The sequence below is a fragment of the Cariama cristata genome, unplaced genomic scaffold, assembly GCF_000690535.1.
Source record: "Cariama cristata isolate BGI_N322 unplaced genomic scaffold, ASM69053v1 scaffold31792, whole genome shotgun sequence".
Lineage (NCBI taxonomy): Eukaryota > Metazoa > Chordata > Aves > Cariamiformes > Cariamidae > Cariama > Cariama cristata.
In genome coordinates, this window is record NW_009602822.1 from 4,010 (window position 1) to 76,098 (window position 72,089).

Consider the following 72,089-nt stretch of genomic DNA (forward strand, 5'->3'; position numbering starts at 1 on the left):
CTGAAATACTCCACTAACATTTGTTTTAAAAAAAAATCTGGACTTGTGAGTTGTACTGTGTTGTCATACCTCAGAAGTAGAGGCCTTTACTTTCTCAGCTGATCTCTATTAGTTGTGCTTTTCCAAAGGCAGTTCAAGCTCAAGTACGCCTCTGTCCAGTGTGGTCACTGCTGAGCTTGCTTTCTCCCCTCTGTCCTTGCGTGTAATCTATTTACCACTAAACCTTTATCTGTTTTGATGATGGAAAATCATCTTCCCTACTATATGTCTGAAGCTGAAAGTACAGAAGAAAGATGTTTTTCAAAGGCATAGTTTGTGGTTTATATGTCAGTGTACTAAGCAATAGAAAAACATGCAGTTAAGTGCATTTCTGAATAGACTGATCCTGTGCTGTAGTCATGAAGGACCTCAGGCAAAGAGCTCTGCTGCTTAGGGTGCTGCACTGATCTTTCTTCTTCTTGTTGTTGCTGCAGTTTCTCTAAAATGGGGAGATTTCAGCATTATGTTCAGCCCTCTGTGGTCGGAGGCGAGGGACATACAAAGTACTTATATGCTATCTTGAAGTAAAAATGTATATCCATCGATGTAACAGTATAACAGTCTTCAGCGTCCTATGAAAGATAGCTGAATTCTTACATAATCCTCTTCCTAAGACAGTGCTCTTAATTTCTTGGCTGAATGTCCTCAGGTCTGTGAATTCATAGTTAGCCTGTGAATTCTGTGCACACTAAGGCTTGGCTCTCCTATGTTTAACGAGCTTCAGTTTTTGGTGTGACTTGTCTCTAAACAAAAAGATGTGTATGTAAGGGTTTTAGGATAGTCGTGCAATAACTCTTTCTGTTCTTGGATGCTTTTTCCTTAGTTTTAAATGTGAGAATCTGAATGTTAGCTTGCACAAGTTGGAAACTATCAAAGCTGAAGGGTTTGACAGCTACTCTTGTTAAACTCAAAACAGGTAAATGCTACATGTATGCATAAGGCAACCTTTTCCTAGGTAAGTTTAGTATTTGAATATCAACATCTATCCTACGTATTTGGTCATAAAACCAAGAAAATGCCTGAAGCCTTGCTTCAATGAAATAAAGCCTTCATGTTTTTTGCAAATCATTTAAAAACAGTCTGAAATCATGCTTTTCCTCTTTCCTCAGGGGAAAGTATATTATCAAGTGTGCTTCCTTTACCAATTATGTCTCTGCCATGTCTTTCGCAGGTTCATTTTTCACACTACCCCTTTCATGAGAAAGATGTTTAAATTCTTGATAGAGGCAGGGTGGACTTTTGTGTGTTTCTTCTTTAGATACGTTTTTCTAGAAAACAGCATACAGATCTGTTATAGACTGAATTTTTTGTGCATTTCCTAAAGGATGGCTCTGATATTATTCTTTTTTTTTTTTGGTCTTCTGTTGCTTAGGTCTTAAATATGCTGGCTGTTTCCCAATGTTCAGAACCCCTCACTTAGTTCAGACTTTTTAGGGCTACTTCCGAAAAGGGTTTCTGTGGCTAAGCAAAGCTGAGAATTGGATACAGTGGGAGGAGGAGAAGAAAAAAAATAATTCAGTCCTTGGTGTGCGTGGGGGGATGATTTGTTTTGCTGTTAGCATGCTTTGTTGCACCATTTTTAGTGCTCTTATATTTCATGCTTTTGAGAAGATGCCTTCAAGAGCTTTCACATGACAGCGGAGAAGTGAAATCTTTAACTGTTTTTGCTTGGCTTTCTTGTAGCAGGAATATCTGCTTATTCCAAATCAGTGTTTGTGTCTGATATTTAACAGTAGTTTTTATTACTGTCTAACTGGTGTCTTGTTTCTTTTCAGAGATCGTTCACATTAGTAATAGAAGCATGGGATTGGGATAATCATACAAAAGCTGGTGAGTATTTATGTAAAACTTGTGGTTTTCACTTACTCTGTGCTGCAGATACACAGACTGGGGAGAGGGGAAATGGTATGCTGCTGCAATTAGCCATCCCTCCAAAGCAGTCTGAATGCAAGCGTGCTGTCTAAGTAAAGGGCACATACAAATTCAAGCAGTGAATGTTGGGTTAGGAACTGTGAAAAATTATTACTGATAGGAAAAAGAAGGGGCAAGTGGTAAGTGAAGATTATAATACATGACTCTAAATATTAAGCTTTAAAAAGCTTGTCTTAATCAATGCTTTTGTCTAAAAGTGTGAAGTGAACTTCAGACTTTCACTGTGGTTAATGATAGACTATTCAATCTTGGCTGGGATGAGTATAGAGGAAGGTAGTTGGTTGGACATTAAGATAGCAAAGGTTTATGTCCCAAATCATCATGTCCCAAATCATCATCAGTTTCTAATTATAGGTTCCATTCTCTGCTGCTTCACTGATCATCCTTACAGCATAAAATATTTGCAAACCTCAATTGATATTAAGGCTGTGTTAGAGTTTCAAGGTCCTTTTCCTTGAATACTGGGACCAGTCCCACTTGCATTTTCCTGACAGACTTCCCTAACTTAGGTATTATCCTAACATACTCTGTCTCCAGTGATATACAAAGTAATGATGAGTTTGTAGTTTGTTCCTGAGCCCTCCCTCTGTTAGAATTAAGCTTCTTTTGTCTTGTTGTTTAACAGCTCCTTCAGCCTTTTCTGGTAGGTATGTTTTCTTTAGATCTCTGGTAATTCACGTTGCTGCAACCCTTGAGTTAGTCCACTGCCTTCCTGAATGGCACTTCCCAAAGCTGGACATGGTATTCAAAAGGAGATCTTGTGTGCTGAGCAGAGTAAGCCTGAGTCGTGAATAAGTTTAGATATCCTATGTAGCAGCAAATTGGAGGTGTCCTCTTGAATGCTTTGTTCAAAAAGTACTACATAAAGTTAATACCTTTAAAGAGTAAGTTATTCCCAAGCTGGAAACTTTAGGGGTAGCTAGTGCAGCGAATATTGGAATATTCGTGCCCTAGTTCTAGATGGCAGATCAACTCATGAGATGGTGTAGAAAGGGGTGAACATGAAGACCCTATCCTGCAAAACAGATCTGTATACATTTAAGTGCTGAATTTTGTTTTTAAATAAGTTACTAAATAATGATCTTGTAACTTGCTATGTTGATGTCTTAGAACCTGCAGAATCCCCTTGCAAACCTGCAGCTTGAAACTGAGGCTTCTTTTTAAATCTGCTTGATAAGGGGGACAGTCTCTTTAGGCTTGTGTTAATGCTTTCTTATGCTCTTTTAGTTTTTTAACATGCTCTGACAAATCTGTTTACTTGTGTTAATGTCACTTTTTTCCTGAACTTCAGACCATCAGGATATATAGTGTCTTCTGGAGGCCCAGTGGGCCATCTCCTTAATTTAACAGTTTCCATGAACTATGGCAGTCTAAGTGTCAGACTACAGTTTGGCTCTCATAAGAAATGGCTCATGGAAGGTGAACTTCCCTTCAATATGGGCTGCCAGAGAGGTGCTGTTGACTCATATTGCATCTGAAACCTAGAAAGCTTGTCATGAATTTAGGAAGGCTCTCTTGGCCTATAATTTGGCAGAAGACTAGCTAAACGCTCGTCTCGGTTAAATGTTTCTGTAGTCTGTTTACCAGTTCCATGATAGAGACCTGTTGATTTGCCATGCTGCAATTTAGACTTGCATATTACATTCCTAGAAAGAATTCATTAATGCTGAAGGTATTTTGTTGTGGGTTTTTTGGAGGGAAGTGGTCTTGGCAGGGAGTGTTCCAGTAGGTTTTGCCTTTGAATCTGTCAAGATGCAAACACACTTCCCTTGTATTTCTGCAAGGACTACTGAGCTGCCAAGCAAGGATAGATCAATAAAAATTCATTTGTAAGGGAACAGGAAGGGGAATATGGCAACTGCTCCAGAGAAAAGATGAACAATATCTGCATCCTAGAGGGGTGAAGAGAGTATCTGTGGAAAACTGAACTCCCTTTCATATCCTGGACACTCAGCTAGTCTCTGGGTCAGGTTACATGTGTCTTCTATTGCTACTGTAAGATTAATCAAAGTCATTGCCAGAGTCTGTTTATAAGCTGATTAATTAGTTCCAAAGTCAGGTTTTGCTTTCCTTTAGTAGGGATGAGTAAGGCTGAAAGTTAAATGCAGGTCCTGTGTTCCAGCTTGGACTTTCAAGTGGATATTTAAAAAAAAAACAACACAACACAACACAACCCCAAAGTCCAAACCAAAACAACAAACAAGCAAGCCCAAAAGCTGGAAAGAGGGGTTTCTGGTAAACAACTTGAAGGTTTTAAAACAGTTGCCATTCTTCCCTCCTATGTCCTAGCATCCTGTATTCTTCCTTCCACTCATCTAAAGTGAGGCAAGAGTGCTCAGAGCAGATCTGTGAAGTACCATCTCAAGAACAAGTCTGCCAGGGCAAGTGTTTCCCCAGTACTTACCTCGGACTACAAACTCTTAAGAGGGGCTTTCAAACTCTGATTCCTGAACTACTGCACTTTTTTCCTGCACTGTGCAGCCAGCTTGGCTTGGGGGATAGCTTGTGGCAGTGTAGTGTTACCACTTGTTTGCTTTGGGAGTGTGGAGGAGGGAGAGAGGAAACTGCCTTAGATACAAAGTCACTGTAAAGGGCCTGTTCTCTGTCATGTGTCACAGCAGTTCATGCTGCTTTCCAGGTAAGTCATTTGACTTGGCAAACTTCTAGTTGTATAACAGAAGTCTTGGCAACGCCTGACCCAGTGCTGCCATTATGAAGCAAGCCGGCATTTTCATGTGTAAAGTAACTTTCCATTTGACTACATGTCTACTGCAGGAATACAGTGGTTGCCTTCCTCTGTCATGTTAGTCTGTAGGAGACTAATCTGTCCTTACAGCTTTTTGAAAGGGTGGCTTGAAAAAGACTGAAGAGAATGTGCTTCCTGAGATGGGCACCTCCTGTTCGTTTGGGCATGAATTTCATGTGCTACCATGTGTGTGTTTCCTTGCAAACAGTTACCAGCATCACCTTTTGTACTGCCCTGTGAGTGGCTTGTTGGGAATGTCTGACCTCTGCTAAAAGTTAGGGTGTTGATGAGCAGTGTTCTTATTTAAGAGTAGTCATGGTTTCTGATTGCACAGTTACAATTAAATACTCTTCAGATAGGGCTTCCTCTTCCAAAACCAGATGCTTTGGGAACATTAATTAAAGAACCATCTTTTAGCCATCATCTCCTTTTATGCAGATGTCTGTGCTACTATCTGCTTTTCTAGAGAGGCTTGTAGAAAACTTCTTAATAGTCAAGGAAAAGAAGGCTTCCTGCTTCTGAGGTGTGGGTGGGAGGAGGTTTGAGTAGTTTATGCTGCTTTTTTTTTGACCAATAACCAAATTCAGTTATGCAGTTCATTGCTTTTACTGAGGGCTGAAAGTAATGTGTATGAGTTCCAAAGGTGAAGTTTAATGGTAAACCAGATGCAGAGAGCAAAGTTGTCTCATCAAAGCCAATAAATGTGAGAGACTGGATGTCTTCAGAAACACTTTGGTGTTGTGCGGGATGAAGGAGTAACCTTGATGAACATATTCCTCCCTGTGATTACACATCTCTTTAGAAAATGCGCTTTCTATTTGGGATCAGCTTTAAATTTTAAGTGAAGCAGAATTCTCATGCTTACTCTGGTACTTAAGAATTTAGTATTAGAAACTGAATGGCTTAGAGATGATTTCCTGATGCCTTTTGTGGTTCAGGGTAAATTATTTGGCTTGCATATTTAGGCTGTTAAGCCCTACTCTTACTGATACAAGCTAGAGGAAAAGCTCTTAAGACTCAGAGTACATTCTTTTTCAGAGGAGTTTGTGAAGATAAAATTTGAGTGTTCCAAAAAAAAAAAAAAGCACTATTGGGTTATTTCCCCTGTTCTTGACCCCAGGTATCAAGAGGACTGTTCTGCATAGGTATATTTGTAGTAGCTGTAATGTTTGTTCCAGTTGTTTAACTGGATCTGAATCTGCATTAGCCTGAAGATCCTTGATGAGATTTTTATTATGTAAGCCACTCCTTTAATCTCAGGACCTCTTCTTCAGTCCATCAGATGCACTTTAAGGAAACACTTTTTTAGCAGTGGCTCTTGCAGCCATTTTTAATGAGCCTGTGTTGCTTTTGGCTGGAAAATAGCTCTATAATGCATATTTGCCATTTGTTCAAATTTCTTGACCATCCAATGATTCAGCATTTACCGTTTATAGTGTTTCAGATCAATAGTCATTAGAGAAGAATAAGATTATAAAAGGATGTTGAATCTAATCATGAAGCTTTTAATGGTGACTGGTAGTATGATAGATATCCTGTTCAGTCAAAAATAAAATGCAGGCAGCTTTTCTAGCTTGCAGGTTTCTTGTCCACTCTGCTGCTGACCGTGTTTCTGGGTGACGGAGGAGTTCATGTATAGGAATTAAGAGAGTTAAAGAACAGGGATAGACTTCAATGTGTCTTGTCTAGCCATAAAATGTTTTATGCAGACTAGTCCAGGCAAGCATGAATTGTAGCCTATACATGGCAATACCACCTTTTAATATTAAAGCAGAGAGATGCTTTGAGTTCTTAATAACTGGAGAACCTTTCAATGCTTAATTAGAAAAAAAAAGCTGTTTTAAAGTTCAGTATTCTTTAAGAGGACAGATTTTTATGGTAGAAGCAAGCTTGAAAAAAGATCTTAAGATAACAAAATACATTCCAGAGCCCACTACTTCTGTAGCTTTCCTTTTCCTTTAATGTTGGAGTGACTGAAAATTGTCACTTGAGTCCTTTTACATGCTGAGCAGGAAGTGCAGCTTTGTCGTGGTTTTCAGCACAAATCTAAAACACAGTCTCATACTAGCTACTATGAAGAAAATGAACTCTATCCCAGCCAAAACCAGCACACTTTGGTAAGAGATACATAGGGTACTACCTCTATGCTGTCAGTAGCTTCCTAGGTGAGAAACAGTTGTTCCTTTGGTTTTATTTTGTAAACAGGTTAGGTTAATGAGTTCTAGAAAGTAAGTAGGTGAAATGCATTTGCTGAAAATGATAGTGTTTTTTTACTGCTTGCTACCAGCTTGGCGTGTTTTGTATTTTTAATAATCTGAAGTTTAGACTTTGTCTCACTACCATTACAGCCTCTTCCTGTGTGCAAGTGTTTGGTTCTTCATTTCTTTTAACGTGCATTTTAAAGAATCTTTATTATTTAAAGAAAATGGATGCTGAAGCTCTCGGCTGGCAATATTATAGCTGTTTCATAAATGGGTATGAAATTCATGTATGCAAGTGGAGCTTCTGTACTTCTTCTTGTCCTTAAATAGTACTTGGAGTTTCAGCTGCAGCTTGCAAAATCACCTAGAAAAACTCTTGTGGTAGGATATTACCAGATTTGAACAGTGAAAACACTTGAAAACTCCTGTCACTGGGGTTACTCACTGTCTACCCTTTACCCTTACTGTGCTTTGCTTATTCTTAACATTTACTGAAGCAATTGTATAATGTCATGTACTGACTGTAATTGTGTGTCATCTCCTAGTAGTGAAGCTTCTTTATCCATTTTATTCTTGGTATAAATGTAAAATGGTCATTCATAAAAATGAAAATACTTTGTTGGCAGTTCCATAATCTTATGTACTAGAATCCTCTTGTCCCATGTGATAGATAATACTTTGTGCACATTTGGTCTCAGTTAATGAAACATAGCAGTAGCAGTGCTGCTGCTTTCTGTGAGAGCAAGGCAGGATGCTTATAGAGTATGTTGCAACAGTGATCACAATTATCAGTAGTTCCACTGGGGATAAGGATAAGCAGGATACAGGGTTGAGAATGGCCTCTTGACAATCCTGGGTTCACTTGTGTATTTCTTCTCAAAATATCAAGTATGAGCTACAGAAAATGTTCTATAAAATGCTTGTTAAAGATGTTTTGCCTTCACTGTAGAGAGAATGATAAAATGGAAACAAGCTAGTTTATGTACATAATGCAAGCCTACCAGAGCATTTACTATTGCTTAGTAATTTTGCAGCAAATTCAGTATACTATGTGTTTTGCTTTATTTTTAAAATTAAACTTGCACCAGAGAACTTTAATATCTCAACTACTAGGCTATGCAGATTTTTGCGATTTTGTAAGAACAAAAAGAAGGCAAAAAGCCTCAGATCAAGATAAATCTGCTAGTTGTCAGCATGTGGGTGTGGTATGTTTGGCTGTCTTGAAAAATAAGCTATTTCCTATGGATTATGTTCCAGAGTTTTTTAATATTTCCTTTGGGACACTTTTTAAAATTGGCCTTCCTGTAATGAACTTTGCAAGGCAAAGGAAAATTCAGTTATACAGTAGATCTTTATCATCTTAACATTTTCTTTACTAGGTTTTCTCTTAACCAGTTGAATACTTTTGATTTGAATTTATATGCTCTTGTGTGCTATCAAACTTATCACCTGTTGAATTTACCTTTTTTTAAAAGGTGAAGACTCATTAATAGAACGAGTGGCACATGCTGGCATGATCAACCCAGAAGATCGATGGAAGACACTACAGTTTAATGGTCCTGTTGCCCATTTTGAAGTACAAATAAGAGTGAAGTGTGATGAAAATTACTACAGTGCCCTGTGCAATAAATTTTGTGGCCCTCGAGATGACTTTGTTGGTCACTACACATGTGATCAAAATGGAAACAAAGCCTGCATGGAAGGATGGATGGGAGAAGAATGTAAACAAGGTAGTATTGTTTGCTTCATTTTAGATTAGCTCTAGTTTATATATAATAGGTATAAACTGCAGTAGGTATTTCTGTACTGTCAGTGCTGTAGCATATTAATTTTAACACATAGTCCTTTAAATACAAGTCTCTGAAAAAACACCTTCTGTGAAGAGTGGAGCCCAGCACACGATACAGTGTGGCTTGTAATGTGTGCTGTGGGGGCTACACAACAAATTCAGGATTCAAAATAGTGAAACGTCTTTTTACTAATTGACTTCATTCAATAGTGGTGTTACTTAAAAACAAAATGATATTTTACATCTATTAACGTAAGATTTTATTGAACAGTGCTGATGTCAGTAATACCGTAGACTTTAATCCTGTAAAAATGCCCTCATAACACTATTCTTGAAAATGCAAAAGTTTTGAGTGTAATTTATGCAAAGCTGAAAGCTTTTTGATAGCTCTTAATGTGAACAGAAATTCAAGTATAGTCATCCTTTTTAATATACCACTCAATCAAATCTTTTCATTTTGCCTTCAACCTCAGTGAGTAATTAGTACTAAAATTACTTGATATACTCTTCTTTCTGTTGAGGGCTTCATGTTTTTGTTTTCTGTTCCTTTTCAGTAAAAAGCCTGTTTATAACAAAAGAGACAATTTTTAGGGCTTACTCAAGGTCACGTGTGTCTTTTGAAGCTTGGGATTGCCAACACAATATCAGTCTAATAGCAGGTTTAAAAAATAACTGTATCTGATAAATGTTTCAGTGCTGACAGTCTTGCTGCAAACCTGTTCAATAGCAACTTTTTGAGGAGTTACCTTAAGTTGGAGGGTGTTGAGTGTGTGGGTTTTTTTATTATAAAGAGTTATAATGGGATTGTGTCTTGTGAAATAGCTAGCTGAAACAACAGCTGTTGGAACATGGCAAAAGACAGCCTGCTTTGCACAAACAACAAGTAGGCTAAAGTGACAGAAGCCCTAGCTGAACAGTTCCAGGTTGCTGCAGTACTAATGGATATGTTGCTGCCCAGACTGATGCCTACATCTTTTTTCTGTTTACAGCTGTATGTAAACAAGGATGTAATTTGCTCCATGGGGGTTGCAGTATACCTGGGGAATGCAAGTAAGTCTGCATACTTGAGTATCCTTTTTTATAAGTACTAATCTTTCTAGCGTTTTCCACATATGTTGCTACTTTTAAAAAGTCTCCTTTAAAATGGCAAAAATTCTGTACAAGAGCACGGATGGAAATAGATCTGAAGTAGATTTCACACGTGTAAGAACTGCATATACTTTGTACTGTTTTGCAATCTTATTCTATTTTTTTTGCACATATAGAACTGAACAGATTTAATGTGATCCAAAACTATGCCTTTATCAAATGAAAATAATTTTTTTTCTTTTTTCTTTTCAAAATCCTTCAGAGCTTCAATCTCTATGTACTATTTGTTCCCCTCAAAAAGGGGAACTTTCTCTTCGGACTGTTATGACTAGGAAATGCTCATAGTCCTAGAACACTCTACTATATTTTTGGTGATCAAATATATATATTAACTTAGCTTTTCCAAGAAAAATGGTTGGGTTTTTTTGGTAGTAATAGAGATACAGTAGCAACCCCAACCTAAACTTTCTACCCCAGGTGAATGTTTTTTGGTCCCTAAATATGAGATAAGAGTCTGAAATGTTTGCTTAACTTTGTGATGAAGCCTAAGTAAACTCTGTGATAGCAAGAGAAGTTGATTGTTTCCTTGTAGAAGTTCAGGCATCCAATGTAGCAGGTCAAGGGGAGATGGGTGTTACTTTTACACTGGCTGTTGAAGAAATTAGACAGGTCTACTTGCAAGTTTGGGACCCTGTGTGAATTCTTGAGTTTATTTGTGGTCAGAGTTGTATGCATCATTGTAAGAGTAAATTTGTAGAGTGGTTTCTTTGTAAATTGTATTGAATCTGCTTGCTTGGAATGATGTGAAACTGAACTGGCGACCAGAACCTCGGAGAGCTGACAAATACCATTTGTGGCAAGCTGTGGTAGTTTAAGGCAAATCTGCTTCATTCTCTTACTAGTAACTACTACAACCATCACAGAAGTGGCAGAAATAAGATGCAGGTCACTTAGCTTTGCTGGGCGTAGAGCTAAGCTGGGATTGAAGTGCCAGTTTGTGAGCTGTGATAGCTGACATGTAAATAAGTCCCATCCTGCTGGAAAGCCTGAAGTTTCTGACAGAGGGGTTTGGCGGGTAACAAAGTCGGTTTTGAATCATTGCACCACAGAGTGGTTTCTTACTGCCCTGAAACTTCCATCAGATGCTGCAGAGTTGTAGAAGATTTGGTGTGTTGTAGTTCTCAAATCTGACTGAAAACTGTAAATTCCAGTATATGAAGTGCAGCGCTTCAGCGCAGGTACAGCTTCACTTCTGAAGAGCTATAAAACCTTCTTTAAAAGTTTTTTCAAGGCAGATGTTTAAACCAAAGCTTCCTTTTTGTAAGAAAGAATATTTCTATTGAATCTTATTTGTGATCTTTTCATATTATTAAATATTTTGCTTGTGATTTCAAGTATTGTGTGCCCCTGCTGCAGTTGGTGACTTATTTTTTTTTTAGATTACAAGTAGAGATTGTGGTTGAGAGAGCTTGACCAGTATCACTTCTGCCTGAGTAAGAAGTACTCCTTCCCTTGAGTCTTCCAAGAACACATTTTTCCGCTTGAGAACCTACTCTAATGAATTTTGATTTATGTGAGGGTTTCTGGAGTCCTGTAGGTATCAAAGGAGTGTCCTTAGGAGGCTGTGCATGTTTGCTTTTCAAATGCAAGGAGCCTTTGAATATAGGTGAAAAAGCAACAAGTTTAAGCAAATGCAAAACAGTACCCTTTTTTGGGGAGAGTGGGTGGTGCAGTTTCCTTCTTAGCTTTCATTTCTCTGTGTTACCAGCTGTATCTGGGAAGACAGAAGTTGGAGAGGAGGAGGAAGGTTTAAAGAAGAGAATACAAAACCTTTGAAGATGGGGGGATGGGTGGCTATGGTACCTTTTTTTCAAGGTGTCTGTCAATAGGTATATGGTCATAGGTCATATGAGCAAAGACTTTCCTTAAAGCATGTCAATGATCTGAAGAAACATCTAGTGTTGTAAGTCTAGGTGCCCCCTTCTAAGTTTCCCAGCTAAACAAAGCTCACACAAATAACATGAATCCACTGAAGGACTCTGATCAGAAATCTCACTATTTTATTGGATGGATTCTCTCATCTGAAAGAAGGTACTAGGGAAAGGAAGAAGGGACTTAATGTTTCAGATTAATTATATGCCATCTGCCTTGTTTCTTAATGCCTGTCTTCTGAAGTGATAGATCTGTGATCAGCAGGTTGAAGGAAAACAATGGCCTTTCTGTGTATGGCCACTCTATTTGCAGTATTGCAGAAGGTTCTTGGCTACCTCTTTAAATGGGATTTGGTAGCCTGGGCTTGTTCACACAGATATCTTTAACTTGTATTCTGTAACAGCTATTAGGTTATATTAAAAATGTTGCTTTTAATCCAAATGGATAATACTTTCTGTAGAAAAATGATGCTGAACTAAAAATAAGCAAGGCTTACAGACATGACCTTTATCTTCAGCAGTACAAAGGAAGCTGTTATTTAAAAGAAACTGCTATGTTTGGTGCTATTGAATTATAATCTAGATTCCTTCATCCTGGTTTTTGGACAGTTGCCACTGTCCTTTAACAGGTGAAAACAATGTCCTTTTTTTTTAATTCAGAAGGAAAATGAAAATGTGAGAAAAACATGGGTGTGAGATGCATGGAAATCTACTGGTGCCAATAGCTACTTGGTTGCGAAAATCTGCAGTGGCATTTATAACTAGAGAAGTTGGAAAATGGTTTCCATCTTCAACTTGCATGAACATGCGGGTAATTTAAGCAATGGCTCTGAGGCTTCAGCCTGACTCTCATAGAAAGGATCTACCCTCCAAGCTTTGATGTTCCAATGTAATTTAGAACTGTTCTTGGACTAATGTTATACTAAAAACAGACCTTAAAAGTAGCTAAATGACTGCACGTTGTTAATAAAGGATATGCCATTAGCTGTAACTGTACATAATCTGTTAGGCAAGTTCATGTACCCATTGTTTTGAGGAAATTACGGTGTTGTCAAGTTTGCCATTTCTTTTGGTTGAGCTTTCATCAAAGAAAGAGAAAATAAGCAGGGGGTGACCTGATGTAGGAAATGATTTTGTGGTATGGCTGGGTCTAGGTGGTAGGTTTTTTGTCATTGTGGAGGCAGTTCAGCAAAAATAAAAATGTACTGAATAATGAGTAAAACTACATCCTTGAGGAAAGCAAAAGCAACTTAGCTGAATCTTGTGAAGATGGGGGGCGGAACCTACAAACCTACACAGAAACAAAACAAACCCCAACTCTAAAACCAGACTTTATCCATATTTAGACTCAAAGTGTTTGGCCACTGTAATCTTTTTTTTTTAAGCCTGCAGTGGCACACCAAATGGTGGTGTTGGTTGACTTCACCAGCCCAAAGTAGTAGGGAGGATTGTCGAAGAAGCAACATTACTGAGCCATGATGATTGGCGCTTTTTGTATGTTTTTGCATCATTTGAAGTACTTTGTTAAATTCCATTAAACTGTCTAGAGAAGAATGAAGTTTGATCTAATGGCTTAGGCTCAATCACTTCATGAAATTATCGAAGTTGAATATAGAGAAACCACAAGTGACAGTCGCCTTCCTTTTGATTAAAACTGCTGGCTTGAGTATGTTTGGTACCACTCAAACTGTCAGTAGGCTTCACAGCTTAATCTTTCATTTCTTGTGATCCAGAGTGGTGTGGGTTTGGCAGAAGTCCAGGTATGCCTCATATCTGGTGTGCATTGTCATATTCCTGCCAGGATGGTGTTATTTTCAGAAGTCTTTCTACTTTTCCTGTTGCCTTTGAATGTTTAAATTTTTCTTCCAAAGCAAAACAAAAGGGGTCAAATCCCTAACAGTGCTCAGCTTGTGTTCAGCTTCTGGAGCTATGGTAGGACCTAGGTTATGTCCTGGGAAATACAAGTCTGTCTTTGCACAAATGTGATACAAAAATTCCTTTAGCATATACAGACTAATTGAAATGAGATAGAAATGGGATCGTTAATAGTACTGTAATGTGAATTCGTGCAAGGTGAACAAAGCAAGCATACAGTTTTTAAAACTTTTAAAGTAAATTAATTTTTTAATCTGTATGTTTTGACCTGTCTTACTCTAGAATCACTTTTGAACTATATGGGACAAAATTTTGGTTTTTACAATGTTGGTGATTTTGTTTGATTATTTTTGTTTAATCACATATCTTACATTTGTGTTGAAACAGATTTCTCAAACTTCCTGTCCGGTGCCATGCATTTTGTAGTCCTTGTATTCCACTTCAGCCCTGCTTATGAAGCTGATTTCTTGTGTCTAGCAGTGTCTGCAGATGCTGTAGGCCTCTCCCAAGTGGTTTTGCTCCCTTTATCACTATAAGGACCAGAACCTGCTCTTTACAGAGATGCAGGAGCAAAAGCTTGAGTTGCAAAATGAGCTATAACTCCTTGGAGTGTTTGGGGGTGTAATAGTGTTCTAGAGATCCTTTGTTAAAGGCTTGCATAGTCTTCCTATCCTTTTCAGTAAGAGGCCCACCAATATCACTAATGTCTTGCTTGAGTTTTCGTGATAGATGGATGGATAACATGGTTAACATCAGCATTGGGGAACTCTGCCTAAACTTAATTAAAAAAAAAAAAAAAAAACAAAACAAAAAAAAAAAACAAAACACAAAACCCACCCACACAACACTGGCAGTTGAATTCTTGTAAACTTGTTCTTGGGTACAGGTAGATCTGGTGAGTCATCTCAAAACAGGTTGTTATTGAAAGAATGTAGAGGACTAACAAAAGATCATAGAGAGCTGAAAAAAGAAGGAAATACAATGACTGCTTCTAAAAGTGGGGAGACAGTAGGAGATTGGGAACTTCCATACTAGCTAGATCAGATAAATTGGCCAGATCTAAACAATATGGCTTCCTTCCACAACTGTTCCAGAATGGAATTATGAGAAATCTCATAAGCTACTCTGAACAATAAACTAGAAAGTCTTGTATGAGCAGTGTGCTAGCTGCTGACACATCTCACCATTTCAGTTCCTGCAGTCTTGGTCCCTAAAGAGCATAGGGCTATTGTTTGGCCCTGCAGGAATGAACTTGGTACCAGTACCTGGACATCTTCTCCTGTCTCCTCTTTGATGCAAGACATGATATCACAGCTTCAAGTTTCAAAGAACTTGTAAAATTATTAAGAATTGGTGAGTGTCTAACCATTGCCTGTTATTGTAACCAGTATGCTTTTATTATTGTTTTTTATGTCCTAGTGGTAAGCCTTCTGGGATAGTTTGCAAGTATTTCACAAGTAGACATATGTTAGACAAAAAAGAATCCTATGTTTTGTTTCTTTACTGGTCAAGGTACTGAGGCGCACTCTGCACTCACCTCCGTGGATGGCTAGTGGGTAGGAAGGCATAGAAATGGATGCTGCTTCCAGGAGAATGTGAATGGATGTACAGGAAGAAAAAAACATGTAGTGCTTTAACTTGTGTCTACAATAGTGTAGGTAGCGCAAACAAATTAGAACAGTAGATCAAAGCAGCGTTGAGAACCCAATATCCATACTAAAAATGCTTCAGTTTTTTTTAATTTTAGACTAGCTCTAGTCTGTTCTTGTAGACTGAGTGTCTGTTTGCAGCTGGAACACATTAGGTGTGCTCCTGGCATACATTGTCTTACATTACCTTAGTTTAACCTAAAAGGAATCTAATTCCTTTGTTCTAAAACAGCTCTGTGATGTGAACAAACGCACCATCAACAGGAATGATCGGGCAGTTCACAAAAAGCATGCTGCTGGTGTGAACTAATGCAAATATAGACACACCCTTAGGACCACTTACTGCAAGTTAACTGAGCAACGTTTCTTCGTTATGTTCTGGCTAAACAATTTTGAACCATCCCCTCTGTCAGCTCCTTCACGAACTCTAAAGATACTGGAGTGAGAATGTTAGCTTTCAATAATGTCCTTTATTAGAGGAGAAAGAAAGCTTTGTAGGAAGAGGTTTGTGTCTTTTGGTCTAAGAATAATGCTGGGGGTGAGAGGAAAAGAGTTCATTAACAAGCATCTCTTCCTTCCTTATTCATAAAACTATCATGCCTATTTTAAAGGTAGGAAAGTGTTTCTGTGACAAATCTTAGTGAATGAGTACTGTGCTAGCTATACCATTGAATCCAGATGCTCACAATTGTAGGAGCTAACAGCTAGACAGTATTGCTGCCTGCTATGCAACAATTAATCTCTTGAAAGATTAAACAGACTTTCTTATAGTTATTTTAAGTAAATAACTAATATAAAGCTATTGTTCTAGTCTATGCAACGCCATCCTGTTCACGTCATTAGAAAATTTAGTGGTTTTCCATTTAAAAGTGTTATTTCACCCCCCACCCCAAATGATGCATTTTGCTTCTGCTCTTAATGTCACTGTTTTGCTTTGTTTTCCTGTGTTGAGTGTTTTGGCCACAGCTTCCACTTGAAATATGAGTGGGAGAAGCTCCTTTAAAAATCCTGCTTAAAAAATGGTGTGTAAGTATGTCACAGTGATCTTCACTTCACCCTTTGTAGGATGTGCAATATATCAGTAAGGTGTAACTTGTGGTAGTTAAAGGCTTATACCACATTGCCTACATCCTACCTAGGATTTTTAAATTTATTTTTAGGCCTAATATTCTGACTTAGACTTCAGAAGTAGTTCAGTTTTGATTTCCTTCACATTGGTGGTTTAGGTGTATTTATGCATTAAGTGCTGACAAAGCTCTGTACCTAGGTGTAGAACAGAATTTATTTATGTATCCTCTCGTTCTTGTCTATTATGAGACTTTTCATAAGGTTAACCAGAGTAGATTAGTGATTGGATAAGACCTGCAATATGAAGTTTCTCAGCTGAACTTTCTGCACAGAAAGTTGAGGACTCTCAAATAGCCAGAAATGATTGAACTAGGTGAATAAACCATGCGTGAAGATAGTATGAAACAGCTGAGTTAGCAAAAAGATAGCGTGCTTTCAGCTTTACTATGTAACAGGCATCCTCCTTTTGGATAGGGAGGAGTTAATCATGCAAGGTGCTGAGGGACCATGGTTTATAGACCATCAGGATCTGGGTACATCTCTTCACCTTTCCACATCATTTCCATAACTGCCATTGTAGGATTTATTGTAAAATCACGGAGTTTGGAAGGAACCTCCAGAGTCATCTAGTCACACCTCCTGCCCAAAGGAGGTCTAATTAGACTGGATTGCTCAAGGCATTATCCTTGCAAATGATGTATCTGGTTATATACAGTAACATGGGAGCTTTTGAACACCTGATTTGGAAAGGCTTAGTTTTCAACCTAGCTGTCACTAAATTATAACACAAACATCCTCAGAGGAAAGCAAAGACCAGTATCAGCTTCTTCCTTAGTTACAACCATTTCAGAAGAACGTAGGGAAAACATAGTTCTGTAGAAAATTTTATTGACCAGTTCAGCTTTTTAATAGCCCCAGGAAAGGCAAAAAAACCCCCAAATCTTCTATTTATTTGTCCTTTCCTCTTTCCCCGCTTCCCCTGATCTTGCCTCTGAGTACATATGTATCTTTGAACTGTGCATAGTGACAGGTGCTTCTGTAGGATTCCTTGACACTAGATTTACTACTTTAAACACATTGAGATTTACTGTAAAAAGACTTTCTTCCTTATTCTGATACTTAGCTGTTTGAAACCCCACTGGCTTATTGTAACCAAATATACACTATGAGTTGAGTTATTGTGGCTTTATCTACTTGTCAATGACAACAGTATTTTTCCTGCACAGTTGCAGTTTCTCTAATCTCAAGACTGAAATGTTATCTGGAACCCTTGCTAATGTTAGCTCCTGCCACCTCCCCTTTGTCCAACCTTGTGTTTAAATTCTCATTTTCTATTGCCACCAGACTCTCATCTAAGGAAAATGGAAGCTGTGAAGCATGTCTTGTAGAATTACCAAGATCTTTTCTGCAAGTTCTTGGTTTCAAGATAACTAGAGATTGTTCTTCTATTCCCATTGCACCCTCTCTGTGTTAATCGTGACCTGAAGGGATGCTTTGGGCTTGGAGCATATGCCTGTACTTCAGCCTTCCATCAGGAAGTTACTAAATTGTAACAATCTATTTATGGTAGCTGCTTTTGTACTGCTAATAACCCAGCAAGGGCTAAGATTAAGCCATCTCTGATTTTGTTTTGCGTGCGTTTGGTTGTAAAGATGAGTTAGAGCCGATGAAGTCAGCAGAGGGGAAGGACAAAGGAAGTAGAATCTTGATTCCAGTAAGAATTTTCTTTGTCCTTTGAACAATGGGAATCCTTACGAATTCTCTAAATTTGGCTTTCTTTAGTCAGATGTGAAAAAATTTAGGATTGCAGGAACTTCCAACAAATTATTCTCAACTGAGAGGAGGGCAGGGAAGAAGTAGCTTTAGCCCGCTATTAACTGCACTAGCAGTTTCGTTTTGGCTTTTACACAAGTGGTTGTTACTTTAAAAGGAATTCTGATGTGAGCTTTTTTGGTTTGTTTTTTTTCTTTTTTTTTTAAAGAATATGTTGCTTTTGTATGGGTACATTGTGGGCTTCTCATAGTGGATCATTAACCTTTTTTCATCCATGTGTTTTGAATTGATATTTTTCTCATAAATGAGAATATGCTCACTTCTAAATTGATTTCACTGTATTGATCACATCTTACTCTAGGAGTGAGCTGAGAGCCATGTAAACATTATCTTTTTTAGAAGGAAGTGGAATTAAAGCTGTTCTAGCACCTGCTAATGTAGGATGCAACCAGACTTCCTGTTCAAGAGGAAATCCTAATTTACTCTTCCTTGTAAACTGAAGGCTGATCAACTTACCACACAGTAACCTTTTGACTTCTAAACACTGTGTTCCTTTGGACTGCTTTTAGCCTCTAGAAATTATTTCCCTCGGGCTTGGTAGTAACTTTAAGAGTAAACTTTGATTCTGTTGAATATCATGAAAAAGCAGTAAGCCTTTTCGGCTGCACTGATTATAATGCCATCAAGCGTACCTACAAACTCAAGTAGGTGCTTAAGATGCCTTAAGGTTCTAAGGAGGTGGCTGTATTTTTCTTTGCACTTTTAATCACCAGTGCAGTGTTAAACAAAGAAACTTGTTATCCATTGGGTATGGGAAACAAATTGAGTTATTGTGATTATTTGCTTTGTGATGCAGACTTTCAGCCCTTGAAAATGCTTGTTATAAGTGGGAGGGGAGTTGGCTCTGGCTAGGATAGTCATGGTGAATCACTGGCAGTAGTGCCAGGTTTGGCATGGATGGAGATTTGGGTTGGGGCCAGTAAAATGAGTTACAGTGCTGCTTTTTTTTTGAATTGTTTATTACCAGCCCCTGAAAAGATTTTTCTGTCCTTGAGGAGGAAGGAAGAGATCAAATTTAGCAGGAGCAGTATTTGTTTCCTCTTACTGCTAATACAGCAAAAGAAAACTGCTTCTGAAATATGTATGTTTTCCAGGCTTCTGACGGCCTTGCTTAGGTGAGCAATTGGAGGCCTCTGGACTAGGTTCACAGCTGAGGCTCTCCTTAGGGATCGGGCAACTATGAGGTTTTGAATGAGGAGCAGAGACTAAGAACTCAAAGTAGTTCTAGAACTTTATATAAAAAAAATTTGTCTTGCAAAGATCTCCATCTAGATTCCTTCTGCCTATGTAAGTAGTAGAAATTTAAATAATACGCTGCCAGCATAAACATGTTCTGTTCCTCTGGGGATTCATACAGTTTACTGAAATGGTGAAAATGGATTGATTCACAAGGAAGCAAGATTCCTTGTTTATACTTCTTTTCCTTGTCTTCTCTCGCCACATCCCAAAGACAAGAATTTATTTTCTGTTCTTTTATGGCATTCAAAGGATGTTGATAATGGAATGATGGTGTTAAATCTAAAAAAGCACGGTTTCCTTTCTAATGCTTTTTTTACCTAGGCATTAGAACTCCACTGGCATGCGTATGCCCAACTCCCATTCTCCCATTCAGTGTGTTTTTATGCATCTCTTTGTAAATTGTTTATAAGAAATACTCTTAAAATAACAGGCAGAATGTGTGTGGGGGGGTTTTGACCCAAAAGAGCAAGCTTAGTATTTCTTTTTGATTAAAATGTGTGTGAAATACATGTTTAAAAAATAAAAAGGCATTAGCCCATGTCCTTTTTCTTTTTGTTGTTTTAAAGTTCAGACTTCAACACTTTTCCTGTAGCATGAACAGTTGCATTTGTTAGCAGAATTCTGTTACAGATAACACAAAGATATACTGGTCTCTGAAGAAATCTTGTGACAAAATTTCACCTCTGTTTAAAACAAATGAATTATTAATGGCTTTTGTTTGTTTTCTCTCCTCCCTTCTCCAAAGAGCACTTTTTTCCATAATGTCACTAAAGAACACTGTGGGTAAAATAGAATAAATCTGTAAAAAGGGTTCTCTTGAGAAACTAAGTCCTGAGAAAATTGACAAGACAGCTACCTCTCTGGGTGCCCTGGTCTTTCAGGACTGTAGCACTCTGGAGGAAACTAGCTAATGTCTTGAAATCTATCTTCACAGAGAGAAAAAAAACTATGGTGCTTGATGCAGTAAGCCAGCAGTCTCCTTTTGAAAAGTAATTTCAACTTTTTTATACCAATCACAGTTTTTATCCTACTGTGAGATGATTATGTGAAGATGGGACTTCTTGTGAAAGAAAACTAATTTATGTACAGTTCTCATAATGCGTAGTGCTTGGTGTTGTTTGTTGCCATGCTATATAATGGTAATGAGCAAGATGAGTTCCAGTAAGGGTGTTCAACAGGACTAGTATGTTCCTCCTAAACAGGAGAAACAAAGTTTTGTTATCTGTTCCACATTGAACAGTTGACCTTGTTCTTGAGAATGGTAAGTGTAGTGTTCTAAATACCTGTAATGCTGATAATTAAGCATCATGTTGCTAACTTTTAACCTGTGAACTTACATCTTAGGTGTCATTATGGTTGGCAAGGACAGTTCTGTGATGAGTGTGTCCGCTACCCAGGCTGTGCTCATGGGAGCTGTAATGAACCATGGCAGTGTAATTGTGAAACCAACTGGGGTGGCCTGCTCTGTAACAAAGGTACTTAACATTAATGTACAGGAAAAATAAGTAAAGTTGCATGATTAACTGATAACTGATTAACCATTTTTTTTTTCTGCTAGTGTGCAGCTACCTGAGTATTTCTGTGCCTAATTCTTTTATGGCAGACAGTGCCTAAACATTGTAAATATAGGAAGCTTAAGATAAAAGGCTTGGAATGGTCCTGACTCTTCTAACTCATGCAGTTGTCTCTTGGTCATCCTGTTCTGTGGACAGTTACCAGATGACAGGCTAGCTAATGGAATATGGGGATGACGCGGGTGAATGATGTTCAAGTCAGAAAGGCATCTGTATGTCTGACTAGGGATTAAAATAGTGAGATTTGTATTATCTGATTTATACTTCTCTCTGTCCAGATCTGAATTACTGTGGAAATCACCATCCCTGCCTGAACGGTGGAACCTGTATGAACACTGAACCAGATGAATATCGCTGTGCTTGCCCAGATGGCTACTCTGGAAAGAACTGTGAAATTGGTACTTCTGGATATTGCATGCATCTTCAGAATTCTGAAACTGTTCTAGGCATGGCTATGTTCTAGTTAGCCAGGTGGCATTTTTATATGCTCATTGTTGCCTTTTTTCTTTTTTTTCTTTTTGTAGAGGAGCTGTTTTCTCCTTTCCAAAAGCTAACTTGGTTTCTGAGAGGGGGAAAGTGTGAAAAGTGATGGCATGGAACTTGTTCTTTCAACACGATTGTTACTTTGTGTGACAGTGGGGATGTGCCAGCTCTGTGTCTCCTGTCTAGTGCCTTAAGCTGGCTACTCAAAAAACCACTGAAGATCACAGAAATGCTGCAACTGTTTCCCTTGGGTTTAGATAAGGCTGAGAACATTTCTTCCCTTTGATTTCTTCACTTCCTTAATCCAAATATGCAGTTGAGCTATAGTCCCATGGAAATGGGTTACAGGTGTGCCTTTCCCTGTTACCTTTCTCCCTGATACCCGTTTTCTTGTCTTCTGGCTTACTTGCAAGCACACATCTTATACAAACTGGGGACTAAGGAAGATAGGAGTGGTAGACACTTCAGTTTTAACTGTGGTGTGGGGTTTTGGACCAATTTTTATCTGCCTGAATGTGTTAACTATCCTTTTTGATCATCTGAAACTTGGTTTTTAAAATCATCTTTTAATAAGGGACTTCTAATACATTTTGATTAATAATGCAGATCGTAATTACTATGGAAATGTGCTGAAGCCCTCTTATAGAGTCAGCTTGAGCAGTCTAAAGAAAGTTAAGTGTCTTCCCTGTTCCCATTGGCAAAATGAAGGAAAGCATTTAAACCATACTTGTGATGAAGTATGCCTTCTTGACTACAGTCTAACAGATCTGCGTCTATCTGACATGAAAAACTGCTTCCTATCTCAACCACAGTACAAAATAGCATATTGCTTTTTTCATTTATACCTGTGTATCTGTTACACAAAACCCAAAATTTTCATGTACTGGAGACTGTTTTGGTATTTGGAGACTTTTCCTGATTGTTCTGTCTCTGGAGATAAAGGGTCAAGTGCGCAATTTCTTTTTCTTTCCTATTTTACTTTAAAAATTTGATGTTTGGAGAAAAATGAAAGCTTTCAGTTCAACTTTTTCACATGTAGTATTCAGCTGGGTGTTCTGTAGTGACTCTTGGCCATGATGGATTGCTGAATCCTTTTTTAAAATGTGATATTCTTAGTCTTCTCACTTTGAATTTTGCGATTTCTTCATAGTTACAAGTGTAGATGGAAAGAACCCTTTTTTTTTCTTTTCTACTTAACTGTTTGGCCCTAAGTTCACTAAACTATTATCAGCAGAAGGTTTTCACGCTTATCAGGATGTAAATCTTCTTTGAACTTCTATAAAGTGCTATGTGGTATTAATAATACTACCAAAACTTGAATTTTGCTTCAGCTGGTAGAATGTCATGCAAAGTTTTGGCTAAAATAAACAAAATCTTGGCTTGGCTTGCCCTGCAATTTGTGGCGAAGCACCTTGGCTCTTCAAACGTGGAGGCAGGGATAAAGGGAGCCATACGTTGTTTGAGTTCTGTACTGATTATTAGCAGTAGATTGGTATATGAGCTGCTTTAGGTACTAGCACCTAACATCACAGACGCTGTAAATTCAGTTTGCAAACTAGATAACATCCCTGAAAGAAAGATTCCAAAATATAAATGCTAGCAGCAATTAGGAGTTCTTACCTAGTAAGGGGATTGTTTTCTTATTTCCAAAAACTTCCTTAGCTTCTGAGAGGGAAAATAGGAAAAGTGATGGCATACAACTTGTCCCTTCTCAACTTGATTGTTGCTTATTGCAGCTTGTGCAAGTGTTACAGCCCTACATGGAGTGACAACAAGCAGTATGGTCTATAATTGCAAGTAGCTCTTTTCTTTGCTGTTTATGAGGAACAGTATTAGAATGAAGCTAAACAGACCTTTGATACTTAAACTGCTACTACTGTTCAGACCTCTGCATAGAGCATATCTGTTTTGTCTTACTGAAGGGAGAGGGGAAAAAAGTGTTGGAGTACTCTGGAGGTGGAAGTGCATGGCTGGAAGCAGTAGGTTACTGGAGAGTTTCTGTAGCTCCTGGGATATTGAGATAGTGACCTGTCTACCTTCAGGCTTTCTAGTCAGTAGATGTGAGGGATGATGCACCTTCAGTAAAATCCTGCTTCAGTCTCCTGCTGGGAATCTTACTCTCTGCAGCTAGGAGAGGAAGGCTCCAAACTTCTGTACAGGCAGCTCTCCACTCCTCATGCTCGTGGTCACTTTTAATCAGAATGCAATTTCTAACTGTAAGTTCTCCTTAACTGATACTGGAAGAGTATTTAGCAAGAATTTCTTTCTCTCTTTCTTCCCAGCGGAGCATGCTTGTGTATCTAATCCCTGTGCTAATGGTGGAATTTGTCATGAGATTTCATCAGGCTTCAAGTGTCACTGCCCATCAGGGTGGAGTGGACCAACATGTGCTATTGGTGCGTATGCATTTACTGATGACTGACCCATTAGGTTGGAAGGGTTGATACAGCTTACTTGATAATATCATGCCCTGTGAGTATGGAATTTGGTGGTAGTCTTTTACCTTATCTGTCTTTTAACAGCTGTGCATTGGGAGACTCTGAAAAGATTAATAGTACTATGTAGCCAGTATCTATTTGATGCAGTTGAGATCTACAGGTTATTGAAAGCATAGCTGGACCATATCCAAAGAAATGCCCTGTTACCAAAACTCTTAGGACAATTTCTGACTCTTTAGCCTGTCTAAAGCAAAATACGAAATGGATTCGTTTTAAGAAATATAAATGTGAACATGGAAGATCCTCCCCTTCTTAAAGTAGTAGAAGAATAGGTTACCCACTTAAATGCTTATGTGTCTGGTTTGGAAGACAGGAAGGTAGTTGAAATGTATTGTGGGCCTATGTAATTGGTTCGCATGTTGCCTGTGATTTGGAACATAGGTGTTTTTAATCCATTTTTCAACAGCAACTATCCTCAAAAAAAAAAAGGCTAAACTTGTGTCGTGATTTAGGAACATGAATTTCAATGAATGTGTTCATCATTGGCAGATTAACTGAATCTTCTTGCTGTTTGCAGGTAGAAAGTTTCAGAGTTCCTCTACCCTATCTCAAAGACATGAGAAACGCCTAAGTAAAAATTAGGTTAGAAATGTTAGTCTGTTCCTTAGCTTATTTGTTTGTATATTCTCTCCCTTCATCTCAAAATAACTTTAAAAAAAAAAAAAAGGAGGATTTAGCCAGGTTTTAAACCATGTAATGGAAGGTACGCTTTGACTTTCCAGATATTGACGAATGCGCATCTAACCCTTGCGCTCAAGGAGGGACCTGTATTGATGGTGTTAATGCATTTGAGTGTATATGTCCACAACAGTGGATTGGAGCAACATGTCAGCTTGGTAAGTAATTACCTTCTCAAGTTTTGAAGGACACTGGAGATGATTCCTAAATAATGAATAACTCTGTCTAAGTGTGTTTCTGACATGATTTTTGTTCAAGAAAGCATTGAAGATGTGTGTTGTTATTGGTATTTTAGCTCTTCTTTAGTAGATTGTAAAGCCAGAAGTTTCAAGTGAACCTGTAACTATAAACCCCAACTTAACCTTACTTATAATAGTTCTTTTAGAGTGCCCAATAACTTTTCTGTTTCAAAGTACAGCATTGGTGATGGTAGCTCCTTCTTCATGGTGGCAGAACAGTGACTATAAGCTTATGGAGACAAGGAAGCAATTTGCCCTGACTAACATATTACTTTGAGTTTTGGCAAAAGGAGAAGTAAGATAACATGCATGTGCTATTATAGACAAGTGTGCATTAAAAACCTGTGGTATGTAAGTGGTTTTAGTGCCCTACCAATGTATAATACCAGCTTCTGATGCTTGAATTGCATGGAAACTTTGCTTGGTGCTGCGGTAATCTGTTTCTGGGTTTGTTCTTTATTCTCTTCTTTCTTTTATCTTCTTTCACAGATGCTAATGAGTGTGAGGGGAAACCCTGTGTTAATGCTTACTCTTGCAAAAATCTCATTGGTGGATATTACTGTGACTGCATTCCAGGATGGACAGGAGTAAATTGTCATATCAGTTAGTATTTCTTTAGTATGTATGTTGACCATAGGATGCTTTAAACTTTAAAAAAGGTTTTATGCTGAATGATAGTACACATACTTATACACAAAAAAATACCTGTTGCAGGATTTTTGTAACTTCCAGCACTGTAAATTGAAAATACTGTTTGAAAATTTAGACATGTAATTGATATTAAAATGGGCTTAGATAAACACTTACATAAATCTAAGAAATCTCTCTCGTCACTCATCCCTGATTCTGAATGATATCATGTACTGATTAAATTTAAAATACTTCTTAGCTAATATGTTAGGTATGAAATTAGCTGAGAGTATTTGATTTAATTTCTATTACACTGTAATAGAGGTATGGAATATGGAATATGTAACTTTCTATTACATACTTTTAAAAATAAGAATCTCAAGACATTAAGCATACTTGCTTTCTGTTGAAACATCTAGAAAAACCTTTTCTGAAAATCATTTGTTCTCCGTTTTTATGCTAGCTGTGTACTTTACAGCTTAGCCTTCCAGTATAAATTCTAATGCCTTGCATATTTTATCCATAGATTTTAATGACTGTCATGGACAATGTCAACATGGAGGGACTTGTAAGGTAACTCTTGTTTATTACATGCCATGTTGAAAACTAATCTTGTTCTGGCTAGTTATGAATTCTGTAGTTTGGAATTATAGATTGGATAAATGTTAAAAGTGTAATGTTGCACTTGCAGACTGTTGCACCATTCCACAAAATAACTTTATGTGGTCCTGCTGCTGTTCACAAATCCAGAATATAGAAATGACTTGAATTCTTGTGTGCAAGTTTTATCAATAAACAAATCTTTCTACTTTGGCTTTTTCCCCCCTCTGTGAAGGATGAAGTAAATGGCTACCATTGCTTATGCCCTCGTGGTTTCACAGGAAAAAACTGTGAGACAGAAATAAATGAGTGTGAAAGCAATCCATGCCAAAATGGAGGCCGTTGCAAAGACCTGTTGAATGGATTCAGTTGCCTGTGTTCACAGGGCTTCTCGGGAGTCTTCTGTGAGGTGAGGGCAGTGATGATGTTACTGCAATACTTTTCATGGATTGAATTCTTGAAAGAAACAAGTCTCCGGGTTTAAATGGGAGCAACCCAAGGCTAAAGCATTACTGGCTAACGTAGCTGTTACTTGATATTCTGAATAAGCAAATTAGTTGTGCAGTGCTGTCATAGTAGCTGTAACACTTGCAGTTTATCAAGGTGCAAATTCAAGTTATTGCACATAGATGTTGTTTCTCCTAAATGTTTTAAAGCTGCAAGTATTCCTTAGGCTTGATATATTTTTTTTGTTTGTTTGCAATTTTCAGGACCTGTGTCCTTTTGTTACACTAGAATGTTGTAGGTCTTCATCCTGATAACTCTGAAGTACATAACTGAATTTCCTTTCAAGTAATCCTACTGCCTTTCCTTTCAAGTAATCCTACTGCTGTTGCTCGGAGTATCTACATAATTAAAGGCAGGCAGATATGCAAGTATTGATTCTCAGAACTTTGAGATCATTTTAGGAACATGTAGTTCTAGTACTTAAATAAGGATTCAGATCTGAAATACTGAAGTGCTAGTCATAATTCATAAAGTACTTCATGATAATGAAGATCTTCCTCTGTATAGGGAGGACAATTTGACTTTTCAATGTAAAATTATATTGCTTTAAGTATGTACTTTCTGGTTTTTGCTGATAGGCAAGTTCATGTAAGTGTTATGGTTAGCAAGACAGCATCAAGTGGAGGCATTGGGTTAGAATTTTGTTGGATTTTCTCCAGAATTTTTTATGAAGGACATTAGAATGAGCTCGCTTAAATGCTCAAGTAATTTTATTCTGTATTATTTGCACTGTTAAAGAAACAATGCCCTCCTTTCGTTCGAAATTAAAAAGGATTGCAGATAGCGACCAGTTTAATAAAACTGGTGCAGTACCTAATAGCTCATGTACCATTTCTACCTAAGGATCGTAGCTTGAGTGCTCTACTCTTGGCTGATTCATACCATACTGTGTAATTAAAGTTTTAGCAAAACTGTTTGAATAATAGGGGGGAGTTGGCTGCTTGCCTTGTGTGTTGCAGGAAATATCTACCGTTGATTCCAGATGCTAAAGTACCAGCTACTGAACTTGCATGGGGAAGGGGAAATTTACACTAATGGAAGGAAACAAATGGAGATGTCTGATAGAGGAGGTCTGAGAATCTTTCTCAAACCTTAGCTATTTTTTGTAGTTTGCTTTGAATGTTCCATATGAGAGCACGAAATAGCTTACTGAAAATCTTTCTAATGCAGCTGGAATTGTACGTGCTTCTCTGAATTAAATACTTAACGCTATTTGTGTTCCTTCTGTTTTGGTTAGCTTTGAATTTTTCCCTAATTTAGCTAGAAAACTATTAAAAATAGTGACCAAATCCACTGTTGGACTTAATTTTACATCTGTAAGGTTGAGAAAGCTTTCTCTCTCACAAGAGAGGTGTGAAGAGGGAAAAATTCACTTGAGGAGGAAAGCAATCCTTAAGAATAACAGCATGGAGGAAAGACACTGTGATGTAACAATATCCCTTTTGAGACCACGTTGTGAATTTTGAGGCCAATTTAGGGCACCACCAATGACTGATCTTGTATGTCAGTGTAAGATGTAAAAGAAGCAAAATTGCTTTGCTACAGCAATTTGTCTTTATATTATAAAGGGTTATATTGTAAAAGCTAGGTTTAAATTTTGCTTTTGAAATTGGATAGTAGGAAGTGTTCAAAATGTACGTAGTATTTCTGTGTGTAAATTGGCATGGTGGTAGCATTTATAAGAATAAGACCCTGAGCAGCTTGGTCTAACTAGAGCTACTTTGAGCAGGAGGTGGGGAGTAGCTGACCTCTAGAGGTCTGTCCCAAGTTATGTGGTTCTATAATAAATTTTATGTGTTAATTGAGATGGGAAAAGAAGTTGCTCTAGAGAATAGGATTTTTTTTTTAAGATTCTGTGTATTTTAAGTGTCTTGCAGACAAAAGTTAAGTGCGCTGGTATTTAACTTGCATTACAGCACTTAGTATGTGGGTGTGAAGGACAGAGAAGTGGCTTATAACGATACACAATAGTCACAGTAAGATGTCTCTTAACTTAGCAAAGAACAAACCATTATTGCAAATGTGCTTATTCAGCTTCCTGCAAAGGAGTATCTTTTTAGCAGTATCAGAAATGTTTTGTATTAGGATTGACTACAGTAACCTGAAGTTTCTCTCTGTGTTGCAGGATGGAAAGCAGTATGTATTAATTCATAAACCTTAAAACTTGAAGTTCTTTGTACATTAGCTTCATCTGTGTCTTTGGCAACACAGATAATGCTGCTTACTCCTGGGAAATGAAGCAGCTGCTGCTAACTGTGGTCTCTCTTACAGATGGATATTGATTTTTGTGAACCTAACCCGTGCCAGAATGGGGCTAAATGCTATGATCTGGGAGGAGATTATTACTGTGCCTGCCCTGATGACTACGATGGAAAGAATTGTTCTCATCTCAAGGACCACTGCAAGAACAATTCTTGCAAAGGTACGTGCTGTTGTCCAGAAACTTGTCTTAATATATTGTTGGTGTGTTGAAGAAAAGTAATATTTCCAGGAATAGCATAATGCAGAAACATTTTTATTGTACTCACTTGGACTTTGTGAAATAGTGCAGTGAGAAGAGATGCTTGTAACTCCTTATTTATGAAGAGGTAGAGGGTAACTTATAGTTAACATAAATTTTGAATTGTGATTTTAATAATTTTTGGATAACTTTTTTAAAGTTAAAAACTGATTGGTGATGCAGATTATTAGCCTGATGATACACTTTTCATTCTTAGTAATAGACAGCTGTACAATAGAAGTCTTCACTAATGCTACCCAAGAAGGAATCCGTTTCATTTCGTCTAATGTTTGTGGGCCTCATGGACGGTGTATTAGTCAGCCAGGAGGGAATTTTACTTGTGCCTGTGAGAGAGGTTTTACTGGAATATACTGTCATGAAAGTAAGTAGGAATTTCTTCTAAATGACTTCATTTTGAAACGTTCTTAAAGTTTTTGTTATGAAGCTTTACAACATAAAACATTAAGATTTTAATAGTTGCATAAACCATTGTTTCAGGTGTACTGCTTGACATAGTTTCTTATGGTAACAGTTGTCTTTAATGGTTCACACTTACTCTGTGAAAGAAAAATGGTTTTAGTCCAACTTCAATGTGAATGTGTCTGTACCTACTACATTTATGTAACTAAAAAACCATGGATTTCACCAACATGGGAGTGATGAAGAAGGGACAGACACATTGACAGCACAGCTGTGTATCACTGTTCCAGGTATTTTTTGAGCACTGAGATATTTTTGCCACATGAACTTAATGCTCTGGTTCACCTTGATAAGTGAGAGAGAATACATCTAGAAACCTTACCAGGCTTGAAAACAGGTGTTTGAGTTGTTCTTATGTATGTACAAATGGAGTATAACTTTATGGTGCTTTTCGTAGTCTTAAGTGTAGATCACTCCTCTAAGTAGGTGAACACAGCCTTAAGCAATAATTTTGTGGGCTTTTTGTCATAGATATCAATGATTGCCTTGGGAAACCTTGCAAGAATGGTGGGACATGCATCGATGAAGTTGATTCATTTAGATGTTTCTGCTCAAGTGGCTGGGAAGGAGAATTGTGTGACACAAGTGAGTACTGCTAAGTGTCGCAGCATCAAATATTACAGCTTTGCTTGTAACAGTTAGTGACGGTTGGTATGTGGTTAATAACAATGGAGTAGTTTATCTGTTCTGTAATTGCAGTCTACCCAGTGTTGTTTGCAAAAGTATTTTCAAGAAGAGTTTTGGGTAGCAGCTCTAAAAGTCTCAGTTCCTTTAATAGGACCATAATCTGATTCTTTGGTATTAATACAGGATATATCTCAGGAGGAGAGAACTTTTGTTTCTCCTGAGGACTGGCAAAAGTGAATATACCCTGTTAGGGGGTCTGCTCATTATATTGCTTTTATTGCTATAAGCATATGTACTTCTTAGTACTTAATGTACATAAAAATTTGTCCCTTAGCCAATCTACTCATACACAGTAGTTTCTAAACTTGAAAAGCTTTTTAGCTTTAAGCCAGTGCAAGCTATAATGTGCTTCTACCTTACTAAAGGAACTTATAAATTTAATGTCTATTCCTTTAGTAAGAAAAGAACTGCTGAAGCCTGCATTTTTACTAGATGAGTATGAATCAGTGTTTTGTATTCTGGGTTCAGTGGGAGTAAGCCTTTACTATTGCTACCCTGGCTTGAGACATTTTGGACCTTACTTGACAAAGAAGTGTACTAGGCCAGTTCATGGTTAAGTTACCTCAGAGGAAACTGCAGCTGGTGGTGGTTCTACTCTAAATGAAGCCCATTCTAAAATGTGATGGCAAAGACTTGCTGAGACTTATTGCAGGACATGCACCAATTGAGATGCGAAATAAAGACTGAGAAGCTTTTGGCAGCTATCACTGTCAAAAGAGCTTTTCGTGTGGTCTGTGAAGTTTGGTCTGGAATAATGACGTTCTACCTATAAAAACACTCATCTCAAGTGGAAAAACTTAAACTGGAAGCAGGTAGATTTAGGAAGAATTCTTCACTGTGAAGGTAGTGAGGCAGTGGAACAAGTTGCCCTGAAGCTGTGGATGCCCCATCCCTGGAAGTGTTGAAGGTGAGGTTGGATGGGGCTTTGAGCAAGTTGGTCTGGTGGAAGGTGTCCTAGCCTGTGGCAGAGGGGTTGGAACTAGGTAGTCTTTAAGGTCCCTTCTAACCCAAAACATTCTATGATTCTATGAAAAGAACTTTCTCTAGAATTCATGTATGCGTATGTATATGTTTAATGTATGTATACACACAGATATATATGTATATATATGGTTAAGCCATGGTATTTTGACACAGCAGAAGAGGCAGCCTTAATTGTCTCATATGGATGTCCTGGGTTGGGGCTCCTGTTCAGGACATTGTGGTCCCTACTAGAAAGTTTTCTCTGAAGTTCAGAATACAGCTGTTTGCTGGAAAAGTGAAACTACTTTGGTGCTCTACCTAGAAGCCATACTGAATGATGCTTTTCCCCCTAAGCTGTCAGAAAATCTTTCATAATTCATGTTGTTCTGTATTAAATCAGAGGTTTTTTTTCCTTGCTTATATAAAGATAACCCCATTGCAATTAGGAATGCTGTGTTTCTGAATAGTATGCAATTTATTTCATTTATAAAGAAGTATTTTATACTTTCTCATGGCCTGGGCTAGGCTAGATCATCTAATTTGAATAACTCTTTCTCTAGATTTCAATGACTGTTCTCCTAACCCATGTCACAACGGTGGCCGATGCATTGATTTGGTAAATGACTTCTATTGTGAGTGTAAGAATGACTGGAAAGGCAAAACTTGCCATTCACGTAAGCATTCTTTACTTTGATCTTTGGTTTACCCTAAGATTTGTTTTCTTTCTTCTCATGAGACTAGAGTTCCTGAAATTTAAAGTAAAACAATTGCAGTGAAATAATAGGCATATTTTCATTACCTCTTCCAGGTTCCCAACAACAAAATGGAACATTTAAAAAATGTATTCCTTCATGTGATGAAATAGTCTTGTAAGAGACGCCCTTAGATTCCACTCTTTTGGTTGTTTACTGTAATACAGCAAGTGGAACTATGCATTTCTAGTACTGTTGCATTTAAATATGAAGTCTCTTTAGAAGTAATTTCGTGATTAAAAAGTACCTGGTCTTAAAATTCAGCAAGATCAATGGAAATTAAAACTGTTTTGTTGTGATGTATAGGTGAATACCAATGTGATGCGAATACTTGTAGTAATGGTGGAACATGCTATGACGATGGAGATACATTCCGCTGTTCATGTCCTCCAGAATGGATAGGAAGTACTTGCAACACTGGTAAGCTTTTTAAATAGTCTACAGATGAAGTCAGAAGTAGTAGAGGAGTGTTTAAATAATACTCAACTGTTTAGTAAACAGGCATACTGTTCTTCTAGCTGGCTAGTTCAAAGCTGTTCCAGTTATATGGTGACTGAAGTTTAGAGTAACTTCTTCTACTCACCTGACATGATAGTGATTTTTAACAAGCTGTTCTCCGCAGGCTGCTTACGTGATCTTTTACATCGCTTCTCCTAAGCAGATTTGGAACAGTTGAACTTGTGTCTTGACTTCTATATTAGTCTTTAGAGACCCTGTGTAAAGGTTTTCTTGGGAACTTAGTCCCACGCTTTGCTTGAAGGTTCATAATGTGAATAAGTTTGTGATCAAGAGGCGTATGAGCAGACATACTCAGGAAAAATGAAATGAAGTGGCTCTTCCTAGGGGATTTGCATGGTTACTGCCTGTTGTAGGGAATTACTTTTGATCTTTTTTGGGATTGAATGTAGTCTCCATGGTACACTTTTCTGAATGTGAAGCTTCCATTAGGACCAAGAAGTTGGATGATGGTACTTTAGTTATGGTTTTTCTACTTTTTAGATACAATTGTGGCATTTAATAAAAATCTGAACTTTAAATACTAGTATTTTATTACAAAATACACCTCATGACCTTGGTAACTCACTGCTAAATTCCTACTTTGGCAGTATTTGAAGGATACTTACACAGATGGGGGAAAAAAATAGATAATCTTCTTTCATAAAACTTCATGGTTCAATCAAACAATTGAATTGGAATGATGGTGAAGGTAGGTGAGAGATTATTGTGTGATGTGACTATTTGTGGAGTCTTTTGACCTTCTTGTAAGTCTTGCACTGTTGACTTAAATGCTGTTCAGAATTGTGGTATTGACATACCCAGATGGTAGTTACTTTTTGTTTTCTCTGCTAAATAGAGACCTTTTCTGTTTTCAAAGCTAAAAACAGCAGCTGTATTCCAAACCCTTGCATGAATGGTGGAACATGCGTTGGCAGTGGAGATTCCTTTTCTTGCATCTGCAAAGAAGGATGGGAAGGACGTACATGCACACAGAGTAAGGCTCTTCTCCTTTCTTCCTGTGCGTTCCCTTGGGGTATTAGGAGTGTCTGGCATAGAGCTGTTAACTGAAACAAAGCTAGTTTATGGAGTTCATGTGCCAGAATTGCTGAATCATTCAGGGTGGGAGGTAGGTAAAGAAGACGATGCTCGAGTAATGAATGAAGAACTTGTGCTTCTTTTTGCAGCTAGACTCTGCCAAAATAAGACTTTCAGCCTTCTGTAGAAATACAGTTTTTGGGAACATGTGCAAATAAAAAAAAAATCCTTGCAGAAATAGTAATTTTAATAATGAAAAGTATATGGAAAGGCAGGCAGTAGTGCATACTCCATCATTTTCTCTGAGGATGGCAGTTAACTACTTTGACATACCAATACAGTGAATTGGCTAGGTAGAGTAAACCTGCAACTTTCATTTTTATTTTTTTTTTCCAAGGTATAACTTAGTGGTGGTGGTGAAATCTAAATTTAAGTTCTGTTTCTACTCTGAATCTACTGTGAAATTACTGTTGTATTGATGTATGCCCTAATTAGCTGTTTTAAAGCTGATAGTGCTAGTATAAATGCTAAAAAATAATTTGGAACTGTTTGTAATGGGAAAGATTTCTTTAAGAAATCTGGCTAGGTGCATGTATACATATGAAGTGCCAAAGTAGTAGTAAACCTTTACGAAGCTTTTAAAGCCTGGTTGAATTATCCACTGCTAATGCAACTGATAACCCTGTTTTATTTCTGTTGTATTGCCATCATGCTTTCTATCAGTCTGTGCTGTTGATATATCAAAATACACCAAAGTTGTAAAATTTTGCATTTGTCAGTCTATTCATAAAATTTAAGGTATTTCATTGGTCTCTTTTAGGTCTAATTGAGCTTTCTTTGCAAGTGTGGAAGAAAACATTCAATTCTGTGTTTTTCTTTGTTTTCCTTATCAAATATAGTGTCTCTTGAACTATAATATTATACATTAGAAAATAAATATGCCACCAGTTTACAGTAGTCTGTATTCTTTTTTTTTATAGATACCAATGACTGCAACCCTCATCCATGGTAAGTATGCGAACTCCAGTTCTGAACCTATTGTGAAAATAAAAGTTAGCACAGTAATATGGATTTCCATTCCAGATTAGAACTAATTCTATCCTAAAATAATTGAAGCCAGTGTCTGTACAAATCTTAAAACAATTTTTTGCTGTACCTTATCTATTCCTTGATGGCAACAAAGACTACAAAACAATCCTGAGCTGATGCATATATGAACAAATAAAAGTATTTTAGTGTAGTCTTTGTGCCAGAACTGACTAGTAAATTACTGTGTTATGAAATGAATCAGACTTGATAACATTTCAAGCATCTACAATTGAGTTTTAGAATAAAAAAAAGAGAAATCAAAACCTGTTAATTTACAATAAATAATTTTAGATAATGTAAAAATGTCCTGTTAGATCAAATACTATGTATAAGTGTGTTTTAAAAACAAAATTAATTTTTTGGAAGATACAATAGGAATAAAAAAAAAAATCCTTGCAAAAGCTTGGACTTTCTCTGTGTTCACTTTACAGTGCTCTTTTATCTCCTTGAGTTCTGTTGATGTACTTCCCAATGTATGTGCTTTTGTAGGATGTTGGTGTTTTAACAGGTGATTTACTGAACAACATTGTTTATACTTTCTCTGTTGATGGGAATAGATCATCCCTAAACAGCAGCAGATGGTTTAACAAAACTTTAATTAGAGACCAATGAAACAATGTAGATTGCTTATTAAGTAGACTCATATTATGAATTAGCAGGGACCTTTTAATTCTGTATTGTTGAATAGTGAGAAAGTACTATGGATAGGGACAACAGAAATTTGCATTTGAACATGCTGCACGAGACCTATGATTGTTTGCTTATCCTTAGAGTAGTGAATCTGCCCTGAGAATGGTTGGTGTAATGATAAGTTTATTATTTTTACAGTTACAATGGAGGCATCTGTGTTGATGGTGTGAATTGGTTTCGATGTGAATGCGCGCCTGGGTTTGCTGGTCCTGACTGCAGAATTAGTAAGTACCTGTATGGGTAAAGACCTGAAAGGTTAGACCATTCTGACACACAAATTGGAAAGAGCACCCTGTGTGACCCTTTTTGCATTAGATTAGCGGAATTCCAAATAATGAAGCAGAAGCCACCTGTCAGTCAGCCAGGTACTGATACCTTGTAAATAATGGCAACTTACATTCCTTTTTTCATGTCATTACATGGAACTGAGTTGTCATAAATTATACTCAAAAGACATGGTTGCTGGATTTTGTTAGAGAATTCCATAGGTTCTGGGGTGCTGGCTTCATAAAGCTTATCAAGCTTTAAGTATTTTTCTTGATAAGCAACTTGTCAAAGATTACATATATTACTAGGCATTCCATTTAATGTTAGGAACTGAAATCCGCTGAGACATCGCAAATGAAAACAAAACCATCAGGAGTGTAATGCTGGCACATGAATGAGGGAAATATGATAAAGGTCTTTCAAAGCTATAAAACTAACCTGTTACACTGCAATTATCCTGAAGGATAGAAACTGAAAAGAAGGGACAAAACACCCTAAAATTGCATCGAAGTGTTGTGGAAGAATATTATAATTTGGACTTGCATGTGATAAATACCTTACTCTTACTTTATTTCTACCTCTTCAGAAGAATTTGAGCCTTCTGTAGCTTTAAGGCTGTTGGGCTTGGTCATTCTACTCCATCAGTATGGTGGTGTGCTTTCAATTTGAGATTTCATCTTCATTCTGGCAGACAGTAAATGAGCCAACACCTCTAGTCAGAGGGCAACTGTAGCATTTGTAGTAGCATCAGCTTAGTGATCTCCAGACATAGAACCAGGGATGGCAGATAATCGTGTATCTAGATACAAACACGCAGTGAGGGATATTTAATTCTCCTTTTCCAGACAAGAAATGCAGAGAGGACTGTTTATAGTTTAAGACAAATACTGTACATTTTTAATGGGACTACAAACTTTTCTTCTTGGTTAGGCTGGCATAGACAAAAGGAGTAGCTCTGACAAAAATGCATTTTATGGCTGATAAGAGAAGCAGAGTTAACAGTTACTCTTTTCGGCATACAGAAACTGGAGAGTCTTAAACCAACACAACCTGAAGAGAGGAAGAAAGAGTAGTTGAACCCTGTAGTAGTTTAGATACTTCTGTATTTGCATAAAACTTCATCTTAGTGCACTTCTGAAGGAAGCTACAATAGAACCAAAAGCCTTTCCACATCCATTTGACGTTTTCCATTGCCTGCATGGATAGCAGTCTCACTGCTACCATTTATCACATTCAGTTTCTAAGTCCAGTCCTTTAAACACAGAAGATGAGCTGATACTGCACATCAGTCAAGAATTGGTGTTTAAACAGTTTTACTGAGGCGTTGGAGTGGGCATTCATTTTCAATGGAAGGAAACCTTTTGAAAGGTGCTTTGGAATAGAATGGTTATGGTTGAAAATGAAGCAGTTGATCCTGTGGTTCACAACTTGACAGGCTGGTTTCTGTTGCCTTTGGTAGACTGTTGCATAAATTAGTATTGATCACTTCACCAGGATAACAAATAACGCGTTGATGTGCATCTGAATGTCAATGGGCTATGCTTCATTGTCTTTTTCAATAGTTTTCTGTGGCTAAACCTCTGAATCTTTGAAGGTTGGTTTTGGTTTTTTGAGGTTTTTGTGCTAAGTGTGTATGTACTCTGTGCTTAGGTGTGTATGTACTTAATCTGCTTGCTATTTCAAGGTTATTAAGAAAAGTAATGTCAAATGTTTATTACAAACTAAACTATTACTGCAGTACAATTCACCATAAGGAAGAAGAGTAAGTCACTTTTTTTTGAGCACTGTTGAGCCAATTCATTGTTCAGCTCTTGCACTGTGATAACTTCCCGAAAGCATGTGCTTTTCTAGAAAGCCGAAGTGTCTGAGGTTAATGCCAGAACAGGATGTGGGACTTCAATTCTATAGCTGAACGTGGAGAAGACGTTAGCACCTTCAGCTGTGCAACACCTCTGCTCTGTGAGATGTGTCAGCATATGACTGCTGCTTTGATCACCAGAACTTCAATGAGGGTGCAATTATGAGAAATCTGTTAGAGGTTACTGCTGAAATGGATAGTTCTACCAATTAGGAGATTTAGTTCTGAAGCCGAACTGTCCTTTGCTTGTTAAGAAAGCAAGTATTGTCAGATTACATCTCAGTAAATATTTAATTTCAACAGTCTGTGTCCCTGCCATTGAGTTTTACCTGTTTTCTATCTAGATATTGATGAATGCCAGTCTTCCCCTTGTGGATATGGTGCCACTTGTATAGATGAAATAAACGGATACCGATGCACTTGTCCTCCTGGAAGAATTGGTCCCAGGTGCCAAGAAGGTATTCCTATATCTGCTATCAACCTTTACGCAAAAACCAGTAGGGTACAGTGTAGCCAGCATAGAGTTTATATAGGCTGGTCTTTGTAAGAAACAGTAGCTAGTATTTTTTTGACTTTAAGTGTATGTAACTTCAGTAACTTGAAGAGGTGAAATGTCTGAGTGCGCTTTTATTTCTTTTTAGTGATTGGAATTGGAAAGCCTTGTTGGCTTAAAGGAATGACTTTTCCCCATGGCAGCAGGTGGGATCAGGAATGCAACAACTGCCACTGTTTGGATGGCCGTATTGACTGCACTAAGGTAGGCATTTTGACCTATTTTCTTAAATTCTCCTAACCGAAACAAACTTACTGTTCTTCATGCACAAATTAATCTTTGTCTCCCCCAAACTGCCTTTGTTTTTTAAAAAAAAAAAGAGGGGAGGGGAAGTGTCTCATGACTTTCTGTAAAAATACTTGTGGGATTGTCTTTGTAATTGTAAGCTGCTCTCTAACTGCTAGAACAGGCTCTCTAGAAGCAAAAAGGCACTTTTTGCAGAAAAGGAAATGTAAACTGAAATGAAATAATGATCCTTGAAAGGATAAATAAATCACTTTGCAAACACAGTTTTAGAGCTCCAAGGTAAAAATCAGGTAGGAAGAAAAGTTTCTTTAGTGGGTAATAATCACCTTTTTGTATTGTTCTTCAGTAGGTTTATGAGTTGACAAATTGCAGCTTTTGTATGTTTATTATGGACTATATCCTGGTGGTTGTGACTTAGAAAAAAGTAAGACTAGCTTAAATGCAGATTGAACATGTTGCTATATGTGCTCCAAGCCTTTCAGCCCTCCTGAGGAGTAAGTATTTCTCAGTGGATTTGTGGTACCTATGCAGCTTTACATCACAGCTGGAGAGAGACAAGATCAGTGCTGCTGACAAATTGTAAGGCTAGATGGGTGGCTCCAGATGAGCACTAATAGTACTGAGAACATTGCCTTACAGAGCGGTCTCCCATGTTTCACTGGAAGCAGCAGTTTAAAAACCTCTGGGGCTTATTAATTCAGTCTTACTTTGTTTAGCTAGGTATGCACTGTAGGCAAAGAAATAACTAAATCTTGCACTTGGCTGTTTAGAAAAGCTATTTTAGACCCTTTATGGTGTTGTGATTTCAAGTTTGAGATGTCTTCAGGAGATAACAGTACATGAAGGTAACTAGAATCTCAGGAACGGTGGTGTGGTGAATGCAACTTATCCGTATACGGTGTTTGGTTCTTTCACGCATAATGGAATAAATATGTTCCCTTGCTGACAATTGTGCTTTAAGAAATCCATAAGTTCCTAAACTAATAGCTGTATACTATTATGTAGAATCTTAAAGGTTACATCATGAAATGGAGCTGTGTTTGGAGCTTCCTGCACCTCAGTAACTTGGGGGTACCAGCATACTGTTTTCCTTTGGGAGACTGGTTGAAATGACAGTACTTATCACTGGTGTGCGTTAACTCTTAACATCTTAGCTTTCTGTGGCAAGGATCTCAGTATAAATATTGAAGAGAAATTAATCCTTGTGGAGGTGTTTCTTTTTCTAGATTGTAGAAGCCTAGATTACTAGTTTAAAATAAATACTTGAACTTCTGTATAACTCAGTTATGTGCGACAAATCTGTAAGCCTCTAAGGAGATATGCCCAGTCAGTGGTGTGTCAGGTAATCTTTGCACAGTTTTTACTCTTTTATCCATACAGAATGTCCTCCTTTCATGGAACAGCAACTCCACCTGCTTCTAGGACTTACAGCAGCATTGAAATAGGGATTTTATTGCAGTCAGTAGTAGATCATGACTGTCTTATGTGAATTGCTTATTTTGATTGGATGCATAAGAGCAATTAACTGCCACAGTGCTTTGTTCTTTTTAATTTCTAGGTGTGGTGTGGGAAAAAACCTTGTCTGTTACACAAACACTGGGATAATTCAAATAACCACTGTCCCATGGGTCAAGAATGCCAGGAGAAGTATATGAAATGTTTTCAGCCACCATGCACAGACTGGGGAGAATGTAGTGCTTCTGAACCTCTGCCTGCCAATATCAAGTGTCTACCTAATTCTGGATATTTGGACAATGACTGTGCTAGAATTACTTTAATCTTTAACGGAGACAAAGTTCCCAAGGTGAGAACAGAATTATTAATGAAGTATGGCAATAGACGTAGGGATATATTCTATGTCAAAGCATGGAAGACAAATGTTTCTAAGATGACTACTTGCTGTTATAAACTTGCAAAATTTATTATTAGACTCCTCTGTTGCTATTAATTGTGCTTTGTCTAAAGGGCAAGGCGAAGTTAGGGTTTGTACTGAATGTTTTATTTTTTTAAATCTCAAAGAACTACTTACGTTTCAAAAAAACTACTTGCATTTCAAGATGGGCTCAGGCTGAACTAGGATAATCATGCAAGCTCAGTTTCTCACCCTTCATTACAAAACCCTGTTCTTCACCTTTTTCCCCCTTCTTGCTGCGTTCTTTGCTTCATCAGGTCTCAGTAACTGCAAAAACTCTGAAGATGTTTATTTTTATGTACTATTTTTTACTTGAACCAAAGTCATCCAATCTCCCTTGCTTCTAACAGGGCACTACAACTGAAAATATCTGTTCTGAAATCCGGTATTTACCAGCTGCTAGGACTGTTTCTAGGGACAGAACTCTGATAATATTATGTGATCTGTCTTACTCCACAGAGAATGCAGTAGAAGTTGCTATTGTAAGTATGAGACTTATATTAATATATATAGGAAAATGTTTTCTTATTAGTTTGAGCTGGGGAAGAGGTTGTTTAAGCTTGTTTCACTACGGTTACAGGTAGTGCAGTCTGTGGCTTTGCCTGACTGCAAAACAATTTTGTGATCTCGCAATTCCTATAATGGTAGCTGAAACTGCAGGTTTCATTAGTGGGAGAAGGCTACCACAACCTCCTGATAAATTAATTTAAAGACTAATTCAGACCAAATTAGTGAACAGCAGGTGCCTACCTGTTCTGTCAGAAATCTTGGGCTATTAATCTTCTCAGTAAGGAGATACAGTTGCAGGTGAATGGATTAGATCTTGTGAAGAAGTTTCTGCTGTGCATTTAGAGTATGGCTGCTTCAGGGTGTTCATTAAATACATAAGTGCTAAGTGGGAAGAGGAAGAAGATGCAGGCTGAGTAGATGAAAGTAACTGCTGCCCTACTGAGCTAAAGACTTGCTTTAGAGGCGTTTACAAGCCCAATCACTCAATGCTTGTGTATTGCTTAGTTCCAAGAAGGAGGTAATTTTCATAGTAAAGTGTTTATCCAGGCGGAAGCTGGGCTGTCTGTCTCTACCAGTACCATAAAGAACATGCTGAGCCATGATGCAGGAAACAAAGCGTATGATATAAATAGAGCAGACCGTTATTAGTCCAAGCTTCTATCTAGATAATCCACGTATCTTGAAGTGCTCCAAACTATGACTAAGTTTAGCTCAGCAGTGTAAGTACCATGGAAGTCAGCTGCCTTTTATTTGAGGTATGCTAGATTAGCAAGTATGCGTGTTACCCACCAACTCTGACACTGCATCTGCAGTTTGGATAGAGCCAGCCATGCTGTTGCTACAGTAAAGGTTTAGGCTACTGCTTGTAACTATTGTCAGGTAAATTCAACCTACTGAACTCAATTAAGATGTAGCTGGATTTAAAAAGTAGACTTCCAGTCTTAGGTGATTGCAATAACTTTTTGGTTTTTCCTTTTGCTCCCTGTAGTCTTTTGTCCCGCATCGAGATGAACAAGATAATAGTCTCATACAGAATGCTGCTAATACAATAGTGAACGCAATCACTAAGCGACAAAACAGCACTGTTATGTTGGCAGTAACTGAAGTCAAAGTAGAGACCATCGTTGTTGGGAATTCATCATCAGGTAAGGTTCCCAATGCATACATCCTGTGTGTGCGAGCATTTTCCGTTTCCCTACTGTCAATCTTTTCTTATCTTTCTTCACATGTTGGAGAAAATGATAGATCGAGTTGTTTCTTTAATTACTATTACTAACCAAAGAGAAAGTGGCTTTAAAAAATCAAGGTTCTGTGCTGGTGTGTTAGTTTAAACTTAACCTCATCCCTAGCATAATATCCCCACCTACCATTGCCACTGTTTTGGCTCTGACTTCCAACCCCCTTCTCCAGTCTAAGCATACCTTTCACATGATCAGGAGTTCTTATGTGCTGTTCAAATCCTTTCTGATTCTCCTACGTTAACCTTAACCCAACCTCAGCCCTTGATGCTGCTGCACTATAGAAATGGAGGTGGCTGTGAGGTAATGAAAATATGGGGAGGGGGAAGACACATGGTGTGATACCAAGTCTCTTCTGAAGTGCTCCTGTATTAATTACCTTAACAAGAGTTAAAGATGTGTAGTATCTTCCAATACTTGGCTATGACAATGTAAAACTTTGCTCTCTTCTTCAACATGTGTTTCTCCCTAGTGCACAGCTGGTTTAAAATGTAATGTTAATTCCTCTTAATGAGGATATGCTGTGATTGGAGAGACCTTTATCTCTGAATATTGGCTCTCCAAGAGCTATGCCAAAATAAGCAGCTGAAGAATTTGCATGCCTGTATTCCTGCCTGGGGGAGGCAGGAGATGGTCTTGTGGGAGACCCCGGTAGGCTCCAGTTCAACTAAGCCTCAGAGTGGAAATCTTACAATGGTAGGAGACTCTCCCAACTTTTTCCTACACCTCCCCACCATAATCTTCTGGAAGATCTTTCACCCATAGTGCAAACAATTAGTAAATTGCCTGGTTCGACTTCCCTTGCATTTCCCTTCTAGGGAATGCCTTTCATATCTTAAAGCCTTGGCAAATGTACTATTTCCTTAGCTCTCCTGAAGGAGTGTACCAGCTTTGTTCTTGTCTTGAACAGAAATCACATAGGTAGTAAAGAATCGAGCTGAGATTCTGACGTACCTCAGCCTCTCTTTCTTCTCATTGTGTGTTAAATGCTAGGGCAAAAGCGAGGGGGATTACTTTTCCTCCCACCTCAATGAGATTCAGAGATTCTCCTAAGGAAGTAGATTGACTTTGACTTCCCTTGCAGCTAGTGCTAGAGAATGGTTTCCAGACTCCTCATTTCAATATGGATGCTCAGTATTGAACACTGGGCCCTATTTGTTTAAGGGGAGTTGTTACGAAGTAAACTGTAACCTGGATTCTCATGTTCTTTGATTTATTTTATTTTTACCCCTTAATTGGGTGAGGTAGGTTGAAAGCTATCATGAAATATGGTGTAAAGCCCTATGTCTGTGTTGAGAATTTCATTTTGTGAGATGCTTAAGTGTCTAGGAGGAGTTGATCATTTAGAGGAAATTAATGAAGTGTCTAACTTTAAGAAAAAAATATTCTGAATTTGGAATCTGTATACAGACAGTTCTCTATATAAGAACGTTTTATTAAGTTGGCTTGAATCCAGAGCCATAGATTCATAGAATGATTTGGTTGGAAGGGACCTTAAATATCATCTAGTTCCAACCACTCTGCTCTGGGCAGGGACACCTTCCACTAGACTAGGTTGCTCAAAGCCCCATCCAACCTGGCCTTGAACACTTCCAGGGATGGGGCAGGCACAGCGTCTCTGTGCAACCTGTTCCACTGCCTCACCACCCTCATGGTGAAGAGTTTCTTCCTGATATCTAATCTAAACCTTCCGTCTTCCAGTTAAAAGCCATTGCCCCTTGATCTATCACTCCATGCCCTTGTAAAAACTCCCTCCCCAGCTTTCTTGTAGGCCCCTTTAGGTGCTGGAAGGCTGCTCTACAGTCTCTCTGGAGCCCTCTCTTCTCCAGGCTGAACAACCCCAACTCTCCCAGCCTGTCCTCATAGGGGAGGTGCTCTAGCCCTCTGATCATTTTTGTGGTGACAAAGATCATCTGTCATATGATCACTTGTCATATGACAAAATAATAGATGTGATAGCAGTGAGAATGCAAGCTAGCTTTGTATTCTAATCTTGGAGAAGCTGGTATGAAGAGCTCCTCTTTCCTTGAAGTATTTCCCCCCATTCATGGTTTAGTATTGGATTGCTTATGAAAAATAAGGCGAGAATAGCAATTATTCCTGAGTACAATCCTTCCCGAAACTGCTAAAATACGATTTTTTTAGATCCTGTGAGACCAACCATGTTTGCAGTTTATTCATCTCCATTTAACAGAAGGAAATGTTTGAGAATGTGTCATATTACACGTAAGAGTATATTCAGAAGACACTCTAATGTTAAATGAATGATCATGGTGTTGAAGTAGTTGGTTGTTTTTGTATAGCCATTTGCAGGTTATTCTGTAAGCAGTTGTCTTAAAACTGTAGAGGGAATTTGCTTTTGGATCAGAGGTCTGAGTGGTAGGTTGACAGCATTTGTCTGCAGAGCTGTCTACAAAAAGCAAAGCACCTCTTGTGTTATTTGCCTCTTACCATATGTGAATTCTTGGTTATCAAGAGAAGCAGAAAAATGTTGTTATTCTATCCTGGCAGTAAAGCTGTTAAGGGGCGGGGGGGGGGAAGTCCAAACATACGTAAATGTTCAGGAATGGTTTCCTAGAGAAATAAATCTGCGTCTGTGTGGCTGGGAGAGCACTAGTGGGGTTTGTGATTGGGAGGGTGGAGAAAAGCAACTGCCTCAACTCCTTTCGTTTATTCATTGAGCGGTGAAGACTTATCTCTAGTGACAATATCCTGGTGTTTTACTCTGAAATGAAACGGGAACATCCTAAAGAGTGCATGATTGATTTGGTTACGTAGCTGTAATCTGAATGTTTTTTTTAGATAGTTGATAAATAAATGTCTGTGGACTTGAAGGTAAAGGACTCTTCTTCCTGATAGTAAACACAGGATGTATTTCTGATGCAAGTGCCAGTACTTCTAGAGCAACTCAGAGGCATAGTACTCTTTATAGCCTGCCTCCTACCAGGATAGATTTTTTTTTTTTCTTAAGAATCATTACTGAGATTTTTCTGGGCCAAATTAGCTTAAGTGCTTGAGAAAGATGGTGCTTATATAACGTCTGTTGAAGGGGAAAAAAAACATATCAAATGTAGCATTTCCTCCCTCATCATTAAGCAGGGAAAACCCTAACTTAATTTAAACTAGTAAAGAGTGTTTCTGGATGGACTGGTGCATTCAGACAGTTATCATTGTGCTGTAATGACATCTTATTTCCTTTCTCCTAAAAATCTTTCTAGGGCTAACCTGTAGTTATGTTTGGATAGTTCTCTTGCAGATGTCCAGTGCTATATATCTAGTTCTGTTAACTGAAGACTTTGTGTTTGTGGTTTTTTTTATTTGCCCTCTAGATTATTTGGTTCCAATTCTTTGTGCGGTATTTAGCATTGTATGGCTGACTTGTATAATCATCTGCGTGTGGTGGACTCGGAAGAGAAGAAAAGAGAGAGAGAGAAGTCGTCCTCCCAGAGAAGAGGGTGCCAATAACCAGTGGGCGCCTTTAAATCCCATAAGAAATCCTATAGACAGATCTTACAGTAACAAAGACATTCGTTATGAATGCAAAAACTTCATATCTCCTCAAAAAAGAACTTGTGATGCAGTAGAGGAGTACATAGAGTATGAGGAAGAGGAGGATGAAGAGGAGGAAAGAGATGAGGAAATGGACAAATTCCTCTCTCACAAACTTGCAAAGCCTTTGCCGATAAAGGCTTCTGACACATCAGAGAGCAGTCCAGTAAAGAAATCCCATCAAATAGGCAAAATGGACAACAGATCTGTAAAAAATGTGAATGCATCAAACTTTGAAGGCAGTAGAGACTAACCTGTATATGGAAGGTAGGCAGACTGTGCCTACGCTTACTGGGGAGGGGAAAAATTGACATCTCCACTTTGCATCAAGGACTAAAAGTATCTGGAGTCAAATGTTCATAGTTTCTTTATTTTGCGTAAAAAAAAAATAAATAAAAATAATAAATAAAATTTATTTTGTTTCTTTAGCCTTGTATAAATTATTCAATGACTGTCAGATGAAAAAAATGAGTAATCTTTGATAGTTGCTATTTTTGTAAAGTTTACTTATAAAACACTCGCTGTGTGGCAGAGGAGAGGTTGTATTTTCAATATGTGTAAAGTTTATTACAAAAGACTGTACACTGTTTACAGAATGTATTTCTTTTTATTACTTGCTCTAATTTAATGGTGGCTTTAAAACCTCCTGGTTGAGGAAATTGTGTGAACTTTAAACTGCTTTCTTGACTTTGAATCTCTATTAATGGCAGCTCACTGCACTTGTTACGTTAGTAGCTTCTGTAAGATTTTTTTTTTTTCCAAATTTGCCTTACACACTTTGTAATAGGAACAAGAAAAATTATAGAGATCTTTCAACTGTGGTTTAAAAGTGGCCTTTTTATTTCTGTTCAATTACTTTAGAATTGCAGTATTGAAGCATGTGACAAGTGCCTTGAGACTAAACTTTTTCTATAGCAACTGTCAAAGACTGCCATATCAATATAGTAAAATTGTGAGAACTCTAGGTTCCCCAACTGACACAGTTTATTTTCTAATAGTGAAAGTTCTTTTTTGTAAATATGTACATATTAAATGAATCACTCTGTATATTTGATTTAATAACTTAAAATATTTTGGTCTTTTTTTACATGTCATTCCTTTTAATTTATGTTGCAGAAAAGGAGGTTTTATGGCAGTTTATAAGACATTTTTTGGTATTATGTCCAGATTAGAAAATTATGTTAATACAATCAATGTTAGGAATCTGTTGGTCATTTGTATTTACATAGGAACATAACCACTTACGTGTAAATAGATCCAGAAATGTTTGTTTATCCCCATGTTCAGCCCATCTCAAGAACACTAACGGGTGCATCTACTGTACAGTACCAACATAGCGAGGCATTGTTTTTTTCTTTTGTGAATATGTTAATTACATGTGGTATTACTTTTTTGCGTTTAAATACAGGCCTGATGAAGGGAACAATATTTTCCTCAATCTTGTTTCTGTTGTGCTTTATTCATCTTTCGCTTTAAAGAAAAAAGACTGGCAAGCTCAGAAGATGGGAGTACCTCATTAGAAATGGTTATTTGTAATGGAAGGCTTATGCTTTGTATTTTTTTTTTAAGGCTTTATTATTGCTATTAACTGGGCAAACTATAAGTTTATTTTAATTACTGAAGAAACATAACACTACATACACCTAGTTACCCTACCAGTGAGAGGAGTGGATGTGTGAGAATATAAACTCTAGCCCATGAACAATGTAAACATGAATGTTTTGAAACCAGTTATTTTATACAGGACCGCAGGATTTGCTTTGCAGGATCTTCTGTTTTAGTACATTTTTTTTGACATGTTCTTAAAAAAAAAAAAACTTTCAGAAAAGAAACTATTTATTAAAGCATTTTATAATGATGTTTGTTGTAACTTTTTTACTTGTGCTAAATATTCAAAACTTATTTTGATAACCTGGTTAGGAGTTAGTTTAGAAAAGGGTACTATCCTTCTCATGTTCCCCAGTATAATCCTGAGTATTTAAACCAAAAACACTTTTTTTTTCTGCTACTCTTGTAACTTTTTGTACTGTAATGCTGCTGTCTTCCATAATCTAATAAAATGATTCCCTCATTGTGTGTAAGATACTTTAGATTGTGTTTGCTTTCTAAGTGCTTGGAACTCTGATGTGATGAGGCCAAACGAAGGAGTGGAAGTCCGGATTTAATACACGGTACCTCCTGTAACCGGAGCTCACAGCCTGATTCAAAGTGCTAGTACTTCCTGAGCCAACTTGGCAGCGTTGTCCTCTGCCCACTGCTGCACTGGGAACAGTTTGTGTGGGAGGTGGTATCCCACACGTGATCTAGAGACAGACACCTCCGGTACCTACACTGGGACTCTCCCCACCCTGCCTCTTTGCAAAGCACAAAGGCTGTTTTTAGCTCACGGTTACTGACTGTGCGTATGATGCGCCTTTTTTTGAAATGGCTCCCCTCCCGGCTGCTGAGCAGAGGCTTGTCTAAGCAGTATCGTTTTGCTCTCTTGGGTGATAAGAGGGCTGTGTGAGCATGCAGGGGCTTGAGGTACTCTTGCCAAATTGAGTTGGATCTTTAAGTAATACCTTTCTCCTCTCTTTTGCAGCCATTCAGACATTTTACTTGTCATGCTCCAATTTAGTTTAGTAGGTCTATGCCTGCTTCTTATGGTGACTTGAATGGTTTTTGTATATTTTCTGTAGTAAAAGGTGAAATCTTGTGTAAGATAACACGGAATGCAAAAGTTGAATTTTTCCTAGGTAGCTGTCGACCTCCAGAACAGAATTCTAGATCCTAGCAGTTTTTATTCCAGTCATCATACAGTTACTTTATTATTTACCTTTGTCTTGATAAGTGAGAGCTATTTCCAAGTCAGTTCTCAAAATCAAGTTCTATTGTTATCTTTGATTTCAACTTTTCCAGTATCTGTCTTCTGCCCTTGAAGGAAAGGGTGATGGGGGAGGGGAAGTCCAAAGCTGAGATAAGGAACCAGCACTTTTTTCAATGATTTTTTTTCAATGGAAACCGTCTCAAGTTGCGCTAGGGGAGGTTCAGGTTGGATATTAGGAAGAACTTCTTCACTGTAAGAGTCATTAGGCACTGGAACGGGCTCCCCAGGGAGGTGGTGGAGTCACCATCCCTGGAGATGTTCAAAAAATGTTTAGATGTAGTGCTTTGAGACATGGTTTAGTAAGCATGGTGGCATCGGGTATACAGTTGGACTTGATGATCTTTGAGGTCTCTTCCAACCATAATGATTCTATGATGATTTTCTAAAATCAACTCCGTGGTGGCTTGGGAAGACTGAATGGCTGCCATTAGCAGCTCAGAAATAGTGGGAGCAATGCTACAACCATTCAGGACAGTGCAAGGTTAGAAAAATGTCTTTTTATAAGATGCAGTATTCTCGGAGACTGCAGTGGTTGTGGCTACCTGCTGCAGAGAGCAATTTCTGCTACTCACAGTGTACTTAAATTAGCTGAGAGAGTGCTCCTTGTTGGAGGTTTTACATGAATGCAAATAAAGGTAGTGGGTGTTGCTGCTGTAGACAAAAGGAGAAACAAGAGATTTTCATATGCATACAGAATAAGGCTGTTGCTATTCTGTCATGCAGCAGTGATCTGGCTCACTTGCTCCCGAAGGTGCTAGTTCTGCTTCTTCATATTGCTGAAATAGTCTTTAAAGTAACAGGGTCACAACTGTGGTCGTCACCCACTGTTCTAAACAAAGGGTCAAAGCATTCCCCGATAGCTGATACCACATCCAAGACTTGTTCCCCTCTGGATTCACAAAACCAGCATGGACAATTGTTCAACTTGGTAGTGCTGTTTGCCTGCGAAAAACAAGAATTATTTTATGTCACCTTCATGTGATGATCAAGGGTGAGTTACGTAGGCCGAGAGATGTGAAACCAGATAAATGAAAGAGGAGGATGAACAAAAAGTAAACTTTTTGACTTGCACAGTTTAACCTTGTTCTGTTTTTTGGCAGATTTTATTTCTGTGCTGCTCTTAAAGTAACTGTATGTCTTCTCCACTTGCCCCATGTCACCTTATTCAGTAGTTTTGTTTCCTTTTGACTTATTTTTACATGAATTGTTGAGCTTATACATCTCAGCTTCTTGCTGGTGCAATGCTAAGCATTATGTTACTTCCAGAATCGTATCTGTTATAAGAACTGTATAATGAGTAAAATTAGTAAATGGGGTCTTGCTTGAGATTTTTCTAAGCAATGAGTAGTTCCAGGTTAAATTTTTTTCTCTGATGCTTTTTTTTTCAAGATCTAGTGCTAACTTGAAATCTTGGTGAGCTCAATTCTTTTGGCTATTTGCTGTTGTCTGGTTTGTTCTCCAGCAAACCATGTAATTAGTCCTCTTGAGGTCAAGCTATGTTTGGATGGAAAGTTAGGTCATATAGCAAAATACCTGACTGCTGCTCCGTACATTTTCAACAGCAACCTAAGAGTTGAAAGGCGGTTTAGTCACTGCCTCGAAAGCTGCAGAGGACACTAGTTGTAATGCTAGTTGTGAGGTAACTTGGACAATGAGGGATTGGGGTAGCGTGGAATTAACTTGCACAGGAATTTGGGTTGGTTCAATTCAGTCACACGTGTGGTATCTCTGTCTCGTTCTTGAGTGCTGGTGGGCTGTCATAGTCCTTTGGATGCAACAGAGACAGGACGAGCCTCAAGCAGAGTTCAAGTAAGTTGTGAACTGTCCTGGGCAGTTAGCATCCCTTCTGTTAGGTAGTCTAGCTGTGACCTTTGGGGAGCTTATTGTGAATGAGAAGGGTAGAGGTTGGCTTTGTTTTTTCTTCTTTCTTAACAGTAAAGTAGATGTTTCAGTCACTCTTAGTAGGAATCTTGCTCTTGCTTTGGAAAAATTATGTGAATCTCAGACTTGCTCTGTTCGGTGCTGCAAAGCAGTCCTTAACTAGCTGCTTGTCCTTATTTCTTCACAGATGGTGGAATAAAGAATGGGCTTATAAAACAGTAAAGGAACAAAAGGTCCCCTTGGGGAGGAGATATGACTAAATCCTTCCCATGCTCATCCCTTTTTACAGCACCCATTCTCATGCACACAATATTTCTATGCGGATATGTGTAACTTTTTGCTTTTGCTCTGTATACAAGTGATTTCTTTCAGCATGACAGGGACTAAGTCTTAAGTGCAAAAATCTCTCTTCTTCAAACACTTGATTGTAAACATCTGCTTGCAATCAAATGTTTATAAATGAATGTCATAGGTAATATTCTAACCACAAATAAATTTCGTGGTTCATCAAGTCACCTTTTTCCTTGCGAAAGCCAGTAAAATCTGGGTGGTTTATATGAATCTCCTTTTTACACCCTATATGTTACTTCTGGAGCAAGAAGAAATGGATGTTGTACAGGGTACTGTCTGTATTCATAGCACCAAGTCAGTCTTAGGGACCTGTCAGCTCACTTCTAAAACTCCTGCCTCAAAGCTAACAATCCAGGTTATTTGCAGAGAATCAGCATGATTTGCACAAGGCGTGTAATTTCGCACAGACTCAAGAAGGCTATCTTGACAATTCTTGCAGCCAATAACAAGTCCCATAGTTCATACCTATAACCTGTCCATACAACTATACAGATGGAGCACATCCTTCTCAAAGGGTACTTTGCAATACCTTTATGAAAGGTGTATGTAAATCAACTAGCTTGAGTGAAAAATGACCAGATCTTTAGAAACTGAGGGGAGGAACTTTATTTCGTTTTTTCCCTGGACAGCAAAACTGCTTCAGATTTTTCTAGATGGGCAAAAAAAATCATGGAAACATTAAAGAGGCAGTGTTTAGGAGGCGTTATGCTTTTGTTCATATTATTGATACTCCATCCATATTACTCTTGATAACCACAGAGACACAAAGAACATGTGCTTTTCTGAAAGCCAAACTAAGATGATTTTTTTTTTTTTCCAATGGTGGATAAGGCAGAAGGATCACTTCGCAGGTGTAAATGTGACAATCTTGTAAGGATGCAAGACTGTGACTAGGGAGTCGCACTGTTTTCTGGCCTGTGGTTCCCAAGAGAGACTATTGCTTTCAAATATTCTGTCAAAAAAACCCACAAAACCAGCCAAATGCAAATCCTTCAGCCCTGTTTGGTAGGAAAACTTGTTAACTTGTAAATCTTTCTCAGCTGTTATCCTATCTTTTCTCCCACACATCTGAAGGAGGCTTGGGTTGGAGGGGACTTAGTCCTGCGGCAGATTTGCTGTGCTGGTAGGCTACATATGAAAGAAGGATGAGCCGGGAGCTGTGGAGCAGGTTTGGAACCTGCTGTGGTAGTGGCATACGTAAGGCCCTTTGAAGGCTCAGCTATCTGCCTGGAGGTGTAACTCGGGGCATAACCTCACCTATTAATTAACAAAGCCCTGCCTGTGGGTGGAAGTTAATTCAGCCAACAGCCGTACTGGTGCAGATGAAAGATCCATCTAGTATAGTTTCCTGTGTCCTGCAGCGGCTAGTGGAAGATGCTTAGAGAAAGTGCAAGAAAGCAGCAAATTGTAGCATGAGCCCTTCTCATACTTATCCAGCTTCTGTCGATCAGTGGTTTAGGGCTTCCTGAGCTAGATGTGTTTGATAGGCACCTCTTCTCCATGGCATCATATCATCTCTTTCGTGCTTTAGGCCTCCATAACATCCTGTGGCAATGAGTTCCACAACTGCACTGTGAATTGTGTGGAAAAGTGCTTCCTTCTGTATATTGTGAACGTGTTTCTTGATAAGGTGATGTGAATATAGCAAGCAGTTGTTCCCTCTCCACCATCACCACAATATTTGGGATTTACAGTGCAGACAGCCCTCTCTCCCTAAGTCTTGAGGTTCAGAGGCCCAGTCTCTTCTGTCTCCACTTGCAGAGATGCTGTTCCATGTCTCCAGCTGTTTTTTCTGCATGAGCTCTGTGCCCTTCCAAATTATTCTCCACCACTTTTGAGTTGGGATGACCAAACTGAACAGCATCTGATGCGTGGGCACCCTACACAGACTAGCCCTGTTCTCCACTTTGTTCAAATCCTTTCTTGACAGTCCCTGGTGGGCTGGTTACTTTTTGGCCCCTGCTGGCTTCAAGACTGATGAGGAAACAAGAGACAGTTGTTTCATGTCTTGGCTCTGCATGTGCCTTTTTAGAGCGAGGGTGCAAAGCTGTCTGAATCCAGCTGCTCTGACTGCAGGGCTCCCTGGAGAAGCTCACTGTACCCATGATTGTCTGCAAGGAGCAGCACTGGGAGGTGGGCTGAGGGGGTCCACACTGGGCCTGAGCGTTGTGATCCTGTTTGTTTGGAGGAATGAATATGCCAGTGCCCAGGACTGGTGCGTACAAGGCTAGTAGAAGAACTAACCCTGCAGCCTTACCAGCAGGGAGGAGGCTGAAATGGACATGGGCATCAGTGAGTGTGGAAGAGGACTGTGTTTTAGGGAGCGTTACATCAGCAAGATCCAGAGATGAGGGTTAGGCAGGTACCACATCACATTGGTTCGTCCCTCTTCAATTTCTCTGCTGCTGAAGAGCTGTGCAACACGTCACAGCTGGCACAGTCTTTCTCAAAAGTGGTGCGTCCACAGCCCCATGGTCTCCAAGGCAAGGACAAAATGGTTCATGCTGCACCACCAGCCCTCGTGGTTTGCTGTGGGGGAGACAGAGGGGAGAAGGAAGAAGGGTTGGGTGGCTGGTGGCCATTGTCCTTTGCCCAGCCCTGGGCAGATACGTGGTTGCTCAAGACAGGAGGAGAGCAGCCTGGGCGGCTTCTCCACACTGTTGTCCGATAGAGAACAGCAACTCCTATTTATCACTGGGCTGCCCATTACTAAAAGCTTGCCCATGTCTAAGAACTGCTGCAAACAGCTCATTTTGGGAGCAGAGGAAATACCCTGGCAGGGCTTTTCGAGGTCCTGGAACCTGCCAGTGCTGGAAAAAGCAGCAACATAAACAACTCCATTCAGAAATGGCTTCAAAAATACAGTCTTATATATATATATATATAGGAGCTGTAGTTTTATATAAGGTTGTAAGTGTCACATTGTTTTAAAATAGTATATAATAGCTGTTGGGGAGAGGGGGATTGTCCCTGATTTTGCACCCTTAGATGCAGTCCCAGGACCTGACCTCTCTATGGATTAGAAATTCAGGGACAGTTTGTATCTGTTTCTCCTTTTGTTACGTGACTTCTCTCATTCTTCTCTCTTTAGTGGTCCTTTTACTGATGTATGTCTGCATGAGTGGGCTACACTCCAAAATCCTCCATGCGTTAATTACAAGGAGGTGTAAAGGGGTGTAAGAAAGGGCTGTTCAGTGCTGAAACCCCAAGTCAGCCTGCACAGGAGATGTGCAAGCCAGCCCTTGCTCTGGCCAAGGTGACATCCCTGACCTGGCCTGCCTTTCGTGGGGCTGAAACTCCCCTGGGTAGGGCTGGCCCCTCCGCAGGGCACCAAAGGTTCAACTGCTGCAGCATCTTCTAATCACCACATCCCAAAAGCAAATGGAAGTGGTGAGTGCAGCAGCTTCTCAACAGGAGGCAAAATAAGGCGTTGAGGAGCTGAACATTTGGTCAAGTTAAAAGGTGAGTGTGGATCAGCAGGCTCTCCTCTTTATTGCTCTCCCCTCTCCCTTTTCTTTTTTTTAAATAAAATGACAGCCAAAAAAAAAGATGAAAAAAATTGGTAGCATAGAGCTCTGGTCTCTTGCAACATCCTTGAGTGTGTGCTGAGAAGCACGAGGGTGCTGTCTCGGCTCCCTGGACCCCAGTGGGCTGCTGGGGGATGCCTGGATGCAAGCCTCAACCTGGGGAGGGTCCCTGGCAAGGTGGCATGGTGACAACCTTCATGCACGGCCCCGAGGCACCACAGACGCGGTGGGTCAGCAGGGAGGTGTTCTGACAGCCCGCTGACATCGCTTTCAGTACAGATAAACCAGCGAGGTTATCTCAAGTGCAGCAATACCCTCTAAAAAAGTGAGGAGGAGAACCTACTTTGCACCGTGTCACCGTGGATAAAAACCTGTTAATGAGCAGCGGTGGTGGGATCAGAGACCCAGCACCTTCTACAGGCATCGTGCAGCAGCAGCCTGGGTGCACGGGATCCGCAGCGAAATGCAGCGGAGGGACTACATGGCCAACATTTTCCAGCCTGGGTGTTTAAATTTTGCTCTATATTTAGTGCCCTAAATGAGTGCTTTGATTTGCAGTGTTTCCAAGCACCTGCTGCTTCCATTGACTCTGGTGGTCTATATGGGTCCCAGCAATCCTCAGGGTTAAGCTGCTCTATCTACGTGCCTAAATTTGGGTACTTGGGTTGGGAGCTGCGGGTGCTATATTCTGCTTGGGTTTGTGTTTCTCCTGCTCTGGGCTATGGTGCTAAACTGGAGTTTGTGGGCAAAGTGTTTTCAAAACAAGGGCAACTTTGATTTGCCAGTTTCTGGTTCAGCTCATCTGAGCGATTACTCATTTATTCGAGCATTTATAGAAAGCAATTAAAACTTCTGGAAATAAAAAGTGAATTAAGGCAGACTACATCAGCAGATGCCTGATGCATGCACAACTGGGCCACTGCAGTCGACCTCTCTTGCAATGGGAGTGTTTTCAATGGCCTGTCCCCTGCAGAGCCGGTGGAAACACTGAGCCCTAACACTGAATGCAACCATCCCGCTGTCAAAACCTCCAGCTGACTGCGACAGCTCAGCAGGGTACCGCTGCCAGCGGAGCCGGCACTTGCCTTTTAAGGAGCTCTGGTCTGGAACCGGGCATAAACACTTTTCCATTTCATGCTCATTTCCAGGACAGGTCATTTATGTATCTAGGTAAGCACTGTCAACCACGTCCATGTTTCTGTCCCTTTGTAATATCCTGTTGTTTCTTACCAGCAGACATTCAAGGTTACTTCCTTGGCATGCTCTGTGTGTTTTCAGCCCGATTGTATCTGCACTACTTAGACATTTCCTGACGTGCTGTATCTCCCTTGCTCTTGCATCACAGGCTGAGCATTAACTTCACATGCTTTGCTGCAACAAACCTTTCTTTCCTGACTACAGCCCTAACTATCTTTCAGAGGCTTGCTTCCAGCCACATTCCCTCCTTTCTGCTGCTCCCACTTTCCCAGATTGCTGCTCAGATACTTCTTCACGGTGCTCGATATACGTTGGATGTTGAGGCAAGTCTTTACCCAGAGCAGGAGATGAAGAGTGAACATGTCAAGGATCAGATGCGCACACAGGCGCTGGAAAGGGCCTTCAACTCTCTTACTTCAAGATAAATGACACCTCTCAAAGGTGGTTTTAAAAAGTGACTGTCATCGTGGGCCAACTGCTCCAAGGCTGCCTCCAGACATTGCTCTGGTTCTCTGCAGCACCTGGGTGAGGTGGAGCAGCCCCAGGATCCTCCCTTGTGCCTGGTTCACTGACCTGGCACTGCTCCCTTTGCTTGTCCAGACCCTGAGAAGTGTAAGTCCAGGTTTGCCATTCCTCGTTGCTCCATGATGCTTCTGCCTTGAAATCACTGGGGAGATTACAGCCCAAACCATCGCCACTCCCAGGCCTGGGCTTCAGCGGCAGAGTCCAGCCCCCAGCACAAAGCCCATATTGCGCGTGATGCTGCAGATGAAAGCTGTTGTTTGTTTACAAGCTTTCCTCAATTAGAACTCATTTGCTGCTCACATACTATATTTAAAAGCTCATGCTTAAATCAGTGCTGTTGATTTAGGAGTGCCTGTTTTGTTTTCTTTCCTAGATACATACGATAATTCCTCCACCTGTTAAAAATCTGTTGCTAATATTTGCTGTCAGGTTTCTTTTTATTTTTCTTTTTTTCTGCCAGGATAGCCAGAGGCCTGCAAGTGTTTATTTAACTGTAGCTGTTTATTTCTCATAAATTTCCCTGTCTGCAAATCCATTTGGAATCAGGTAGGAAAAAACTGGATTTGATCAAAATAGATAGAAAGTTTCAGTTTGGACATTTTGGCAGCCGGGAATCTCTTCAGAGCTGCTCTCTTGGTGAGGCTTTCCGACACAGCAGTATGGAGGTGATAAGCTCATGTCCCGGTGCCACTTTGTGGACGGGTGTCCTGGCCGGTGTCAAGGGTCCTGGGCGGTGGGACAGCAGCAGGAGCTCTGCCCCATGGGGTGCTTCCCTGAGCCCCCTCCAGCCTCAGGGAACCACTCCATGCAGAGCCACCCTCCCACCAGGGCTTAGGTGACCTTTTAGCCTTAATTGTTGCAGGTCAGCTAAGTGGGGAAAAATCTGATTGGAATTTTTTGTTGTTTCTCAAGGTTACTGTTTTTACAACTTTCCTGTCATTTTCTTTCTATTCTGTTTGTTCTTCATTATGCCTTTTTGTTAATTCATTACAAACTTATCACCTGATGTCTATGTATACATTTTTCAGAAAATCGAATCAATCAGATCAGATTTACCCATGGGAGGATAGCTTTAGCCTTTCAAGAAAAGTTTTGTTGAGGTTGCAAAGCCCTTACTATAAGAATTGCCCTGTGTTTGTGTGTGTGCGCTTACTTCATTTCACCTTTCCATGAAGGAAACTTGGGAGAGCTTCTTAGCCAATTTCCCATGTAAACTTAGGAAACTTGGGGTAAGCTCAGAGTGAAAAGACAAACTTCCTTGCTGGAGAGGTGAACTGATCCAGCAGTCTTCCAGGGAAGGGGCGCACACTCAAGATTTGACACCTATGGCTTTGGGTGTCATCAGTCGTTTCTCCCAACTAAACCTGTCCTGCCACAGTCTTATTTGTAGAATTTTCCATTTTAATACTTTTCTGTATGCCTACTGAATTTTTATGACATTGAATGTTTGCAGAGACCAAGATGGGTTTTCCAATGGGCTATGAACTGGGATGCTGACAGAAATGTTCCCATATAGGTATCTGATTGACATGCAACATTTCTTTCTTCCATGCCCCTGGACCTTCTCTATATTTCATGCTTTAGCCAAGGGCCAAGTGCTGACCCACATTTGCCATTTCCACACCATGGAAGGCAGCAGAATCATTCTGGATTTTCTGCAATGTGCATGAAAAAAATTTTTTTTTTCCTTTCATCATTTTTAGAACAACTCAAATGTCTTTGGGGATGCAGTCAGGAAACATAATCTTGAGTAAGATAGAAACAAGAAAGTCAAATCCTTGTTGTATCTTCCATGCTATTTCCATCTCCAATATATTTCCTCTCTCAAATTGCTTCTCTCCAGAGTCACACTCTGCCAGAGATAACTAGGTGGCGGTGAGTGAAGAAAGAAACGGTATTGTCTACAGCTTTGAACCATGAATAGCCCTTGGAAAAACAGTGGCAGAGAGAGATACAAGTTTGCGATGATAAAGCGGGTTGCCAAGTGACAGAAGACTTGATCTTGTTTCACTGAAGTTGGCAGTGAACTCCCACGGAACTCCCACGGACGTCACGCCCATCTTGGGTACCATCCAGTGCCAGCCTGGGCAGAGCAAGGGCAGAGCGTGGCTGTGAGGATTTCTGTGGGGATGGGGATGGCTGTGCTGGTTGAGCATCCTTCTGCTGCAGCTGCTGGGGCCGGGGTAATGTGCACCCATGAGAAGCAAGATGGGTTACCTGAGGTTCAGCACCATGCTGATGCTGTGCAGTGTCCTTTGGCTTTGTGTTGTTGAAGGAGTGAGCCCACATGCATACACATATATACATCGTATTTATGTGTATCAGTGCCTCATTAGCCACCAATTTGTACGCAAAAGCCCCAGTAGACAGCATCTGCTGCTGTTGACAGGTCCCCACTAATGAAGACTGAGGCCCTCAGCTCTCTATTAGTATAACAACTCATCCTCAGTTCTGGCTCCATCAGCCAAAGCCACCCCTGACTGTGTTGGTCCAAACCCCAGTACACTCCTCGGATGGCACAATGGGTCGATCCCATGTGAAGAGGTCACCTCCCTGGCCCTCCACCAGACCTGCCACTGTGCCTTCGCCAGATGATAGAAGGGAACGAAGCAATTTAAGGCCATTTTGATAGCTGCCCACTTCCATACTACCCTTTTCTGCCTACTCGGCGCACATGACATGAAATGGTGCCCCATAGCACAATCGCTTACCGCTGTCACCGAGACCATTTGTCAAAGCCCTGCGTAATGTCAGCCAACAAAGGGAAACCATTTTATTTCGGTGCCTCCAAGGGGGCTAGATGAATAGCTGAACTGCAGCAGCCTAATGGATTTTGGAGGGGGGGGAAGCAGGACGGGACACGGCAACAATTTGCTGGGAGGCGTGTGGGGAAATGTTGTTGCAGCGATGAGGAGCGGGAGATGGAGTAACAATGGCTCCAATTTACATTGTGCTGCGCCGGCGCTGTGATCTGCTGCCAAGATCAACCCGGGAGAGAGGAACTTGAAAATAACACGAATAGTGTGGCAAGAGAGATACCCTACAGCATATCCTGCTCCCTTGGACTTTGCCTTTGAGTCAGGAGTGAAATGTTGGAGCTATTGTGGTGAAGAGAGACTTAAAAATAGAAGGGAAAATTGCTGCTTTTTTTTTTTTTTCTCCAAGGGGACATTAATTGTTTTTAAGTTATGCTACTTTTCTAGTTTGAGTCAAGAAGGAAAACACTTCAAGGCATTGAAAGGGCTAGAAAACATGTCACTCATCAGCTGCAGTGTGAGGGCTGCCCCTTATCTCCATTGCCATAGCAATGCTGCTGCTCTGGTTACTCTCCCTGATGGGTTTCATGCCGCTCCCCTCATTACCCTCCATGTTCAAGATCCTTTCATAGGAGGCCTGGTTAATACCACAAGTTTTACAAAAAACTAGTGCCCAACCTCAGCTTTGCGCTTGGGGTAGCTTTTCTGTTTACCCATGTGCGTGCCCTGCGGGGGAACAGAGGGCTGGTGCCAGGGGTTTCTGCACATGAGGTGAAGCTGTCTTCCAGGCAAAAGCTGGAAATTATCCTCCATCTTGCAAGAGCAACACCCTGGAACCCAACTGGGTTTGGGGTGTTACAAAGCTTATATTTCTTGTAGTGTTTTAACCTATTTGTTTTTTTCTTATTGTGGGGATCAGTGGGATAGGGCTAGTGCAGTTGGCTGGTAAAGCTTAGGGGTCTCTGGGTGTTCAGAGCATTGCATTTACATGAATGTGGGATGAAGCAGACCATCATCAGAGGTGGTCACAGCAATGCAGATGCTGTTTATCTGACATCTTCAGAAACAGCATGCCCCTATGTGTTAGGCTTCTGTCTGGGCGCTGCAGGATGCTGCCGCCGATGTTGGACCTCTTAGAGGTGCCTTTCTGGGCGCACAAAACCCTTCCTCTCTGCCTCTGAACTTCCTTGGGAGCAGAGAAGCCGGTCTGGGATGCCAGCACCATCGCTACCCTGGGACAGCTGTGGATGACTTCCATCCATGCTCCCGGGGGTGGCCCCCCCCATCCCAGACCTGCTGCCACCCTTCGATGAGTGACCACTGCCATGCGGGAACAGGGCTTCTCCCCTACAAGGAGAATGCTGTGCTGATTTGTATAAATATAGCATATGACATTTATGTCTGAGTTTACCAAATTCAGCCCTTTCCCACTGGTAAACTGTGAGAACCAGCAGGGCAGTAGCTTTTACGGCCAGACGGAATTGCTAAATCTGGATTTACCCAGATCGCTGGGTTCAATCACTCGAGCTCAGTAGCTTGTTTCACAAAAATGAAGACACGAGGAGTGAGTCTCTTTGTCTCAATAACTGGTCACCATCGTTGTTCAGTCGTGTGCTTTCCTTCTGGTTCAAATACACTTGTCCTTAACTCTCAAACCACCTATGCCTTTGGTAATATTAAAGATCCCAGTAGCACTGACTATTTTCACCCCTTCAAAGCATGTATATCAGGCTGTCTCTCAGTCCTCTTAGCTGAAATTAAGGAAAGAGCTTCTTAAGAGACTGCCTCTAAGGTCTGCCCTCCTCCCCTGTCCTCGTATTGCTGCTGTGCCTCTTACATCCATGATGGATAACATATATCCTCGGCATTCAGCATTGGGCACCTGGTCTCCCACAAACAATTTCCAAAACTGAGGATGTTTCATTTTTCCTCAGGCTCTGGAAAGGGCCCATGAATATTCAGGTGCTTTGCGATCAGTTTAACTGAAATCTCCCCTATGGCTGAGATCCTCCCAGCAGCAGGTCCTAGGAAAGCACCTCCACGGGAGGTGGTCCCCGCTGAACAAGGAGCTGATGGTTCCTGCGAGAGGATGGGGGTCACGGCTGCACCTTGCTCAAGTGCATGGCTCCTCCAGGAGCTCAGAGGAGCCACCATGCAACGGCTCATTTCTGCAGCAGATTGAATCAGCAGAAGGAAGTGAATAAAGAGAAAACAACGGATTTTAAAAGATGGAAAAACAGCCTCTTATCGATGTGAAGCCTGACAAAATACCCAAGTGTTGTTCAGAGATGGCACAACTTGATAAAGGTGATGAAAACACAACATGGGGGCAGAGAAACAACTCAGGGCCTGATAGTGCACTGGACATGGGGGTTGACATCCAGGATGGGATCCCTGACCAGCCAGGACAGGTCTGATGGTAGTGCTGTGGGGAACAATCAGTGCTGTTCTGAGTCCATCATGTGCTCAAGGAGGGGTATTGACCCAAACACTGAAAGAGGAGCAGGCTCAAGTCATTAGCATAGGGGCTTTCAAATGCCCTTAAAAAGGAAAAGGAGAAAAACACCGACAGCACCCAAACATTGGCAGAAAAATGAGTCACCATCTAAAATCCAGACTATTCATGCAAGATTACAGCATTTTAGACCCCAAAGCTCTGAAAAAAGGCCAGGGTGAGGAAGTTCAGGATGTAGGATCTTGACTGCCAGAGCTGCTCACTAGAGAAAGAGGTTTCCATTTCACAACGTGTTTTGTAGCTCAGCACCCAAAGGAAGCCTCCCATGCACCCTTCCCTCTGTACTCAACCTATGGTGTGAGGAGCGGACGGCCGCCTTCCTCCTTCCCTCTATCCCAAGGCAAAACCCAAGAACTGCAATCACCTCACTGTGCCTTTGGCTTTGCCTGGGTGGAGAAGAGCCAGGAGCACCTGTGGCTTGCACCAGGGACAAGGAGAAAAGCCCACTTGCTCCCTGACCAGCTAGTGCCTGGCCTGGCACCCATTAAGACAGAAAAATTAGAGGTCAAAGGGTTCCTGGAACCTCAGTCTGGGCCCAGGTTTTGGTAACATGTGGTCTCACCTCCAGTTTCGGAGGTAGAAAACCAGGCAAAGAGCACATTGGATCCGTACTGTGGGCCACATTTCTGGAATTGTCCTTCTGTCCACAAGAATCACTTTCCAGCTGCAGCTCCTTCCCCAAGCTGGGTGTAGTTCGTCACAGAACAGAAACCTACCCCACAGCCTGCATACCCCATGAAGACTCACTTGACATTAGCCAGTTGGGCTTTGCTCACTTCATGGAACAGTGACATGTTAATGTCCTGGAGCAAGGACGTGTCAATGGCCCAGAGCAATGACATGCCAACATCCTGAAGCAATGACTTGCTAGTGTCTTGGAGCAATGACATGCTAAAGTCCAGGAGGTAGCTGTAACCAAATCCTCACCTGAGCCATCCTAATACTTATTTTACCAGACGACCATCAAACTCATGGCTTGTCAGTTTTGGCATAACATGAATTCATATAAACACGCGGGACTGCTTGAGAAACTAAGCTCATATCATCATCATCATCGTCATTATTATTATTATTCAGTACTCACCTGAGCCATGGTAATACTTATTTTACCAGAGGACCATCAAACTCGTGGCTTATCAGTTTTGGCACAGCATGACTTCATATAAACATGGAGGACTGTCTGAGAAACTAAGTTAATATCATCATTATTATTATTATTTTATTCTTTCTCTCTTTTTGTTCTTCCACATGGTCCCCAAGCCACTCAGTTCATCCCCCATTTCTGTCCCCCAGGCACAATTATTGATCCCCACTGAATTATTCTCCCTGCTGCAGAAAATCCTCTCTCAATGTAGGTCCTTTGTGGAGTTTTATTTGGTTCATCAAGGGACAGAAACTTATGCCACAGCCTGCATTTCCCATCAGAATGCACCTGAAATTCTGACAATGAGCAAAAAAAAAAAAAAACCAACAAAACTTCCCACCTACAACCTGCCAAGAAAAACCCAAGCCTGTAGACAATAATTCCAAGAAATTCACAAGGACCTCACTCACGTTCACCGAATAAATTCCTTGCTGGGAATTATTAGCTTGGTTGGAAGTAAGTGTTTTATTGCCCTCTGTGCAGTGTTGTGTCTCAGATGACAATTTAAGAATCATTTGCCCACAGCTGGCTGACTCCAGAGATGTGCGATTTACTATTTCATCCACTGATCCACACAACAATGTCACTAAAAGGGGTCATAGCATGGGGTCTGTTTGGTTATCGAGTAATTTCTCCTTTAAAATATAAAGTCTTTGCACAGGAATACTCACACCTTTCTACCACCCGACTGTAAATCATTCAGTCTTCAGAAGAAGGAACATTTAATATTTGTTGCTTTTTTATTTATTTTTTTTTTAGTTTATTTTTTTTATTTAATCTGGACGGGAGACCAAGCAGCCTTCTCCTGCAAAGCTAATTGAATGCCACAGAGCAGCCCATGGCTTACGAACCTGAGAAACTTGTCTTCCTTATGACTTACAAATACTAAGACCCATTTCAGGCAGAGGAGTGCAGTGATTCAGCAAATGCTCCAGCAATGGCCTAGATGGCGTTAATCGGCTCTCGTGTCAGAGATGATGTGTCCAGTCCTCTCACAAACCAAGTTCATGGCAACAGCTTCTGCACAACTCTGAGTCAGCTACAATTTTGAAACCTCAAGTTGCCAAATGCCCCAAGTGACCTCAAGGTGGTTTCCCAAATGGGGGAGTCAAGTGCGGAGGGTTTGGAGCCCACACATCTGCAGTGGGACTGGGACACCATCCAGCTGTGAATCTCCTGTCGAGTAAGCCAGCCAAAGGGGTCTTTGTGCAGGATCTCACCCAAGAGGGACAATGTCATAGGAGAGGAAAATGTGCAAAAATCTTACTACATGAGGCCAGTTTTTAGTGCAGCTTCTTTCTTCTGCTTTTCCCTCATGTATCCAGAAGCTGGGTTACTTGATGGAGAGTCAGCGAGACCTTCTGAGAACACCTGTTTGGTTTCTTCCCGTACACAGAGATGCTCCCAGACTTGCTCCTTAGCTCATGTTTGGGTCTGCAGCCAGCCATAGGGGAGGGATGCGCAGCCTTTGACCACAGAGCATGCCCAGCAACCCAGCTCAGCGCTGCTGGTGTGGGACCAGCCCCTGGCATGGGTTGCAACATAACGGCATCACTTTCCACAAACGTGGTGTGCAGACACCGTGTCCACAGGACCCCTCAAATTTTGGTCGTGCATGTGAGAGAACCTGTTTGGCAAGTGCTCCACTGCCCAAACATTTGGGTCCCCTCTGCTCGGATCTCCACTGTGTGTCTGTACTGGTCCTGCGGCTGTTATTCCCTCTGCAGAGAGTCTCCTTCCTTGCAATTGTGTCACCATACTGAGCAGTCTGCAGTGGGATTTCCTGATGCCCCTTTGACATCTCTGGAAGTGGAATTACACCAAGAGCAGCTGAAGAAAAGCACCTCTGAATATTCTGCTTTTCAACATTTTTTTTCTCCCCACCACGGTGTGTTGTGAAGCTGGATATCCCCTGGGGTCCATCTTCAGCCATCTCCTGTTTCCATTTCTGCCTGCACCTCCCCAGGGACTGCAGCAAAGGTCAGCAAGAAGTAGGATTAATAACAGTCACAAATCTGCAGCGCAGCCCTCCTGAGCCAGAGCCCAGGCTACAAACAGCATCGGGCTTTATTTGGACTGAACTCGGAAAAGGTGCTTGCTGTGCTGCCTGCAGCAACCCCCTCACCAGGGGATGCTAACAGAGTCCCTACGCCCTCCTGCCTTTCACGCTCCTCATGGATGTTCCCCAAGAAATTTTCTCTGCAATCATTTTGATGCTAAGTTAAGGGGATATCAATATATTTGCACCAGGGGCAAGATCTCCTGATCTCTGTGTTTGGATATCTGTGGCTTTTTGATTTAAGAACATCCACATTTGGAGGTGGTTGATGGGTTTTTTTCTTGCAGGCTTTCACATTCCCCACAGCCCATAAGTGGCTTTCGGTCAGCTCTGCAGCTCCTCGCCCCTCGCCTGGCAGTGGCACTGGCGATGACACGTTGCAGGTCTGCAGGGGAAATGAGTAAAGATACGCGGGATGAGAATTTCCTTTTGGGGGGGGTGTTTATGTGATTTTGAAACTTATCTGAGTTTGAAATATTGGTTCCAAAACAAACTGTAATTTAAAAAAAATGTTTGAAATCTCCTTCCAGAGGTACAAGTGGGACTTCAGCTGTCAGAAGAACATTCTCCATCAATACAATCAATGCTCCTCATTCCCGGCTCAGTCTTTTCTGAACTGCACTGCCATTTGTAATAGAATACATATTAAAAATTAATGAAAAGTTCTTTCAAAAAAAAAAAAAAAAAAAGAAAAAAGGGAGCAGGCTTTTGGAAAAGGCCAAGAGAATATCTTGACCTTGGCAGGAAAGTGCCAGTGTAACTTCTTGCAAAGTTACTTTTGGTTGAAAGTTCTACGTTCCCACGGAAAGTTTTGAATTTTTTAAGAAATGGCACTTTCTTTTCCTTTCATTTTCTTCTTTTTTTTTTTTTTTTTCTAACAGAAAATGACTCAATCTGAATATTTGCAGGCAGCCGTCTAAATAAGCTATGTCAAAAATGTCTTCTTGTGACACTGAAGAATGAGCAAAAGTATTTTTGGTCACTGAAGTAGATGTACTTAATATCATACATTTTCCCTCTACACTTTTCCCAGCGTATTTCCCAAAACTGCCAAGCAGTGTGCCTCTCTGCTTGGGAATTTCATCCTGGGGGTTTCACTCCCAGTCTTGGGCCCACCTGAACCTCCTGTTGCCATTTCGTCCTGTTCCCTCTCGTGTGACCCAATGTGAGCTGATTGCTTCTTCCTTCTTTTTTGGCAGCCTGATAACCTCTTCAGGGATCACAGCCGTTTGTTCACAAAGTGTGTTTTGGTGCCCACAGGCAAATTTTAAGTCCCTAAATCCCCTCTTAGATGCCTCAGTGGTGCATTGAATCTGGTTCAACAGTCTTTTAAGCAACAGACCCTCCATAAAAAGACAGGGGATGGGCACATCCCTTTCTTTCCGCTGCAGTTTGCCCTCCAGGATGAATAGGAGCATCCCAGCTTGCAGCTGATTATTTTTTAACACTTGGAGACATCTGCCTGGGAAAGTAGCCGCCTCCCCAGGACCCACACGTGTTTGTGCGTAAGACGTAAGTAAATGGAGGGCAATTTTCCAGAGAAGTTACTCTCTGTGTGTGTGACAGCTAGAAATTGCAGGGAGGCCCTGATGGAGCGGGGAGAGAGGCTGTGTCCCATAAATGACCTTTCCTGGAGGAGGAGGAGAAGGGGGAGGATGGTGAGGAAGATGGGTGGGGGAAGCCAGTGCAACCACAGTGCCCTTTCTCCTTCTGTGGAGAGGAAAGGCAAACACCATTCTCAAACGAAGCTGCAAGCATGGGGAAATCCTGCATTCGTTTCCAAAGATAGGGCAGATCCAGTGGCTGAGCGACCCAAGCCCCGCAATTTTCTCCCCATCCCTGCGCAAACATCTTGTCCCTTGCTCGCCACATCTCCCCGTGGCTCAGCCAGGACTGCAGGGCTCTGTGGTGGCTTTCCCTGCACGCTCGCACACAATGCGACAAAGGAACCTTATAAAACTGGGAGCGAGAATGGTGTTTGGCCCTTCGACCCCTGACCCTCCAACAATTTAGTTAATGATTCTGGTTATCAGATATACTGGCTCAGCAGTGCATCCATCACCGGGCTGACAGGGATTCAATCCTATAAGGGGAGGGAATGTGCAAACACATTCAATCCTGGCCCGGCCAGCCCCCAGTGTGCCTCTCCCCCTAAATCCAAGAACAAACAAAGAGTTTCCATCAGGGGAAGATCTGCTGTGATTTATTGTAAAATAATACACAAGAAGGGCCTGTAGATGCTGGCAATGCCTCTCATGCAGGACAAACCTATAAGATGCTGCTTAGCTGCCAATGCTTCTTTCAGTATATTGGGAAAAGCAAACAAACAATGGTGCTTTACTTTCCACAATAGTCTTTGCCCACTCCTCTGCAATGTTTTAATTGCACTGGGTTCAATCCTACAGCCCGAAACTGAAGTCAGCAGCTTTCTTTGTGGAACCTAATGCTTACACCTTGCATCCGTACTGTTTCAATGTCCCAGCTTCGCACTAAAGACCCTTGTCCCATTTGTTTTCAGCCGCGGCCCAAGACACTGGTCTCCCTGTCCTGCCCAGTTCCTTCACTCCCTTTCGGTAGGTTATTCTGTAATAAATCACAGTATTCCTCACATGATGGAAAAACTGTTTGTTCTTGGTTTTGAGGGAGGTCGGTAAAGATACTGTCAGCCACAGCAGCCCCAAGGGCACCAAAGTAAGGAAGAAAGAATTGGTGCTGTGACAGCAACAGTCCTGGGTCAATTTGCCCATGCTTGGATGCAACCCAAAGCTTCCCAAGGCTTGCAGCCCCTGGCTCACCCGTATATTTTTGGATATCACACTATTTTCATAGTGAGCAAGGGCTGAGATAAAACAATGAAATACATCTGCTAAGCTCACCAGCTTTTTTTTAATGGGCTTAGAAAAATCTGGAGACACTTCGTCTGAACAGGCAGTGCAGAAATGAGCCTGAACCTAGAGACTCTAAAGACCAGTCCCTCCTTCTGCTCAAATGCCATCAGAAATCCCCACTCCTGTTTCATTTTCTTGCCTCATCATGTCACATGTGCACGGGGTGAGCGGCAGGGAGGCACAGGGCATCTCTCAGGGTGTAAATTTTCATCCTCCCAGCTCCTCTATATGGAAGAAACCCGGGCAAGAGGAGACGTCCAGAGGAACAAATATTGAACACCAGCTGTCCAGGAGAACCAGGATATGACCGACCACAGAGTGGGACGTGCATTAACCAGCCCGGCATGCATCTGTTTTGCATAGCAATTATTTCAAATAAAGCCAGGGTTAATTAGCTGCTCCTGCTTGCTGCTGCCTGAAACAGACCATCTTCCATGTGAAGAGCTGCAGTGCAGAGCAGACCTGGCAGTTGCCTTCACTCCTGATTAGAAACCGGACAGGTAGTGCCAACCAGATTTTGGAGGGGTTACAAACATCGTGCCGAAGTTTATATATTGTTTTGGACCCCTCAAGCTGCCCAAAACCTTGGCTTAGTCTTCTCAAAGCTCCCTCGTAAGCAGATAACATGAGCACAAGAAAGCTGGCTGTAGGAGGGATAAGGCAGCACAGGCACCTCCTGGCTGACGGGTGCTCTCTAAAGGGCCCAATGCCAAGGCATTCCTTCCTGGAGACCTTGATGCTCCCTGTAACATGACCAGGTGCAGCATCTGTACGCAGCACTGCTTGCAAGGCAGAGGCTGGCCCCAGCCTCAGAGCAGTGGCTGGCCAGGGAGAAAGCTGCAACGAATGCACAGGTTTCCCCCTGCATTCTTTCCCTTCCCTCTGTGCTTTTATGGGATCCCTGAGGAAGCCAAACGTGGCCGTCAGCACAGGGAGGAAAGCCTGAGTGATATCTGGGTAGGGTTGCTGTGCTGGAGTCTCTGGTCCCACGCTGGCCGCCTTCACGCTGGCTGGGTCTCGGAGGGACCGCTGTGCTAGGGAAGCCGCGCTGTAGCACTGCGTGATAAGGGCAGATAAGAGAGTTCCTGCTCCTATGATGATGGCATGACCAAACAAGTTTCCTGATCCTGTACCTACGCCTACCGCTCCTTGAGACAATACTGTTATCCCTGACGGGAATGTGCAGGCAAGCAGGAGCAAACCACAGCCGCAAGCCCTGCTACCCTGTGGCAAATAAACGTCACTGTGTACCCTTTTCCCGTGCAGGGGGCTGGCTCAGGAACTCGGGGAAGGGAAGTTTCACAGGGAAATGTCCTGGCAGGACAGAGCATCCTCACTGCATCAGGCTTGGAAGGGACAGGGAGAGGAGAGTTCAAAGGTACAGTGAAAAGAGAACAGGATGTGAACCAATGCTGAAAATATGACAAAAAGCAACTAAGAGTGCAGAGAAACAGTCTCTCTTTGCCTAGCTGCAATTTGCAATTAGACACTATAGGGGAGCTGAGGGTCACTCCAATGGAAATGTTCATCACTCCACCAGCTCTTCCCAGCTCCACCATGGATGCTGCAACTGTTCCAGTGTGGCAGTCCAGCATGCCTCGAGCTAGCCCCAAACCACCATGGCCTGACCTCCTCGTCCAGCAGAAATGTGCACAGAGAAGCTCTCTGCAGCTTTGCACGTGTGGTCTGGGCTTTGTTGGCTTGGCTGTAAGAGAAGAGCTTGGCTGGCAGACTGGCCCAGGCCTTGTCAATGCAGTCCCTGCTGTCTCAGGACAAGCAAGGCTGAGGAACTCTCAGCGATGTTTTCTTGTGGGACTGTTCATTCACATGGGCACTGAGCTGCAAAAACGCTCATACTCAACATTAGGCACATCGTTGCAAGGCTGGTATCGGTGTTTTAGGGTAGACCACGTGCTGACCCATGGTGGGGAGACTTTGCTGAACCGGGACCTCACCCACAGGGCTTTGTCTGCCTGATTTCTGTAGCCATTGAGGGATTATCACTTTCCTTTTAAGTAAGCTAAGGGCTTTCTAGCACTTTGTAGTTTGCTTAGCTGCTGTCCCAGCAGCAGACCAAAGCAGAGCGCTCCAGATCTGCTCAGGACTGTGCCTCTCTGGTCTCTTCTATACAGTTGCTTGAAGGAAACACACCTGATTTCAGAAGCAGAGATACTGCACCACTATTGTATATTCAAGTCCAACTATAAGCATGTAGACACTTACCATTTGACTCTGACCCTGTTTATAGGGCAGTGAATTCATCGGGGCTACGCCATCAGAAACCAAGGGCCAACGCAGCCCAAGCGAGGCCCATACCTGTATGACCTGGTGTACAGCTGAGAGTGGCTTCTGAACCTCTTGGGTTTGCAAGCTCAGTGCATCTGCCCTCATTTAATTTTAGTGTCCAACCTGCAGTCTGGACAAACAGCGTAACATCATGCCAGGGTGTGCATTCAGCACGTACAGTCAGTACAAAGGAGCAAATAATAACCCGTTAGACCACAGTATTTAGCAAAGCCACAACAAAGAGCTTTCCAGCTATCTCAGAGGGCTCATTTACATCAAGAGAGACAGTTTGCTTCTCTGAACTCTTCCTGGCCTGTCTGAATAGTGCCACCCCAATGGCTCTCAAGAAACAATTGAATAGGTGTTACTGGATAAAACTTTGTAGCTGCAAATCAGAAAGATGACCAGAAAAATTACTCTGAAGTTCTTTTTTTCCCCATTAAGAATTTATTTATATAAATACAGAGGGATCACCAGGTTTTGCTGTTCTTCAAGCTAGTTTCTGTAAAGGACCCATGAGGCAGAGATGATCTCTTCCCCTCACAAGCAGAGAAAGTGCTCTGGTAAATACCTCTGCAGTTGTCTTGAGGTGCAATGGTTGAACATAGGCTTTTTCATGAATCTCCTTGGAGTGCTCAGTCCTGTGAAGATCTGCTGGATGAGCTGTCTCCTTTCATCCAAAGAGTCGAGTTGATGGTTGTGGTAGACCATCTCCTGGTGTTTTGCCTCTTAGGAAGTGCATCTTGGCAATGGGTTGGGAGGTCAGAAGAAAAGAAAATTGTGTGTGTCATTTGGCCAGCTCAGACTCAGGAGTTGAGAAGGTGTGTGGAAATAAAACACATTAATGATACACTCAGACAGTGGTAGTGATTTCTACTTTACTAAGGGACCACCTACCAAGTCTCCTGATCCTTACCACCACACAGCAGATAGGCAACTCTAGTGTCAGAAGAACAGCAATGACAATTTATCATGATCTAGATGTAATTAGGTGCTCCCTAAAAGGAAGAGACTGTAGCTAAGCCTTGCAGGCATGTTTACTTGACCACAGAGGGCCCTCATCAGAACACCCAGTACTAATATATTATCACTAATGACAATAACCAACAGTTTCTTCTCCACATGAATTACAATTACACATTCTCACTTGGCTGGAGACTAATTTTTCTCAAGAAAAATTTTTCACTCATACAGGACAAGAAATATCAGCAATACTTCGTTCTTTCCTACCTTTTTTTTTTTTTGACTCTCTGTTTTCCATTGCTAATTTGTTTCAAATTATTTCCAACATTATTAGATAGGTACAAATGATCACCCACCACTTTTTTCTTTCACCGACCCCCATGTATCTTTAGATGCTCCACATTTTTACAGTTAGCTGGAAGGTAATATTTGGTCTCTTAAACCAGCCATCACAGGAGGGTTTGCGAATCTTTATTTCACCACCAAACACTTTCAGTATGGCATTTGATATCTGAGCTACGTGTTACTCTCAACTAAAGTTCACCTTTGCAAACGTTCCTTCTCTAACAAGCATATTTTAAGGACTGCTGCCCTGATGTCCTATGCTACATCCTACGCTTAACATAACAAATTGATCCGTAAATGTCATAGAAGGCTGAAGAAACTTTGGAGGAAGACTGCCTATCTCAATGCAATCCCATGATCTGGAGCTGGCTGCTACCCATGTTAGTAGTGATACCATAACAGAACCTCCAAAAGCAGTTCACCTTAGGAGGCTCTGCAAAGCAAAGGCAACAGCATCAGCTCTTCTCATAGCTGGAGGTGAAATGTGTTAAGAGGCACTATTCTGAAGGTAGCCACAGAAGTATTTCAATCAGACCCTAAAACAGGTGAAATGACTCCAGAAGGAGGCACTAAGAAAGCCTGAAACTATCTGAAGGCGAAAGTCATGTCAATCTCAGCAGCCTCTGACAGGCAACAGTGACGTCCTGAGCTGGTCTGACAGACGGGGTGGTATTGCATTATCTGGGCTGAAACCACTTCCTCAGCTCTGGGGGAAGCCCAGTGCCTCTGTGAATCACATCCTGAAGTGCACAGACCAGAGCTCAGCCGTGTCTGCTGCCGCATCCTTCTGTCTGTCTGTCTGGACTGCTCCGGCGGGAGGGCAGAGGGCTGGTACCACCTAGGTAAAGGCCATCAAGACCCTGGCACGGCAGCCAGCACCTAGTCCAACCTCACTGTCTCTGCTAACGAAATTCCTTCCATGCAAGATTTGTCTCCCTGTATCTGCAAAACAGTCTCCAGGCATAGCAGGTTTGCTTTGGGACATTGCTCCATCACTCATCCGTCCCCTGAGGGATGAAGACACGAGTCTCTCTCCCTGTGCCAGAGTGGTCTTCTGCTGTGATGCAGAGCCTGCAACTCAGGTTTACTCTCAGAAGTAAATCTGCTCTCAGGTTGTGTGGATGTTAATTCTAGGCCTCTTTTATTTCTATCTTCCCTACCATCCCCAAATTGTTTCTTGGCCAAAAAGCTGGTTAATTAAAAAAAAAAAATAAAAACAAAGAAATGTGCCAGTGAGCTCAGGAAACACTTTTCTTTCTTTGATATATCCTGGCTAACGACAGCTCTACAGGTCCCAAGATGCACACCAGAGAGACCAGGAGGTGCTAGCAGCCGCCAAGGTACGGGGCGGTGGGGTCT

General features: G+C 40.7%; 1 protein-coding gene across 1 annotated transcript; it reads left to right on the forward strand.

Moving 5' to 3' along the window:
* Positions 1-1,775: 1,775 nt before the first annotated feature.
* On the forward strand, positions 1,776-46,244 carry JAG2 (jagged 2; the record flags this gene model as incomplete). The annotated part of the gene is made up of 24 exons (XM_009694925.1): positions 1,776-1,869; positions 8,394-8,648; positions 9,697-9,757; positions 20,736-20,866; positions 21,244-21,363; positions 23,731-23,844; positions 24,669-24,782; positions 25,353-25,466; positions 26,020-26,066; positions 26,329-26,502; positions 28,872-29,022; positions 29,318-29,482; positions 30,052-30,165; positions 31,791-31,904; positions 32,289-32,402; positions 33,358-33,474; positions 34,496-34,523; positions 35,433-35,518; positions 37,764-37,877; positions 38,061-38,176; positions 39,777-40,022; positions 40,481-40,612; positions 41,629-41,785; positions 45,208-46,244. Coding segments are annotated over 24 exons (3,351 nt in total), but the record flags the coding sequence as incomplete, so codon positions are not given.
* Positions 46,245-72,089: the final 25,845 nt, after the last annotated feature.